Genomic DNA, 70,359 nt, shown 5'->3' with positions numbered 1-70,359 from the left:
TCCCGGGGTCATCGTTTTTTTTTTTTTTTCATACTTTCCTATCATGGTTAAAAGGCAAAATATATTCTTTAAACTGATGGCAGTTAAGCTCCATCCACAAAGAAATTGAGTTCAAGTCCCGGGTCATGTTTTTTTTTGTTTTTTTGTTTTTTCATACTTTTGGGATTTTGACGACAGGTCCCGGGTCATCGTTTTTTTTTTTTTTTTCATACTTTCCTATCATGGTTAAAAGGCAAAATATATTCTTTAAACTGATGGCAGTTAAGCTCCATCCACTAAAAAATTGAGTTCAAGTCCCGGGTCATGTTTTTTTTTTTTCTCACAATTTTGGGATTTTGACGACAGGTCCCGGGTCATCGTTTTTTTTTTTTTTTTTCATACTTTCATGGTTAAAAGGCAAAATATATTCTTTAAACTGATGGCAGTTAAGCTCCATCCACAAAGAAATTGAGTTCAAGTCCCGGGTCATGTTTTTTTTTGTTTTTTTGTTTTTTCATACTTTTGGGATTTTGACGACAGGTCCCGGGTCATCGTTTTTTTTTTTTTTTTCATACTTTCCTATCATGGTTAAAAGGCAAAATATATTCTTTAAACTGATGGCAGTTAAGCTCCATCCACTAAAAAATTGAGTTCAAGTCCCGGGTCATGTTTTTTTTTTTTCTCACAATTTTGGGATTTTGACGACAGGTCCCGGGTCATCGTTTTTTTTTTTTTTCATACTTTCCTATCATGGTTAAAAGGCAAAATATATTCTTTAAACTGATGGCAGTTAAGCTCCATCCACAAAGAAATTGAGTTCAAGTCCCGGGTCATGTTTTTTTTTGTTTTTTTTCTCATACTTTTGGGATTTTGACGACAGGTCCCGGGTCATCGTTTTTTTTTTTTTTTTCATACTTTCATATCATGGTTAAAAGGCAAAAGATATTCTTTAAACTGATGGCAGTTAAGCTCCATCCACAAGAAAATTGAGTTCAAGTCCCGGGTCATGTTTTTTTTTGTTTTTTTCATACTTTTGGGATTTTGACGACAGGTCCCGGGTCATCGTTTTTTTTTTTTTTTTTCATACTTTCCTATCATGGTTAAAAGGCAAAAGATATTCTTTAAACTGATGGCAGTTAAGCTCCATCCACAAAGAAATTGAGTTCAAGTCCCGGGTCATGTTTTTTTTTGTTTTTTTGTTTTTTCATACTTTTGGGATTTTGACGACAGGTCCCGGGTCATCGTTTTTTTTTTTTTTTCATACTTTCCTATCATGGTTAAAAGGCAAAATATATTCTTTAAACTGATGGCAGTTAAGCTCCATCCACAAAAAAAATTGAGTTCAAGTCCCGGGTCATGTTTTTTTTTTTTCTCACACTTTTGGGATTTTGACGACAGGTCCCGGGTCAAGGTTTTTTTTTTTTTTTTTTATACTTTCCTATCATGGTTAAAAGGCAAAATATATTCTTTAAACTGATGGCAGTTAAGCTCCATCCACAAAAAAATTGAGTTCAAGTCCCGGGTCATGTTTTTTTTTTTTTTTTTTTCATACTTTTGGGATTTTGACGACAGGTCCCGGGTCATCGTTTTTTTGTTTTTTTTTCATACTTTCCTATCATGGTTAAAAGGCAAAAGATATTCTTTAAACTGATGGCAGTTAAGCTCCATCCACAAAGAAATTGAGTTCAAGTCCCGGGTCATGTTTTTTTTTTTTTTTTTCTCATACTTTTGGGATTTTGACGACAGGTCATCGTTTTTTTTTTCTTCATACTTTTGGGATTTTGACGACAGGTCCCGGGTCATCGTTTTTTTTTTTTTTCATACTTTCCTATCATGGTTAAAAGGCAAAAGATATTCTTTAAACTGATGGCAGTTAAGCTCCATCCACAAAGAAATTGAGTTCAAGTCCCGGGTCATGTTTTTTTTTTTCATACTTTTGGGATTTTGACGACAGGTCCCGGGTCATCGTTTTTTTTTTTTTTCATACTTTCCTATCATGGTTAAAAGGCAAAATATATTCTTTAAACTGATGGCAGTTAAGCTCCATCCACAAAAAAATTGAGTTCAAGTCCCGGGTCATGTTTTTTTTTTTTTCATACTTTTGGGATTTTGACGACAGGTCCCGGGTCATCGTTTTTTTTTTTTTTTTCATACTTTCCTATCATGGTTAAAAGGCAAAATATATTCTTTAAACTGATGGCAGTTAAGCTCCATCCACAAAGAAATTGAGTTCAAGTCCCGGGTCATGTTTTTTTTTGTTTTTTCTCTCATACTTTTGGGATTTTGACGACAGGTCCCGGGTCATCGTTTTTTTTTTTTTTTTTCATACTTTCCTATCATGGTTAAAAGGCAAAAGATATTCTTTAAACTGATGGCAGATAAGCTCCATCCACAAAGAAATTGAGTTCAAGTCCCGGGTCATGTTTTTTTTTTTCATACTTTTGGGATTTTGACGACAGGTCCCGGGTCATCGTTTTTTTTTTTTTTCATACTTTCCTATCATGGTTAAAAGGCAAAATATATTCTTTAAACTGATGGCAGTTAAGCTCCATCCACAAAGAAATTGAGTTCAAGTCCCGGGTCATGTTTTTTTTTTTTTCATACTTTTGGGGTTTTGACGACAAGTCCCGGGTCATGTTTTTTTTTTTTCATACTTTTGGGATTTTGACGACAGGTCCCGGGTCATCGTTTTTTTTTTTTTTTCATACTTTCCTATCATGGTTAAAAGGCAAAAGATATTCTTTAAACTGATGGCAGTTAAGCTCCATCCACAAAGAAATTGAGTTCAAGTCCCGGGTCATGTTTTTTTTTGTTTTTTTTCTCATACTTTTGGGATTTTGACGACAGGTCCCGGGTCATCGTTTTTTTTTTTTTTTTCATACTTTCATATCATGGTTAAAAGGCAAAAGATATTCTTTAAACTGATGGCAGTTAAGCTCCATCCACAAGAAAATTGAGTTCAAGTCCCGGGTCATGTTTTTTTTTGTTTTTTTCATACTTTTGGGATTTTGACGACAGGTCCCGGGTCATCGTTTTTTTTTTTTTTTTTCATACTTTCCTATCATGGTTAAAAGGCAAAAGATATTCTTTAAACTGATGGCAGTTAAGCTCCATCCACAAAGAAATTGAGTTCAAGTCCCGGGTCATGTTTTTTTTTGTTTTTTTGTTTTTTCATACTTTTGGGATTTTGACGACAGGTCCCGGGTCATCGTTTTTTTTTTTTTTTCATACTTTCCTATCATGGTTAAAAGGCAAAATATATTCTTTAAACTGATGGCAGTTAAGCTCCATCCACAAAAAAAATTGAGTTCAAGTCCCGGGTCATGTTTTTTTTTTTTCTCACACTTTTGGGATTTTGACGACAGGTCCCGGGTCAAGGTTTTTTTTTTTTTTTTTTATACTTTACTATTATGGTTAAAAGGCAAAATATATTCTTTAAACTGATGGCAGTTAAGCTCCATCCACAAAAAAATTGAGTTCAAGTCCCGGGTCATGTTTTTTTTTTTTTTTTTTCATACTTTTGGGATTTTGACGACAGGTCCCGGGTCATCGTTTTTTTGTTTTTTTTTCATACTTTCCTATCATGGTTAAAAGGCAAAAGATATTCTTTAAACTGATGGCAGTTAAGCTCCATCCACAAAGAAATTGAGTTCAAGTCCCGGGTCATGTTTTTTTTTTTTTTTTTCTCATACTTTTGGGATTTTGACGACAGGTCATCGTTTTTTTTTTCTTCATACTTTTGGGATTTTGACGACAGGTCCCGGGTCATCGTTTTTTTTTTTTTTTTCATACTTTCCTATCATTGTTAAAAGGCAAAATATATTCTTTAAACTGATGGCAGTTAAGCTCCATCCACAAAAAAATTGAGTTCAAGTCCCGGGTCATGTTTTTTTTTTTTTTTTTTTTCATACTTTTGGGATTTTGACGACAGGTCCCGGGTCATCGTTTTTTTTTTTTTTTTCATACTTTCCTATCATGGTTAAAAGGCAAAAGATATTCTTTAAACTGATGGCAGTTCAGCTCCATCCACAAAGAAATTGAGTTCAAGTCCCGGGTCATGTTTTTTTTAGTTTTTTTTCTCATACTTTTGGGATTTTGACGACAGGTCCCGGGTCATCGGTTTTTTTTTTTTCATACTTTCCTATCATGGTTAAAAGGCAAAAGATATTCTTTAAACTGATGGCAGTTAAGCTCCATCCACAAAGAAATTGAGTTCAAGTCCCGGGTCATGTTTTTTTTTTTTTTTCTCATACTTTTGGGATTTTGACGACAGGTCCCGGGTCATCGTTTTTTTTTTTTTTTCAATACTTTCCTATCATGGTTAAAAGGCAAAAGATATTCTTTAAACTGATGGCAGTTAAGCTCCATCCACAAAGAAATTGAGTTCAAGTCCCGGGTCATGTTTTTTTTTTGTTTTTTTTCATACTTTTGGGATTTTGACGACAGGTCCCGGGTCATCGTTTTTTTTTTTTCTTACAATTTTGGGATTTTGACAACAGGTCCCGGGTCATGTTTTTTTTTTTTCATACTTTTGGGATTTTGACGACAGGTCCCGGGTCATCGTTTTTTTTTTTTTTTCAATACTTTCCTATCATGGTTAAAAGGCAAAAGATATTCTTTAAACTGATGGCAGTTAAGCTCCATCCACAAAGAAATTGAGTTCAAGTCCCGGGTCATGTTTTTTTTTTGTTTTTTTTCATACTTTTGGGATTTTGACGACAGGTCCCGGGTCATCGTTTTTTTTTTTTCTTACAATTTTGGGATTTTGACAACAGGTCCCGGGTCATGTTTTTTTTTTTTCATACTTTTGGGATTTTGACGACAGGTCCCGGGTCATCGTTTTTTTTTTTTTTTCCATACTTTCCTATCATTGTTAAAAGGCAAAATATATTCTTTAAACTGATGGCAGTTAAGCTCCATCCACAAAGAAATTGAGTTCAAGTCCCGGGTCATGTTTTTTTTTGTTTTTTTGTTTTTTCATACTTTTGGGATTTTGACGACAGGTCCCGGGTCATCGTTTTTTTTTTTTTTTTCATACTTTCCTATCATGGTTAAAAGGCAAAATATATTCTTTAAACTGATGGCAGTTAAGCTCCATCCACAAAAAAATTGAGTTCAAGTCCCGGGTCATGTTTTTTTTTTTTCTCACACTTTTGGGATTTTGACGACAGGTCCCGGGTCATCGTTTTTTTTTTTTTTTTTTATACTTTCCTATCATGGTTAAAAGGCAAAATATATTCTTTAAACTGATGGCAGTTAAGCTCCATCCACAAAGAAATTGAGTTCAAGTCCCGGGTCATGTTTTTTTTTTTTTCATACTTTTGGGGTTTTGACGACAAGTCCCGGGTCATGTTTTTTTTTTTTCATACTTTTGGGATTTTGACGACAGGTCCCGGGTCATCGTTTTTTTTTTTTTTTTATACTTTCCTATCATGGTTAAAAGGCAAAATATATTCTTTAAACTGATGGCAGTTAAGCTCCATCCACAAAGAAATTGAGTTCAAGGCCCCGTTTACACGATGGTAAAACGCAGATATTTCTCTGCGTTTTGGCCTGTCATTTACACGAAAACGCCGTTTTTATCCCAGAAAACGATCATTTCTAAAAACTCCGGCCAAAGTGGAGATTTCTGAAAACGCCGGTTATATGTTGTCGTGTCAACTGGGAGAAACGGGGTTTTAGGTTCTCTCTTGTCGATTCTGAGGATTCTGATTGGCTTGCATGGCTTTATCCTTCTCCCTACACTGCCGCCCATAGGTTTAGCATAGTTATAAAGGCGCTCGACGGCGTATTTATGCGGGTTGTGTGCACGATGTTATTATTGAAAACGGAGGGGGAGAAATATTCGTTTCTCTAAATACCCGGCTATGTGTAAATGTGGCCCAAGTCCCGGGTCATGTTTTTTTTTGTTTTTTTGTTTTTTCATACTTTTGGGATTTTGACGACAGGTCCCGGGTCATGTTTTTTTTTGTTTTTTTGTTTTTTCATACTTTTGGGATTTTGACGACAGGTCCCGGGTCATCGTTTTTTTTTTTTTTTCATACTTTCCTATCATTGTTAAAAGGCAAAATATATTCTTTAAACTGATGGCAGTTAAGCTCCATCCACAAAGAAATTGAGTTCAAGTCCCGGGTCATGTTTTTTTTTTTTTCATACTTTTGGGATTTTGACGACAGGTATTTTTTCATCAGGGTCATCGTTTTTTTTTTTTTTCATACTTTCCTATCATGGTTAAAAGGCAAAATATATTCTTTAAACTGATGGCAGTTAAGCTCCATCCACAAAAAAATTGAGTTCAAGTCCCGGGTCATGTTTTTTTTTGTTTTTTTGTTTTTTCATACTTTTGGGATTTTGACGACATGTCCCGGGTCATCGTTTTTTTTTTTTTTCATACTTTCCTATCATTGTTAAAAGGCAAAATATATTCTTTAAACTGATGGCAGTTAAGCTCCATCCACAAAAAAATTTAGTTCAAGTCCCGGGTCATGTGTTTTTTTTTTTTTTCTCATACTTTTGGGATTTTGACGACAGGTCCCGGGTCATCGTTTTTTTTTTTTTTTTTCATACTTTCCTATCATGGTTAAAAGGCAAAATATATTCTTTAAACTGATGGCAGTTAAGCTCCATCCACAAAGAAATTGAGTTCAAGTCCCGGGTCATGTTTTTTTTAGTTTTTTTTCTCATACTTTTGGGATTTTGACGACAGGTCCCGGGTCATCGGTTTTTTTTTTTTTCATACTTTCCTATCATGGTTAAAAGGCAAAAGATATTCTTTAAACTGATGGCAGTTAAGCTCCATCCACAAAGAAATTGAGTTCAAGTCCCGGGTCATGTTTTTTTTTGTTTTTTTGTTTTTTCATACTTTTGGGATTTTGACGACAGGTCCCGGGTCATCGTTTTTTTTTTTTTTTTCATACTTTCCTATCATGGTTAAAAGGCAAAATATATTCTTTAAACTGATGGCAGTTAAGCTCCATCCACTAAAAAATTGAGTTCAAGTCCCGGGTCATGTTTTTTTTTTTTCTCACAATTTTGGGATTTTGACGACAGGTCCCGGGTCATCGTTTTTTTTTTTTTTTTCATACTTTCCTATCATGGTTAAAAGGCAAAATATATTCTTTAAACTGATGGCAGTTAAGCTCCATCCACAAAGAAATTGAGTTCAAGTCCCGGGTCATGTTTTTTTTTGTTTTTTTGTTTTTTCATACTTTTGGGATTTTGACGACAGGTCCCGGGGTCATCGTTTTTTTTTTTTTTTCATACTTTCCTATCATGGTTAAAAGGCAAAATATATTCTTTAAACTGATGGCAGTTAAGCTCCATCCACAAAGAAATTGAGTTCAAGTCCCGGGTCATGTTTTTTTTTGTTTTTTTGTTTTTTCATACTTTTGGGATTTTGACGACAGGTCCCGGGTCATCGTTTTTTTTTTTTTTTTCATACTTTCCTATCATGGTTAAAAGGCAAAATATATTCTTTAAACTGATGGCAGTTAAGCTCCATCCACTAAAAAATTGAGTTCAAGTCCCGGGTCATGTTTTTTTTTTTTCTCACAATTTTGGGATTTTGACGACAGGTCCCGGGTCATCGTTTTTTTTTTTTTTTTTCATACTTTCATGGTTAAAAGGCAAAATATATTCTTTAAACTGATGGCAGTTAAGCTCCATCCACAAAGAAATTGAGTTCAAGTCCCGGGTCATGTTTTTTTTTGTTTTTTTGTTTTTTCATACTTTTGGGATTTTGACGACAGGTCCCGGGTCATCGTTTTTTTTTTTTTTTTCATACTTTCCTATCATGGTTAAAAGGCAAAATATATTCTTTAAACTGATGGCAGTTAAGCTCCATCCACTAAAAAATTGAGTTCAAGTCCCGGGTCATGTTTTTTTTTTTTCTCACAATTTTGGGATTTTGACGACAGGTCCCGGGTCATCGTTTTTTTTTTTTTTCATACTTTCCTATCATGGTTAAAAGGCAAAATATATTCTTTAAACTGATGGCAGTTAAGCTCCATCCACAAAGAAATTGAGTTCAAGTCCCGGGTCATGTTTTTTTTTGTTTTTTTTCTCATACTTTTGGGATTTTGACGACAGGTCCCGGGTCATCGTTTTTTTTTTTTTTTTCATACTTTCATATCATGGTTAAAAGGCAAAAGATATTCTTTAAACTGATGGCAGTTAAGCTCCATCCACAAGAAAATTGAGTTCAAGTCCCGGGTCATGTTTTTTTTTGTTTTTTTCATACTTTTGGGATTTTGACGACAGGTCCCGGGTCATCGTTTTTTGTTTTTTTTTTCATACTTTCCTATCATGGTTAAAAGGCAAAAGATATTCTTTAAACTGATGGCAGTTAAGCTCCATCCACAAAGAAATTGAGTTCAAGTCCCGGGTCATGTTTTTTTTTGTTTTTTTGTTTTTTCATACTTTTGGGATTTTGACGACAGGTCCCGGGTCATCGTTTTTTGTTTTTTTTCATACTTTCCTATCATGGTTAAAAGGCAAAATATATTCTTTAAACTGATGGCAGTTAAGCTCCATCCACAAAAAAAATTGAGTTCAAGTCCCGGGTCATGTTTTTTTTTTTTCTCACACTTTTGGGATTTTGACGACAGGTCCCGGGTCAAGGTTTTTTTTTTTTTTTTTTATACTTTCCTATCATGGTTAAAAGGCAAAATATATTCTTTAAACTGATGGCAGTTAAGCTCCATCCACAAAAAAATTGAGTTCAAGTCCCGGGTCATGTTTTTTTTTTTTTTTTTTTCATACTTTTGGGATTTTGACGACAGGTCCCGGGTCATCGTTTTTTTGTTTTTTTTTCATACTTTCCTATCATGGTTAAAAGGCAAAAGATATTCTTTAAACTGATGGCAGTTAAGCTCCATCCACAAAGAAATTGAGTTCAAGTCCCGGGTCATGTTTTTTTTTTTTTTTTTCTCATACTTTTGGGATTTTGACGACAGGTCATCGTTTTTTTTTTCTTCATACTTTTGGGATTTTGACGACAGGTCCCGGGTCATCGTTTTTTTTTTTTTTTTCATACTTTCCTATCATGGTTAAAAGGCAAAAGATATTCTTTAAACTGATGGCAGTTCAGCTCCATCCACAAAGAAATTGAGTTCAAGTCCCGGGTCATGTTTTTTTTAGTTTTTTTTCTCATACTTTTGGGATTTTGACGACAGGTCCCGGGTCATCGGTTTTTTTTTTTTCATACTTTCCTATCATGGTTAAAAGGCAAAAGATATTCTTTAAACTGATGGCAGTTAAGCTCCATCCACAAAGAAATTGAGTTCAAGTCCCGGGTCATGTTTTTTTTTTTTTTTCTCATACTTTTGGGATTTTGACGACAGGTCCCGGGTCATCGTTTTTTTTTTTTTTTCAATACTTTCCTATCATGGTTAAAAGGCAAAAGATATTCTTTAAACTGATGGCAGTTAAGCTCCATCCACAAAGAAATTGAGTTCAAGTCCCGGGTCATGTTTTTTTTTTGTTTTTTTTCATACTTTTGGGATTTTGACGACAGGTCCCGGGTCATCGTTTTTTTTTTTTCTTACAATTTTGGGATTTTGACAACAGGTCCCGGGTCATGTTTTTTTTTTTTCATACTTTTGGGATTTTGACGACAGGTCCCGGGTCATCGTTTTTTTTTTTTTTTCAATACTTTCCTATCATGGTTAAAAGGCAAAAGATATTCTTTAAACTGATGGCAGTTCAGCTCCATCCACAAAGAAATTGAGTTCAAGTCCCGGGTCATGTTTTTTTTTTGTTTTTTTTCATACTTTTGGGATTTTGACGACAGGTCCCGGGTCATCGTTTTTTTTTTTTCTTACAATTTTGGGATTTTGACAACAGGTCCCGGGTCATGTTTTTTTTTTTTCATACTTTTGGGATTTTGACGACAGGTCCCGGGTCATCGTTTTTTTTTTTTTTTCAATACTTTCCTATCATGGTTAAAAGGCAAAAGATATTCTTTAAACTGATGGCAGTTAAGCTCCATCCACAAAGAAATTGAGTTCAAGTCCCGGGTCATGTTTTTTTTTTGTTTTTTTTCATACTTTTGGGATTTTGACGACAGGTCCCGGGTCATCGTTTTTTTTTTTTCTTACAATTTTGGGATTTTGACAACAGGTCCCGGGTCATGTTTTTTTTTTTTCATACTTTTGGGATTTTGACGACAGGTCCCGGGTCATCGTTTTTTTTTTTTTTTTCATACTTTCCTATCATTGTTAAAAGGCAAAATATATTCTTTAAACTGATGGCAGTTAAGCTCCATCCACAAAGAAATTGAGTTCAAGTCCCGGGTCATGTTTTTTTTTGTTTTTTTGTTTTTTCATACTTTTGGGATTTTGACGACAGGTCCCGGGTCATCGTTTTTTTTTTTTTTTTCATACTTTCCTATCATGGTTAAAAGGCAAAATATATTCTTTAAACTGATGGCAGTTAAGCTCCATCCACAAAAAAATTGAGTTCAAGTCCCGGGTCATGTTTTTTTTTTTTCTCACACTTTTGGGATTTTGACGACAGGTCCCGGGTCATCGTTTTTTTTTTTTTTTTTTATACTTTCCTATCATGGTTAAAAGGCAAAATATATTCTTTAAACTGATGGCAGTTAAGCTCCATCCACAAAAAAATTGAGTTCAAGTCCCGGGTCATGTTTTTTTTTTTTTTTTTTCATACTTTTGGGATTTTGACGACAGGTCCCGGGTCATCGTTTTTTTTTTTTTTTTTCATACTTTCCTATCATGGTTAAAAGGCAAAAGATATTCTTTAAACTGATGGCAGTTAAGCTCCATCCACAAAGAAATTGAGTTCAAGTCCCGGGTCATGTTTTTTTTTTTCTCACACTTTTGGGATTTTGACGACAGGTCCCGGGTCATCGTTTTTTTTTTTTTTTTCATACTTTCCTATCATGGTTAAAAGGCAAAATATATTCTTTAAACTGATGGCAGTTAAGCTCCATCCACAAAAAAATTGAGTTCAAGTCCCGGGTCATGTTTTTTTTTTTTTTTTTTCATACTTTTGGGATTTTGACGACAGGTCCCGGGTCATCGTTTTTTTTTTTTTTTCATACTTTCCTATCATGGTTAAAAGGCAAAAGATATTCTTTAAACTGATGGCAGTTAAGCTCCATCCACAAAAAAATTGAGTTCAAGTCCCGGGTCATGTTTTTTTTTTTTCTCACACTTTTGGGATTTTGACGACATGTCCCGGGTCATCGTTTTTTTTTTTTTTTCATACTTTCCTATCATGGTTAAAAGGCAAAATATATTCTTTAAACTGATGGCAGTTAAGCTCCATCCACAAAAAAATTGAGTTCAAGTCCCGGGTCATGTTTATTTTTATTTTTTTCTCATACTTTTGGGATTTTGACGACAGGTCCCGGGTCATCGGTTTTTTTTTTCGGGTTTTTTTTTTCATACTTTCCTATCATGGTTAAAAGGCAAAATATATTCTTTAAACTGATGGCAGTTAAGCTCCATCCACAAAAAAATTGAATCAGCTTTTTTTTAAGCCACTTCATCAAAACCTCTCATAATGAGGGTGGGGGAACGGATTCCGACAGCTGTTTTTTTGCCGTCGGATTCTGTTCCCCCCCCCCCCCCCCCCCCCCTCTCATTTTTCTTAGCAGTGAGGTTCAAATACTCAACAAACTTTAGTTTGGCACATGTCCCCTATAGCCTAGTGGTCTAAGCACTGACATTTAACACTTTTGGGATTTTGACGACCAGAGTTCAAGTCCCTGGTCATCTTTTTTTTTTCATTTTTTTTTCATACTTTTGGGATTTTGACGACAGGTCCCGGGTCATCGTTTTTTTTTTCGGTTTTTTTTTTCATACTTTCCTATCATGGTTAAAAGGCAAACGATATTCTTTAAACTGATGGCAGTTAAGCTCCATCCACAAAAAAATTGAATCAGCCTTTTTTTAAGCCACTTCATCAAAACCTCTCATAATGAGGGTGGGGGAACGGATTCTGACAGCTGTTTTTTTGCCGTCGGATTCTGTTCCCCCCCTCTCATTTTTCTTAGCAGTGAGGTTCAAATACTCAACAAGCTTTTATTTTGCACTTGTCCCCCATAGCCTAGTGGTCTAAGCACTGAAATTTAACACTTTTGGGATTTTGACGACCAGAGTTCAAGTCCCGGGTCATCGTTTTTTTTTTTTTTTTTTTTTTTTTTTTTTTTTTATACTGTCCTATCATGATTAAAAGGCAAAATATATTCTTTAAACTGATGGCAGTTAAGCTCCATCCACACAAAAATTTAATCAGCCTTTTTTTAAGCCACTTCATCAAAACCTCTCATAATGAGGGTGGGGGAACGGATTCCGACAGCTCTTTTTTTGCCGTCGGATTCTGTTACTAAAGACTCAGTAGATGGAGGTTCATCATGCCTTTTTTATTTTTTAACGTCAATACAAAACTTCAAGCAAAGGTGCATGAAGGTTTCTATATTCAGTATTTGCACTGAAAGTGTATTGGTATATTTAATGAAAAAAATTAAACCAGGAATGTTGTATTCAATACACTTTTTTTTCATTTTTTTTTATGAAATCTGGTTAATCCAGTTTATCAGTCATTGAGTTCATTTATAATGGTGATTTGCCAATGCAGTTGTCAGAACAATCTAAAGTTTGCATTTAACTGGCTGCATTTCATTAAACACAATGTGTCATTTTGTAACTGTATTTTCATTGCGGTAGAAACATAAATATGTCAGATCTCCACGTAGTTTCATACTGAAAGAAGTAATGCAATGCCATTGTTAAATCTGTTTTTTTTTTTCCAGCAGTAGGAGGAAGTAGTGCTGTTACCATAGCAGCCACTTCAAGATTAAATATTCCAGTGCGAGAGGAGTGTACCGTTTTTGAAACATGTAGCCTATTAGCAGGAGTATGTTAAAACCGTCTATGGTTAAAATAAGTTATGACGCAACGTCGCAGTGAAACGTCATCCGCTTGATTAGACGCATGTGACGTAAAGATCGTTGTGGGAATCAAACTGGTTTCACAGTGAAATGGATACGCGACTCGACTCGCTGCGGAGGAATATTGACTTCTTACAAAAGCAGCACAGGGAAACTCTGGAGAAATTACATGGTGAAATAGATAGTTTAAAACGACAAAATAAAGGTAAATAAATTCCTTCTGTATATTACAGGAATAATGTTTTGGCCTTTTCATGAACAATTCAATACAATTATGTGTGAGTGAGATAGTCCGTACACTTAACAACAAAATGTAACATTTTTATTTTTAATTGACGTAATTTAGTAAAAATATGACGAGAACCTCTTTAGGTACCATTAATGTACGTAATGTGGTTGCTATAATAATCTGCTTGCCTGCGAGTTTAAGGAATAGTTCACCCAATTCTGTCATCATTTAGCGCTACTCATTCATGTTGTCAAAACCGGTATGATTATTTTGGAATGGCAGCATCAGTCACCACCATTCACTCTCACTGTAAGGAAAGTTGCAATGAAAGTGAGCCGAGTTATAATGCAGGTTTAGGACAACACGACGGCGAGTAAATGATGACAGAATGTTCATTTTTAGGTGAAGTGTATCTTTAATGAGGACGGGCACCTGCTGCTGTCAGGGCAGGGGTATCAGAGGTGATACTGCAGTATACGGGTTGCCTGGTGACGTCGAGCTGCTGAATGAAGAAAATGAAAGAATGGCGTTTGTAATCGCTGTGGGTGGCAAAGTATCAGTTTACAGACTAACGTTTTGGTGTTTTGTTTCTGACTGTCAAAAGGAGATTTGTTTGGTCAAATGTAAAGGTATTTTGCATCAAATGGGTGAAGGAAATACTCGAGAAATAAATGTTTGCTGATAAGTAGGCTAATATGTAAGACCGCTACTAGTTGTCAGATGCGATATAGTCAAATATTAAATGCAATTTCATATTTTTGTTTTTGCTCCTGGGTGGGTTAACAATGAAACACGAGTATTTTTCATAAATTTCAGTTTGGGACAAGTTGTTACCTGTTGTAAGTTTTATCTGTTGTAATTGTATAGCCTCAATCCTTTATATTGTTTTATGTTGGGTAAAACGATATTTTTATATTTTCCATTTAATGAAAAAAAAAATTTATTCACTTTTTATGAAAGGCCATTAAATTAAACCATAAGGCGCATATATCACATTGATGTTATAAATAAATAAAAGTACTCTCATATTATAAATAATATTATATATAAAAAAGTAATTATACATCTGGTTTCCCTGCATGATTCATAAATGCATTAAACTGGATATATTAATTAAACATCAATCTCCATTCTGTGTTCTGTTCTAATTATGTGTTAAAGATTTGCAGTATAAGCTGATAATGGAGCCTCCAAAGTTGAGCAGTAAAGGTTAAGTGACACTTCTGTTCTCTCACACATTTTCTTGATCAAAACCACATGACACATATATATTGATTCAAGTTTATATATTAATATTGTAACCATGACAGGATCCAACCGTATCCAGAGGCGCCACACAGACACAGAAAGCAACAAATTCCAGAGAGACAGAAAGAACTATCTGGAGCAAACTTTGGAGGACACCTGCTCATCACAAAGCAGAGAGATCAGGTGCTTGCAAAGATTATTATTATTTAATAATATTATTGAATTAAATAGTTATTATTATAAACATCTAATAAGTGGATACATACATTCTGCCTACAGCAGTTCTTTAAACAATAGAGAAACTGGATCAAATTCTTCAGAGACCCTCGCAGCAGACAGAATACAAGGTCCTTCAGAAGCCAGAGCAGGATTCATCACTTCTCTTCAGCCTCTAATGATCCAGTGTAGTCCATTTCAGGCCCCTCGACCTCCCACCCTACAGGAATGTGAGGTCATCATACGCCAACTGTACAGTGCTAATAGCCTGCAGTCCCAAGAGGTGAGACCATATTTCTCAATCTCTCACTATACAAGAATGACTATTTATATATACACCGGTAATGCATTTTAATTTGTCTTCTCTCAGATCCTACGTGTGAAGGCTGTTCTCCAAGACATTGTTTTCAACAAGAAAATCACTGCAGAGAATTACATTTTGACCAAGGCTTTTCTTGCTGATGGTAAAAGGTAATTTCTTTATCACTACATTTCCTTTCCGCATCTCAAAAAGCCTGTCAAGAAAATGTCCCAGTCATATTTCACCCCAAAATCAAAGGGAAAAAATGTTTTATGTATAAATAATGGAAATAGTTAATTGTCTTGAAAATATAGAAAAAATAGGTCCCTCTTTATATTAGGTTTCTTTAACCGTCATAAAAAATGATAAGTACAATTATCTTATTGTGTTCACGTTATTTGATTGCAAACCTTTTGCTGCTATTGAGATAGGATATTAGGGATAGGTTTGGTGATATGGTTAGGTTTAAGGGTGGGTTCAATTGTAAGGGAAGGGCAACAGTGTAATTATAATTATTAATTAATTACAGAGGCAAGGACATGCCTATTTTTAAAGTAGAATGTAAAAGCAACTGCATTGTATCAAATAATTAATTTAAATGTTAGATGCTTCATATAAAGTGGGACATATACATATGCATGCATATATACACACACACATCCTTTTTTTTTTTTTTTGGCAGAGCTGAAGATTCAGAGACATTTCCTCAGATTTCTTTCCAAACCCTGCCTAGAGGACTGTAAGTCAATGCTCATAAATTTCAAATATATAATTTGTTTCTAACCTGCCCGCCAAGAACAAGTTTTGGAGATGTCAACCTTTGCTCTGTTACTATCTGAACAGACCCGTGTCTCAGGCCAGTAAAGCAGAGAAAGTGATCCTCCCTGCCCTCAAACAGACCCTCAACAACAACATAGCAGACAGACAGAGGAGAACTCTGGCTGTGCAGAGACGTCGTCTACAGAGGACTATGCGCTGAAGGACCAGTCATGTGCTTACATAACTACATGTATTTGAGTTTTGTGCCACACATTTACGATTGAAACAGCAGTTTAAATGACTTTATTGATCAAGCAATGCACAAACAGTTAAGGCTTTAGTGTATTGGAATAAAGAAAACAGATGATTATTCATGTAGATAAAAAAAGACAAAGAAAGTATTAATATATTGCCATCATTCCATAGAGGTGCAAGGATTATACTGGGCTGCTAGTGCTGATGGGAAAACATCTAAGCAGCTGAAAGGCAAGCCTGTCTCACGCTTTGAGCCCAGGTGTTCAGCAGTGCCGTCACCGAGTGCTTGTCAGGAAGCTGAAGGAGTTTAGAGGTCATGTTCTTATGCACAGTCTGCAAGAAGGGGTTGGCCTCTGAAAACAGAGAGGAAGGTAAGGACGTGTTCAGTTCATACGTTTCACAGCCTATGCATTTTCATTTAAACTAGATGCTTAAGAGGGTTTGCATTTTAAAAGGCAGCCTAAGATAGCATGCTGACAGTTAATGCACGAAGACTCACCATACTGCTGACCGTCATCTTCCCAGTGGGGGCTCTGATCGGGATAGTCAGCTGGAATGCTCAATTGAAGAGGGGGAACACTGGGGAGATTTTTATCATCTAGACAGAGACAGTGCCAGGAGTGAATGTTTAATTTGTACAAGTGTACAGGACGCATATAGTGGGCATACATTTTGAACTGACCTAGTTTACATATGAGATGCACCGTTCCATTGTTGCTGCAAAAGGACGGGTCCAGATTGACCAGGAATTTGGAATTAAGCCTAGCCACCTCCCCTTGAAGTATGTTCGGGATGGTCTGGCGCTCGTCATCTTCAAGCTTCCGTTTACGCGAAGGAATTGAGGGACCCCTGCCATGAAGGAATATATTTTGTAATATGTCAATTTACGAGTTAAAGCTAGGTGGTTTATACAATGGTTTTGTGAAGCCGTTTTGCACTAATGCAATACTTAATTTGTTACGATTATCTTTTGGTTTGAAGCAATCAATTTTTAAATAATTCAATCTTAATAATGAGAATATTTTAAAACAAACTACATGGTGATATACTCTGTTATAAATGTATAGTTTATATATAATTTATAAAATGTATAATATACATTTACCATTCAAAAGTTTGGGGTCAAAAGTTTTTTTTTGTAAATAATACTAAATCATTAAATATATCTTGAGCATCAAATCAGCATATTAAAATTAATTCTGAAGGATCATGTGACACTGAAGACTGGAACAATGGCTGCTGAAAATTCTGCTGTGTCATCACAAGGATAAATTACATTTGAAAATATATTCAAATAGAAATCAGCTATTTTAAATTGTAACAATATTACAGTTTACTGTATATTTGATCAAATAAATGCAGCCCTGGTAACCGGCCTTAAAAGAAAAATCTCAGCAGCTGTTGATCTTACGTGATTGGGGGTCCATGAATTGCTGTCATAGCAGGAGCAAACGTGCGGTAAAGTGAATGGTTGAAAACTGGAGAGCGGATGTTGGCCAAAACAGCATCCAACAGTGGCTGGCAAAGGTACTGCTTTTTGGTACAGGGCACTGGGGGAGGGGGAGGAGTCGGCTGGAAACAAAAGTCAAGATATCACTGTAGAAATCTGCTACTGCTTTTAAATGAACAGCAACTTAACTGACTCCCTAACTAAGGTTACTCACCACTGCCATGTCATTTTTTAGTTTCTCCAATGCTATTTCACACTTCTGTAGTGTTTTAAGTGGACACCTAGTGGAAGACAGCAATAATGCAACCTTAATCACAAGTCAAAAATCAACAGTAGAGACAGTTCAGCATGCCTGCTTTCCTACCTTGTGTTGGGGTCAGTTAAAATGTTAAGCAAACTTTTCATTTTGCTCAGATCCTTTTTCCTGTCTGTAAAGACCAAACAAAGCATGAGCACTAAAATCAAGGGGAAAAAGATAAATCAGCACCAAAAAAGAGAAAGTCTCCAGTACCCTCATTTTTGTCTATTTTGTTAATCATCCTGCGCAGCGGCTCAATATACTTTGACAGCTGCTTCAGTTTATCCATGTAAAGCTGGTCCTCAGACTGTGAGGCCCCAGCTGGACTCATCACAGAGCCTGGATTCCCTGTAATAAAAAAGAAAAAAAGAAATTCAATCGAAATTCATTTCTGGCTGCCACGGAGAAGCAAATCATTATTTTCATGTTCCGGCTGATAACCAATAACTGGGTGAAAATGTCGAATTAAGTTAAAAATAAACGTAATCAATCATTTGATTGATTGTTGCAAATAAATGTAGGCATCACAATATTATAATGTACAGAGCTAAAAAAAAAGCATAGTCTTAAAATTAATCTCTTAAATTTGACATTTAACAATGTTATTGATTTATTCAAAAAAAGTTTGAAAAGTAAAAATACAGGAAAATGAGAATGTACAATTAAATATAAAATATATAAAATTGCCTGATACCAATAAATGTAAAAAAAGAACATATATTATTGTTCATTCAAGCACGAAAGAGGACTGTATTCTTGTGTGCTGTATGTGTGCACGATACTGGCCCGCGTCTTTGTGTCGGGTGTGTGTGTGTGTGTGTCATATAAACAGGACATTCACAGACAGCATGGACAGGACGACAGACATTCTTTTGTGTGCGCTTGAATGGTTAATGCATTTGGATGAATAAGAGCGGGATAATATAATGCTAGCCAAAGGATGACTAAAATTAATGGATGCTGCGTTAATTGCGTTAAATATTTGAACGCGTTAAACTGGACAAAAAATGGATGTTGACAGCCCTAATATGTATATAAAAACAAGAAAGCTTCTCTTTACCTGGTGTATTCAGGGGCCCAGGTGAAGGTACCTGGAGGGGGTAACTCTGGGGGGTGCGTGCAGAGGCAGGACTCTGGGATGGCTGGGGAGAGGGACTGGGTTGGAAACCTCCTGGAGATGGGGTCGGACCAGAGCTAGAGGCAAAAAAAAAAAAGTTGAATTAACCTTAATCTGCAGTTAATACTAGTAAATACATAACCATAGATAAAATACATGGATAAAACCGAAACCATTTTACTATACCTGACAGAGTTGGGCTGAGAGGAAGGAGGCTGGGGGGATGGCTGAGGCTGTGGGGGAGGTGGCATCTGGGGTGTCTGCACCTGAACTGGGGAGGGTGATGACATCATTTGCTGACCCTTTAAAAAAGTTAGGAGAGAGGGGAAATGAAAGTGGGTTCAAAGTAAACAGACGAGTGGAGGAGAGCGGGCACAGCACTGATGTAGCCAGTTACCTAGAGACAACAGACATCAGATCAGTTCGCTTTGACTGTAGAGCACCAGTAGATGGCGCTGTTTAACCAGTAGATGATTGCTTCTTATTAGCTTCCTCACTAATGTCACTTTATAACAAAATCCAGTTCACTTACCTGTGCCACACACTTTTTAATTTCACTTGCCTAAGTGCTTCTGGGTAATTTCTGACTAAATGTTTCTGATTGTGAAACTGGTTGGGGTGGGATTGGGGGGTAAAGGGAGGCAGATGAGTGTGGATTATGGACAGCCTTTGCTCTAGTGTAAAGCCACAGACGTACGGACCCACTGGGTTGCAGCGCTGAGACCCTGCACTCAGCCCTGCGGTAAATACCTGTGGCATTTGCTGTCCTCCAATGGCAGCGGGGTTTTGAGGAATGGCAGAGTTCGGGGTGGCGCGGGGCAACCGAGGTGGCATTTGCATCCCAGGACGGGGCATCATCTTTGAGGAGGACAGAGGGGACAACAGACATGTCACAAGCAAAACAATAAATGCAGTGCATCAGCGGACATGAGGAAGCACATGCAAGAATGCAAACAGAAATAGATTCGGCAGGTCTGCAAGCACAGATGCACATAGAGTCACATTCAATTATGCAAAACAAGACTGTCCAAAAATAAAATGTGCCAGCACGGCAGTATAGCGAGCTTCCTGTCATTGCAAGAGCATATAAAGGAATATCCCAGGTTTAATACAAGTAAAGCTCAAATGACTACACAAAGTTGTGAAAATGTTGATTGCTACTAAAAAATAAAAAAAGGTCCCTCCTGCTTTTACTTTAAAAAAGCAAAAATCTGGGATATAATAAAAAGTGAATGGGGACGATTCAATCCAATGCTATAGCCAGAAGTAAGATATAAACAATGTGTATTAACAGCGAGTTAAGTCGCTTACTAACTGTTCTGCGTAAAGTTATATAATTTATATTTTTTTATATTTAACATAGATAATATAAATGAATTAACCCGGAATATTCCTTTAACAACACTGATTGTTAAAACAAGGCAAGCCACAGGCCAATGGATTTCATGCTCTCTTTTCATGTACCAGAATCAAGAAAAGATGCAATGGGTACTTGCATCTCCAACAAGCCTTTCGACTCTAAATTAAAGCTGTGGTTGAGCTTGCCATCTGCTAATGGCCTTTATAGGGGAGCTCGGATCAAAAGATGGGCGGATACAATGCCTCATCAACCTCCCTTGAAACACATTAAGGAAATCATTTAAAGGCTCAAAGGAAAATATCAGAGTATGTTAACAATCATAGCAAACTGTAATTTACACAGCTTTGTGCAGGCTAACCTAAAAAGGAATGCAGAAAGGGCTTGTGGGTTTAAAACGGCAAGCATGCAGTCTATTAGCTGTTAGCTGCACAAACATGCATAATGCAAATGAGATTAAAAACTAATGCTACTCAAACTTAAACTGACTGCTCTGCTGTATTTCACAGCTCTGCAACAGAATCGAGATTTCTGGCTTTAGAATAAACTAGGGCCACACAGATGGAAAAAGGTGAATAAAAGCAACATGAAGCAAAATGTTATCCACCGAATGCTTGCAGATGGGAGGGCCACCCTTGAGGGAGAGATCTGACTAGATGTATGTGGAAAAGTAAAACAGGAATCTAGTTCAGTGTATATATATATATATATATATATATATATATATATATATTAGGGGTGTAACGGTTCACAAAATTCACGGTTCGGTTTGATACAGAGGTGTCACGGTTCAGTACGGTTTAGATACAGCAAAAAGAAAGAAATAGCAGAGAATTGTTTTTAAAATTTGTTTTACTTTGAACATTGATGGAGCTATACTTAGCATTAAAAAACAAAAACAGCTCCTTGTAAAAAAAATTAAATATAATATTGTAGTAGTTGTTTATTTCAAGTTTGCAAGGCTCCAGATTAACATTTGAGGGCAGAAATTTTATTAATAATGTCGAAATAATAATTCAAAAGCAAAAAGATTTTAAAAAATGTATATTTGGGAGTGGAAATGGCAGCCACCTACTGGTTACAATGGTAATTTAATGTCTTTTTTATTTTTAAATGTGAGTTTTCCTACATCTTGAAACTTGTAGTTTTATAAATGGCAATCTTTGAAAAACGAACAAATACTGTTTTGGTCATTACATTCAAAATATGAAATATTTAAATATGATAATATTTGAGTTTTGAAGTGCTGGAAAAAGATGTGTGACGTTCTTGAAAGCATTTTACTATTCCTGCCAAACTTCCGTCATTACAGTTAGTGTTGTTACTACATTAAATCCATGGTGATTGTTGCTGATCTGTGGACTTAAAGCCTATAACTAGTTCATTTATGGCACATTGTTTCTCCTGGTTTCCACGTCAATGATGTTTGATCTAATAGAGATCTACAATTAATAACGGAGAAAATGTAATGCTTTTAACTATAGATCTCGCAGCGATGTTATTACTTCTGTGCGAACTGAAATGCACTGACAATGGTCCACTCCAAACTATCATGCGATTATTTTATGTGCAGCTTGTCAGTGCAGCATGGCTGATCGGTAGTAAATGCTGCTCCATCTGAACACCAGAGGGCGCTCTCGTGTAGACATCAAATATGCCTCGCCAAAGAAGTAGATAACGTTATTAGTTATTCCAGGAAATCCCTATCAGGCATCATCGCTGTAGCTGAATAAACACAAGATTGAAACACTTTGATTAAACATGACTAATAAACACACAACTGCCTTATTCCGTGTAAGAAGCCACATCATCTCACAGAAGGATGCTCAACTGCCATTATGAAGTGAGTTTGGAGTAAAAGCATGTAATTAAATGTTGTCTTTTGTTGGACAAAAAGTTATTAAATGCTTGTCATGTTTGGAAAGCTGTTTGACGCGTGTTGCTCTTTCAAATGCACGTTAGAAGTGACTCAAACTCACAGTGCTTTAAGATGGTGCAGCGTTTAAGGCGAGACACGGCAGGCAAAAACATTGTTTTTTTTCACTGGTCAATTTTGAGATTTTGGGCTATTTGTCTTCAATAACATGTCTTCTTTCAGACTTGTGGTGAAAAAAAAGTCCAAAAATACACATTTAGGTCTTTATTTTACTACACTTTGTCTATTTGCGTCTGTAGATTTCTCCGAAATTCAACAAAAGTTGGCGTTCTAAATCAACGCGCTGCTCCGCGATCGCTCTCTGCTTCTTTTAATCTCACAAGTCTGGAAAGCGCTCTCTCTCCTTTACAATGCTGTCGGATCCAAATATGGTAATTTCCTTTTAATCAGCAACTAATCGTGAAAGTACAATGGTTATTTAACCCTAAAAGCGAAATCTCATTGGCTGATGTCAATTTCTGACAACCTGATTCGTTCAGATGCATCACGTGACGCGCTCTGACATTTAGATGTGTGTTTTTGACTGTTTTTCTGCTCAGTTGAAGGCCATAAATGCTGTGTTTATAAGTTTTGATGCGATTTAGGTGGTTTGTATTGTTGTTGCTAATGATTTGATAAGATATTGTGTCAGTAAATAGTTGTTTCCACTAAAAAAGTATGATTTTTTACATTACAAATCTCTAAATGCCTTTTTCTCAAAATGAGTTTTTTGTCATTCTCCAGTGACACATCTCAGCCTATGTAGCACCTATGTACACCAAACTTTCCAGTTATACACTTAGCAGTATTCTGAAGATATGTTCAGAGGGATTTGTTAATAAATCATTCCTGGCCTGATTTATGTGACATTTTAATTAAAACAAATATGGCAAAAATAGATTTTTAAGGCTATGGACAGTATATTTTGATTTCTTAGGTAATGAAAGCATATGCCCTGAAATCCCTCTGAACATCTTTTTTCATCTTGTGTGTAATCAAAATGAAAAAAGAATTTTGCACCTGGCTTTATCATATGTTCAGATCTATCTCCTGAAAAAATATGCAAATTTGCACATATTTAATGAGATAATGCCTAATTTGCATAATTAAACATACAAATGTCAAAAACTTGTAATGCATTTTTTTTGTGAACTTGTGTAAATAATCAACTGAGGAAGTTTCATGGTGATATCTATTATTTTAAAATTGTACCCTATTCACCTGTAGTGTCTCACCTTAAAGGTTCTCTAAGCGATCCTGGGTGACGTCACTTCTTGTTGATGATCGAACTATTGTCAAACAAAACGGAGGCTAGCTAGACCCTCCCTCCTCCTCATCCGCGCAATAACCCCCCAAACCCCACCCCACATCATTCTTGTCGGTTATTGGCTGGAACAGTTTGTTATGTTTCGTGGTGCGGGTTAGTCCAGTTTGTTTTTGTTGCTGTTTGTGGAGCCTGGGGTGTCTACAGAGACCGCGTTTTTTTAGAGTGTGTTCAGGAGACAGACAGCTAGCGGATAGTGAGGAGATATTTGCTGTATGTGACAAAAAATGTTTGGCCTAAAAAATGCGTGACATCGCTTAGAGCACCTTTAAAGAGCCGTACATCAATGACAAGCTGCACATAAAAAAAAAATTTGCGCCACCTTTGCGATTTCAAAATCGTGATAAGTCAACTTGATTTAAGTGCGATTACATGGAAATTGCGATTAATCGTGCAGCCCTAGTCAAGTCTCACAAAAGGAACAAAAACAAAGCACCATCAACTTTTCATCCACTATATTATAAGTGTTCTAAAGCACTTCCATAGTTTAATGTGACCGGGATGAATATTGAAGTCGTTAAATTCAAGGTCATGTAAAGCCGCCTTTCCACTGCAGCCGACATTCGCATACGTTTGTCGCATTTCCCGACAAGTGCTTCCCTACACTGCGGCTGTCAGTCATTCTCCATTCAGCATTCAAACAGCGTGTAGCGTTCGGTTACGACAGTCAACATAATGAAACTCTCTCCAAGATGATTCAATGTTCCTATTATTATACTTGATCTGTAGATAAAGCTCTATGGTTTCGCATAAAATTACTATCTTGCTGGAGTTTATTGCGGTTCATGTATCTTTCTCCCAGGTGTCTTTTAGATCACAACAATGAAATAGAGAGCACTATGAATTGTAACTGAAATTTTAAACTGTTAAAAGAAAAGACTTAATAAACTATTGCATTGATATAATATACTACGGATCAATATCGCTTTCCTTTTTCCATTGAACTCTCCAATGGGAAGCGCTGCGCGTGCACGCTACGACTCCATGTTGCTTCAAGCGCATCATTCTGAATCTGCGCATAAGCGCTTTGTGCCGCTCTGTTTTGGAGCCTTTAATATTATAATACTTTTGTGTAATGAAAAATACAAAGAGCAATGTGTAACATTTGAACAGATTTAGTGCTACACTTATTCACTTTAATTTGCTCTCCATCTCCACTAAATAATGTTTTATTCACTAAATGTTTAAATTTAATACAATTATTGTGCACTCATGTAGGGGTTTTCAGGGCCGATACCGATTATTACAGATCAAGCAGACGAATAACCGATATTTTTAACCGATGTCTGGTGTAAAAATGTAGGTTAAATGTCAAAACTAAGAATAACAAAAGGTTTTGACAAATACTTTCTTTAAATGATTTTAAACATATCTTTAAATCTGATAACTGTTAATAATAACATTATTATTAATAATAATAATAATAACTTAAAGTGCCGGGAGCACCTAGCAGCATTCTGTAAACATTTTATAAAACTTAAAGACTATTTTAATGGTTAAATTAAATTTTTGAAATCAAAAAGCATTTCTAATTAATTGAAATCAAACTTATTCAATTTATTTACAGTTTAACAAAAAATTAAATATTTAGGGCCCTTTGAAAAATCTAACTTTTATTTTGACAGGTTACCACTGAGATCTTTGAGTTTCAGTGCGTTTATGATATGATGATAGCTTTTCTCAGTTGAAGCATTAAAAAAATCATGAAGTGACTAAGCGGCTCTGGAGATGATGTTTATGCAATACTGTCCTCATATAATGATGCGGCTGAGGCTGAAAACAGCGCAAGCGTCACGCGTGCTCCAGTGTGTGTGTGCGTGCGTGTGGTAAATGAAATCATGTCTGCGCCATTCATTTAGAGACACGCAGGATTCATATTTAAATAGTCTTTTTGTGGTTTGCAATTCGATTTGATTCGTACTGACCTGCTTTTTATTAATTTATCAAAACGTTGACAAATTCTGTGACATTCGGCTTTATACAGTAAATTCCGTTTTTATGACTGGAGTCTGCTGCTACCTTAACTTTGAGAGACAACTGATGCGTGATCAGTGAAGCAGCTGCTGGAGCTCCAGTCAGCAAGTGCTTTCGGTGTGAGAGGGCAAAACTTTCAGTGCCTTCAGCTTTTCGCGTTGATTGGCCGGACTCGTGACTCCCAACAAATCAGATGGGCGGGGACATTGGTCTAGTCTACAGAGTGGTGAGGTCCGACAGAAGTGGCTGCGTCAGAGCCAAATATAGTGCATTTCAAAATGTAATTATTTTATCGGCAAATCGGTTATGAAAATGGCCGATACCGATAACCATAAAAATTCTTAATATCGGTGCCGATAATCGGTCGACCCCTACGCTCATGATTATTCTAGAGTAACTTTTGCTGCTGAATTTTCTATTAATCTAGTTTATCATTGTATTTTGTCATAGATTATGATCATATTCTTTTTCATTTGTTGTTTTTCTTTATAATGATGTAGATATAAAATAAATCACTGCGCTATATCAGATTGGTATCGGCCGATACTCAGAATTTTTGGTATCAGATTGGTTCTGAAAAAATGGCATTGGTGCATCCCTAATATATATTATATATATATATATATATATATATATATATATATATATATATATATATATGGCACGTGCTGACAATTAAAGTCAGCTTTTACAGTAACAAGATTTTTTTTCCAACAAGTAGTGTACTTTTTAACAATTGTGATATTGAAATATTATACATTTCAAAATAAAATAAAAATTAATTACTTAAACTTCAAAACTAAGTTCAATTGCCTATTTAAAAAAAACACTTATTTTGCCATATATATTTTTTAAATACACATATATAGAATTATTCAGCTGTTCTCTTGCAGATTGTCTAAATACGGCTCGTATTCTTCTTTTCAAAGTACCTTAAGTATTCATGGTTTAAGTTTGAAGTATAATTTATGTCGATAGCACAAACAATACAAATTAGGTGGGAAAGTTTAATACTTAAATTAGGGGTTTGGAAAAACCCTTAAACCCAAGAGTAATAGTAACAGTGGTACTTGCTAGTTATGAGCAGCTTGTAGTTTGTCGAACTACTTGCAAAGTAGCCTCCCCAACACTGGTGAAGACGTCAGTAGCTTATTTGTTCAGAAACATTGAGCTGTTATTGGAGAACAAGGCCCACCGCTGTGGCCCACAACTAAACCTCTATTGACAAGAAAAATATTGATGTATAATCCTTCTGTTGTTATTTAGACATTGTGCATTACACTACGGCCCACCACCAGGCAAAGAATAAACAGTTCTGACATCCAAAAGAAATTCAGGTATTGATTTTGGTAACATGCAATCACTTCACGCTCAAGTCTCTTATCTCAATCCTCACCACGGCTTGCACTGGGTTTACCTGGCCAGGGACTCCTGCGAGCTGGGCTGCCTGCTGCATCTGTTGAACCTGCTGCTGCTGCTGCTGCTGCTGCTGTTGTTGTTGCTGTTGTTGCTGCTGCTGCTGCTGCTGCTGCTGTTGTTGTTGTTGTTGTTGTTGCTGCTGTTGTTGTTGTTGTTGCTGCTGCTGCTGTAATACTCTCGCCTGCTTGTATAAACAGAAGCAAACAGAAAAATATACCAGAAACTAAGACTAGCTGGTGTAATTTGCCTCTCCCGACCACTTGTGTTCAGATGAAGTGAGACAGATGTCAATAACAGGTGTAAACGGAGACTCAAAGTGCTTATTATGCATTTTGCATTATGATTGCATCCTGTTAGGGCAGCTGATCTTTACCTGCATTACCTGCTGGAGCTTCAGATGTTGCTGCTGCTGTTGGCTGAGTGAGCTGATTTGTTGATGCTGTCCTGGAGTCATTTGTGACTGGGGTACCAAGACTTGCTGCTGTGAGTGAGGGGGCATCTGACCTGCCACTCCCTGAGCCTGTACCTGGGCTTGACCTTGAGCTTGGACCTGAGCCTGTACCTGGGCTTGAAGCTGCTGCATTTGCTGGATACTCTGGGCTTGGGCATGAGCGTGGGCCTGTGCTTGAGCTTGGGCCTGTGCTTGAGCTTGGGCCTGGGCTTGGGCTTGGGCTTGAGCTTGAGCTTGGGCCTGGGCTTGAGCCTGAGCCTGTGCATGAGCCAGTTGCTGCTGCTGCTGTTGTTGTTGTTGTTGTTGTTGCTGCTGCTGTTGTTGTTGTTGTTGTTGGTGTTGTTGCTGCTGTTGTTGGTGTTGTTGCTGTTGTTGTTGGTGTTGTTGCTGTTGTAGTTGCTGCAGCATTCTGGTTTGGTGCAACTGAAATTAAAGACATTAAAAGAATAAATACACGACTACATTATGAAATTATAAATACAATAAATTAACACTTTAATTCAAATACGGTCATGTAGTATCTTTATTTGGCCATGATTTCACCAACCCACCGACAATAGAGCAAACAGAGAGCAGAATGGATGTATCAGAGATGGATGTCTATGAAGTTAATGTATCAAATTAATAGAATGTTAAAGGGGTGGTAAAATGCCATTTTCACAAGATGTAAAATAAATCTCTGATGTCCCCAGAGTGTGTGTGTGAAGTTTTAGCACAAAATACCCCACAGATATTTTTATATAGCATGTTAAAGTTGTCACTTTTTGAGGGTTTGCAAAAACACACTGTTTTGTGCCTGGCCCTTTAAATGCAAATGAGCTGCTGCAGAGGGCGGGGTTTCAAGAGCTCCTGTGTGTTAGCAGCTGTGACAGTAGTATATTCCTGCACAACCGGAGGCTGCAGTTTTAGGACCCCAGTTTTAGGACCGCAGTTTTAGGACCCTAGTTTTTTGTGACAGCGCCACCTACCGAACTGGATGATATAGCGGCGGCTGCTGTTTCAGGACCGCAGTTCTAGGATCCAGGTGGTTTAGTTTGTACATCAAGATCTACCTTGATCCTAAGTCTCATTAGAAAAAATATATATATTTTAACAAATAAGATTATGGAATAGAATAGCTCCTGCAGCAGGTGGATTAGAGCAAGTAGCATCAAGCTACACGACACAATTTAAAAGATTAATATTAAACTTTTACTTAAAGCTCACTTTAAACCACCATCGAGTAAGATAGGATATTTGTACCATATTCCGGTCGCGGTTTAAAATGGTTTTAAGTCATAAAAAGATGTTGAAATATGGTATAATAAAGCAATTTATATGCAGCTAATGGCTACACCTTGCTTGGCAATACTGTAAACATTCTTAATTCATATGAAAATACCCAAAATTGCACGAAAATCACACACAAACCACATATACTCGAAATCGTGCATTTATTAGCTTCTTGTTTCAGGTGAAGAGATGTGTTTTAGCTTTGTTATCACGGATAACAGGACCGCGTCATGCAGAAGGGCAGGATTATTGTCACGTTGAACCACGTGAGATGATTGACAGCTGTACAGCGAATGAGACTTGCGTACATTACTGACGCAAATCAGGAAGAGGAGACCCAGATCTCTCTGTGTTCGCTGTTTGAGTTTTATCATAAACACTATCGAGTCTTAAATCTTTCTAATGATGCTCAGTTTGTCCAGATAAAATAAGTAAGAGTGTGATGTTTTAACGGGTAATGAATGTTGAACAACAATCTGTTGTGATCAACAATGTGATCTTTTATCTTTGCCGCGAAAGGGGTTAAATTTGTGTTTTTGGTAATCCAGTTCTGTAGGTGGCGCTGTCACAATAAACTAGGGTCCTAAAACTGCGGTCCTAAAACTGGGGTCCTGAAACTGCAGCCACTCCCGTTGTGCAGGAATACCCTTCTCAGCTGTGATTACCTCAGGCAGACACTAAAATGACAGAAACTGTTCTGCCTTTAATGTTAAAACGGAGTCAGACAAAGATGGAGAGACTCAAGAAGAAGTGACAACATGTAGAATGCAACAGGATGTCTCTGAATGGTTAGTTGATTAATTTATGTTGCTGATGTGAAGCTTATGTTGCTTCAATTAGGACATTCTGTCATGTTATCTATAAATCGCTCGTATAGGAACTGTTGTGAGATGCACACAGTGACTTTCTATTACATGTGAAAAGATGGGTGCTAAAGTTTGAGCTGACTCACAAATGTACTCTTAAGCCGTTGACACACTGGATGCGTGGCTTAAGCGTCTCAGCTGCATGGTGTGTCCAGTTTTATTTCGGCTCCCATGTTAACAGGTTAGAGCTTACACACTGCTTGCGTGACACGCGCATCTGGAAAACGCGTGCATGCTAGAAATAGAACCGACGCCTATTTTTCACGCGACACGCAAGCGTGTTGGAAGCGTTTCCAGGCAAAATATAATAGGAAAATATGTTATGTCATTTTGTACACAAATACATATTAATTAATGACATTTTGATGTTTGAAGGTCTATAGGTTGACATAAATTCAGATATAAATGTAATTTAAAAAACCAAAAAATAAATAATTATCGATTTTCAAATATTGCACCTGTCAAACATAGTCTATTTTGCCGTCAATACTGTTGATGGTGTCCTTTATCAGTAGGCTTTATATGCATGTATGCTTAACATGAAGTAGCCTATAGCCTTCCACAACTCTCTCCCCATATGTGAACAAGGGTGATCCAAATCACGCGACTTGACACTTTCAAGTAGCACTGCGCTTTTTGTCCGGTGTGCGAACCCCATTTATACAACAACTTTTCCTCTTCTCAACGTGTTGCTGATGTCACTAACCTGGGAGGAATGTCATGTAGTCCCTACCAGCCATTTGTTGTAGTCCTTTTCTTTAAAGGGGGGGTAAAATACTTAGTTTCAGTCAATCTCATGTTAATCTTGAGTACCTATAGAGTAATAGTGCGTCCTTCATATCTCCAAAAAGTCTTTAGTTTCATCATATTTATAAAATAAAAATACAGCTTTCCGATTCTAACCGGAAAAAGCCGAGGTCCTTGATTCTGGGCGTGGGCGGAGCTATAGAGTCAAGCGGGAGCGCCCGGGAAGGTTTGCTTATTATCGATCGTGGTGCGGTAGGCCATATTACTATATATATATAGTATTTGGTTTGCAAATCCAGCGACGACCTGGGCCTTGTTAATAAAACATTCGTCACTGAAATGACCAGAACACAAAACCGCACTTGCCACACTCCTTTGCTGTCCCGGAAATACAAACTGCATCCACTGTTCCAGTAACACTGGGTTCTTTGGGAAGCTGAACAAGGTAAACTTTCCCTCACATCCCAAAACACACTTTTTTGGAGACATTCTTGACATCAACCATTCCTATTTAGCGCTGCTGATGATGATTTCCGGTAGTAGCGCGTCGATGCATAGATATTATATAGAGATATATGATGTCTATGCGTCGATGAGCGCGGTCTTTCTCTCCTCTGGTCGACGTGTGCGTGAACGCGCTTTTCCGAGAGCAATGCTCATATAAGGAGTTCCACTCTGGTCTACGTCATTAGATCTACGATAGAAAAAAAACAGCCGAAACGTGTTGCAATCCGGAAGTATGATTTTCAGCACAGAAATTCTCTGTTATTCGTTCAAAATAACTTTTCAAACTTTGGCCATTATTAGCATGAGAATCCATCTCTTTAACACTGTAAACAACTCTGAATACATGAAACACCATTGTACCCCCCCTTTAAAAGCAAATATCTTCCTTTGCTTTGAACTTTGAGTGTTGTAACTTTGCAGATGTTGTTTATGCTCAAACAGCAACATTTCACACTAACTAAAGTTAGAAAAGTGAAATCATACTTTACCACCCCTTTAAATAAATTCAATATTTACACCTATATAGCTGCTGTGCGCAAGCTGATAAGCGAAGCACATGGAGTGGATTAAGCACTCAGAGGCTCAGACATGTGAGCTTGTTCCTTACATTATTACAGGACGTTTACAGGACAATAAGTTTACTGTGCACAAACATCTGAAGCGCGCGCCCAGAAAGCTGCGTCCCAGACAGCGCTTGGATACCGCATTGAATTCTCCTTCACGTCTTCTTGCGCTTGAACTGACGAATTCACACAAAATTATGTAAAGACGCCCATCTTGGTGAGTATCCTAGTAAACTTAGTTACCGTATTTTCCAGACTATAAGTCACACATTTTTCATAGATTGGCTGGTCCTGCGACTTATATATGTAAATGAATTCATACTGACTGAGATGAACCAAGAGAAAACATTACCGTCTACAGCCGCAAGAGGGCCCTCTAGTTGGCAGAGTTGTTCAGAAACGACACAGAGGAAAAATTCATCAGATTCTGTGTTGTGGAATGAGATTGAGGGAGCTTGGTCTTTGTTTACCAGTAACTTGTTGGACTCGCTGGCTTATGTTAATTTAGTCTATTCAACCTCCCAGGTAAAAGTTATTTATGCTATTGTGTAGCTGAATAACTGTTAATGTGTTACGTTAACATACCGGACACATATTCAGCCTATTGTTCTGTGTGCTATTGTGGAGCTGAATAACTTGCCTTTCCAGATTAAATGTCTGTTCTTGGTCTTGGATTTTGTGAAATAAATTTCTAAATATTTCTTATAGTCTGGAAATTATAGTAGCGATGTCTCAAGTGAACGTAAACAGTTGATAAATAAAACGCATGTGTAGCAGTATATTGGATCCGTGCATTCAATCTTAAAGTGACAGCAGCTTAAAAAAACCTGCTGCTGTGTTTTAATGTTAATCAAACAACAAAGGACTTTGTTGTTTCAGTCACTGCTCTTGATATTAATCTATATTTAATTCATACAGCGAAGACTATGCAGTGTTGTTTTACATTTGATTGTTCAAATTCTGTACCTGAAAACTACTGTTCGAAGTACCTGAAAAGCACAGTTTATTTCATTCTATTGTATTTATTTGTGCCATTTGTAATTTGATTATTTGTTCTTAATTTATTATTGACCGTTTACTTTATTTATTTTATTTATTTACATTAATTAGTCTAGTAGTTTTTGCAGTAGTATCAAAATTGTAATAGAGAATTGTAATATTTCACTGATATCTAAACATTTTGAACCACTGACCCAACCGGGCCAGTTGAATATTTTTTTTTAGCATTGAGCCCTGCTGAAGCAGCTCTAAATATGCCCTGTGCTAATTTATTCATATTCTTTTGGTTTATATTAGTGGTCGGACGATATTGTTTTTTTGATGGCCGGTGCCGATATCTTAGAGAGCAGGGTGGCCGATATAAAGCCGATATTTTTATATATACTTTATATTTATTTTAATCAATATAGAAAACAAATCTTTAAAATAAACATGCTTATACTTTAGATGGCAACGTCTTGAATCTGCAATCCTATTACAGTATTTTTTTCCAAAGTAATTGTTTAAAAATATATGAATATGTGAATAAAAAGAAAGTAAACACTGTAACAGGGCACTCAGTAATCTGGTAATTTTGTGCACACTGGTAATCATATTTCAAATAAAGACAAGCTAACACTAATTTTACATACAGCACACAGTGAAAACGATATGAATATGACACAGTGGGAAACTGGATATAGCACCTGATCTTCTGTTCGCATTCACTCACTTTGCACAGACCAACCGTCACTCGCAGTAACACGTTTATGCAGGCTACAAATGCACACTTCACAAGGTATCACAGGATTCGATTAAAGGGATACTTCATCTTTGGAAAGATGAATGCGTATTTAAAATGGGTCATTTATGTAGTAGAAATGTGAAATTATTTTTGAATTTGGAGCCTTCTAAACTGAGAAGAGCCAGAAAATGTATTTGTGGCTCATGTGGATGAAAGACAACAACTCCCAGAATGCACTTGCTTCGCTGCCCTACGAGGCCACTCCCAAGCCACGCCTACCGGTAAGAGCGCAGTTAAACAACAAGGCTAGGCTACTAGTGAGTCTCCGTGACAAGTGTGCCCGGGATTTTGAGATCGGCAAAAATGTTCGGGATTCGGCTTTTGCGTTCTACAGTCGCCATTCATTATGTTTACTGTGGCGAGCAGGACGAGACTGACGACCGCAGGAGAACGACGCGAGGCTGCTGGTGTGATTAGTGATGACCGGCACCTGTGAGACGCACCGGTCTCGTATCTCTCACGGAGTAGCGAGAATTTTCTTAGCAATGTTAAAACACAGATTAACCCATCACTTGTTTAGCGTTCATGTAAACTCTACATTCAGAAAAGAGGATGGTAATCCCTACTACTCAGCTTTCTCCACAGAACCTGTTAGCTTAGCTTCCAAATAAAAGATGGCTGACACTATTTGTACATTCTCTGAGTGAGATCCCACCCTCTATGGGCAGGTTGAAATCATGCGGATCTAGCGCCTTCTACTGGCTGTAGTTTTTAGCCTCTGGCCTCCGATGACGCATAATGATGATTTTTTACAGACAAAAAATACATAAATCTCTTGTCTCAGGGGGATATGAGGGAGGGAAGCATGGTAATTTGAAAATAATACAGGTTTTCTACTGATACAAAGCTTAATGCTAAATCCTGAAGTAACCCTTTAAATCTGCAAGGTTTGTGAAATTAAATGTTTATTAGATATGCAGAGACTTGTTTGAATGTAGATGCGCATTTGCTGAATGTTGACGCCAGATGAGAAAGTATTTTAGCCTGATTGTTTGCCTTTTCTGTTACAAATAATATAAAAGCAAACAATTTACTTTTTCACATACCATTTACTTTCTTTGTTTACCAGTTCTGTCTAACAAAGTATTAGATATGACAGACTGACAGAGATCGTAATTAAATGATGGAGAATGTGAGTGAGCGCTGTGTGATCACGTGCTGCCGTTCTCTTCTCATGTGCTGGTGTTCTCAGCGCCGCCCGTCAAAATAAAAGTCCAGAGCGCCATCAAAATAAAAGTCCCGCTTCCAAAACATATGCCAATCAGAAAAACTTAACGGCCAATGCCAAATATGACAAATATAGACCACTAGTTTATATACCCCTATATATGTAAAAATTACAAATGCAATGAAAATACAGGTATCAGCTAGTAAAAAAAAAAGAAAAAGCAAGTATCGGTATCGGACTACTGCCCTGGTTCTGGAAAAAGTGGTATTGCCGAATCCCTAATCACCACCATTGAAGTAGCAAACACTAATCTTTCGATTCTCCATTACCTGGTTCTGTTGTTGCTGCTGAGTCTGGGCCTGCTGCTGTTGCTGATTCTGATGCTGCATTTGTTGATTCTGATGGTGCTGCTGTTGAAGTTGCTGGAGTTGCCTTATCTGTTGGAACTGCTGCTGCATGGCATTCTGCTGCATAGCTGCTGGCTGCTGAGGCTGCATACCTGCCTGCTGCTGCAGCTGGAACTGCATGGACTGCTGCTGTTGCGGCTGCTGTATCATCTGCATCTGCCCTGCAGCTCCTGCTGGGGTAGATATTGCATCATGTCATTTTGAGGAAAATGTATGAGAATTAAAATAAAATTATTATAAAGCCACAGTCTTTATAGCCACAGTCTTTAATCAGTTGACAGCTATTGAATTTACCAGGCTGCTGGCCTCCTGCTACTCCCTGCATGGCATGTTGACCCATTTGCATTTGCCCTATTGGCCCTATACCACCCATTGGTGCGCCAGGGGGGCGTGGTCCAATGCCAATAACTCCAGGACCACCTCCACCCACTCCTGGTAAATTCTGCAGGGCATTCATGGGGTCTAAAAATAAACAATATTACTTTGAAATTCAGCAGAAAATATATTCCGACAGTTAAATAGTAGACTTAAGAAGATCTTAAATAGCTCTTTAATTTACCAGGCCCACCTTGAGTCTTTTTATCTGCAATGAAAAACAATAATTTCAATTCACGGTCCACATCACAGCAATAAGACAGAAAAAAGGCATAGTAAACAGTGAATTGCCTACTTACGAATGTCTCTAAAATGAATTATCAGTCTTGCAACCAGAGATAAATACTCCTCCTGTTCCCCACCCAAAAAAATATGAAATATATTTATTTAAAACATTTCCGTTAAACTGCGAGTTAACATGTACATTTAAAAGTAGTACTTACTCTGGTCTTTGCTTTGATAAAAACATGGCTCTCCATGTCAGTACTGGACTTTGTGTGAGCAGTTCCTGCTTTTCTCATGGCTTCATCTCTGCAATAAAGCAGAAGTCTGTCTGAATATTTTATCACATTCACAACTGATGCACGAGAAATGTTACCTATCGTTTACTGACACTATCAATCATTTAAGAGATGTCTCAGAACATTTAGAAGAGCTTTTTATTCAAAGAATATAACTATTACAAGCAAAGAGAAAATAAACTTATTATTCTAAGAGGGTTATAATCAATACACGAAATTCTGAAATTAACTAAAGTGTATTATCTATCTTATAAGTATTACACCAAATAAGAGTATTGCAAGCAAATTAATTTATGAATTCTTCTGTAAAGAAATAAGTTACTAATTTAGGTCTATTCTCAGAGACACCAATTTCTTTCTTTATTTTTTTACAGATACAGAAGTTTGGGGATAAATTCAATTTAACAATAAAGAAAAGTCAATCCAAAGCATTATAAAAACAATTCCAAAATATGTTGGTAATTGTTTCTTCAAAGTGATGACAAAAGGAGCAATTGGGCAACTATTATAAGAGCTTATAATGACCCTAAAATGGTCACAAGAGCGATAAAATATCTTTAAGGTTAATTTTCTTTTGCCTACAACGTTAAACAGCATTTATATATAATTAATACATATTTCGTTTGTACATATTTGACTAGAATTTAATTAGGCTTACTTTACATTAGCTAACCGCAAAGCTAAACAAACTCTAAACAGAAAATATAATCTCACTTAATGAACATAATACCGTGATCAGATCAATATCATATATAAATACAGCCTATTTTGAAATTTCGACTGTTTAACAGATGAGCTGATACCAAGCCTGAGCATCCGCTAGTTAGCAGCTAACTTGCTAGCTGACTCTGAGACTTTATATGCGCTTTATATAAGGATATAACCAAAAAAATATTTGTATGCTCACATTTGCGCCACTACTTTCTGTCGAAAGGCTGGACTCCTCCAATCACTATCAGGACCTGGGACATCCATAACTGTTATTGCTGAACAACGTTAAACAAGCTGCTTCCAGTTAGCGATGTCCGCTTCGCAAATGAATCATTCCACCGAGTCGAATCTTTTCAAGGAAGTGGTTGAACCAGCTCAATCTGAAAGATTCATTCAAGAACTGTTCTCGAGTCGAAGAAATAATACAAATAAATCCACTTGAAATATAAGTTAACGGCTTAATTGCAAGTCAGCTTTTATTAACAACACAACAGAGATCGTTGCAATAAACTGTAGGCCTATTTTATTAAAACGTGACAGCTTTTTAGGTAACGTAACTTAGAGATATTAAATCAATATCGTAAAATCAATTACGTAAATGTAAATTATAGCCTATGTAGGTTTAAAATACTTAACCTTTCTGAATGTAACTGCAACAAACTGAATTACTACACAGCAAATGATGAATAAAAAATTATAATAGACTAAATAAAGGTTTAAAATAGAGAAAAAGCTGCAATAGGCTACGTAAAATAATCACAGAAACGGTTCATTGACATGAAAGAAATGAAACAAAAGAACCGATTCGCAGAAATGAGTCTGACTTCCCTAAACCAGGCTTGGATAAAAATTGCTGCTGAAAGGATTGCTGCGGATATTCTCAAAGTCTCCTCAAGCAAATCTAGAATAGGCCTATAATTGACACATGTCACTAACCTGTATATATAGGCTTATCCATAATTTAAATCATGCTTAAAGTGTATTTTGATTTCTTAAAGTGTATTATTGATGTACGTGAATAATTGACATAAAACTGATTATTGAGATACTATGGTTGTTATTAGTATTGTAAATGTTTTTAATTAGTTTTTATTTTTATGGTGTCCGTTTTCATTTTAAATTTGGTTACATTTTTAGTCCTTTTGTTGTGTGTTTTTGTCTTTTTTATTTGTTTATTCTTTTTTGAAAATATATATATTTTTGAGTTATTTTAGGACATCAAGTTAAACTAAATGAGAAATGTTAAAAAGTTTTGTATATATTTTATTTTATTTCAGTTAATGTTTATCTTATTAATTTTATTTCAAGTGCCGAAAACGTATTTTATGGTTATTAGATTGTAAACTATAACACTAAAATGAATTCAATAGTAGTAACATTTATAAGAGTTAGAGTTACTTTATCATTGCATTACCGACTTTTATTTTCATTTTCAGATGTGTGTTAGGCTCTAGGGTGTGGTTGGGCAGACATGCATGTCAAATGGAAAGCTTCTGCATTTCACACATCGCTTAAATGTTGGCTTCCTGCCTAAACATCATTGTTCTTCATTGACTGTATTTTTACTTACCGGTTCATTACTGTAATATTGTTTTATTTTTATTTATTTTTCATTTGGTGGCCATAATCATTAATGCTGAATGTAGATGGCAGGCAATTCAAGGCCTTGACCAAAGGCATATCTCATATAATTTACCCCATGTTGCATCACTATAACTGCAGTTGACATTGTCTACTCAAGACTTAACAGTTGTATGGCAATATTTACTATATTCTTTTGATCATATTCTTTACAAACTGCTGCTATAGGAGGACTGATGAGGTCGGAATATGGTATCAATAACAACAACAATTTTTTTTTGTTTCACTTATGTTTTTCCCTGCCTAAACAATGAGCAAATCTTTGTAAAGGATGTGATGTAATAGTGTCAGTGTGATGATTCAGTATCCTCTGGTTTTGAAAGGATTTTGAAGTCCATGCATGATCTCCAGAGTGTGTGTAATATTCATGAATTTGAGTAGGCGTATATTAATCAATGCAAAATCTATATTGCCTTAAGTTCACAGGTTTTAAGGCAGCTTTGACTTTGTTTGATCTCGACACGTCTGGCAAGCAACAGTTCATACAAGCTTTTTGACTAGGGCCATCTGACCTACTTTTTGCACACTTGGGGTGTGTGCACTTGAGTGAAAAGACTGTGGCCCACCTTGCAGGAGTGAAGGTTTTTTCTTGTGATATTTCTAACCAATTTGTTGCACCACTGATCCAAGGAATGATTTAGAATACTGCAAGACATTATGAAATAAATGTGAATCTATTACTGTAACATTTAAGACTTGAGGGGACAACGTTTCAGGTATTGCGCCAAGTGCAGCTTGGCATTAAAATAGCTCTTCTTTATTAAGGGAAGAAAAAATAAAAGTCCTTGTTTTTATCATACTTTACGATAATTATAATGTAGCCTACTTATTTTCTATTGAATTAAAATACTTTCTGTTGTGACTGAGTAGGCTACTTAACACACACATTTTAAACATAAAACATTAAAGCCTATTGTACTCCTTACAAGACCTTCTATCTTTAAAATAGTTAAAGTAGCCTACAATTAAATGTGGAGACATTTTGCCTAGATACTGCTTAAAATATTTAGGCCTGCCTACACAATATCCATAATTTCACTTAAGTAGTGAAGTAGTATTTTTACAACTCATGTCAATACATAGCCCATGCATGTCATCATCAACAGAGATGAGATGAGCCAACATGCCATCCAGAGACCACTACTACGGTACTACCAGCAGCACCTTACAACTTTCACATTAATAGGCCACTCGCACTAGGCTATACAATCTCCTAAGCAGTGTCTTATGTGCCCCATTATCGCGGTTGAGAGCATTTGAAATGCCGCGCCTCTGCACGCCACTCATCTTCTTCCTTCCTTAACAGCCGCTCGAGGCGTTCAGGCAGACCGGGAGCGCGCGCAGATCCGCCCTCCAGACGCCATTTCTCGAACGGTGTGGGGAGCTGAAGCAGCTTTTACACCAATCCCGGGAAGGAACAGAAAACACAACAAACTGAAACATTTCTAAATCTTTTCGATCGTCGTGTCGCGTGGAAAAGTCGTGCGTCATATAGGGGAGCAAGGTGGGAAACTTTCTGTTGCGAGATTATTCAGAATTCGTTGTGTGTGAAGACGTGTTGCGGGCCGCCATTTTTGTTACAGCCTTCAAAGTCTGTTGGGAGTCTAAATAAGAGACGAAACTCTTCCGTACTTTGGTGTAATACACGAAGAAAAACTCGCTGTTGGACGCAACTGATATATGTCGCTTTGAATCGTTATGCAGGGCGATTTATTAACATATTATGCTTCATCTTGAGCGGACGGTGACGGAAGACGGCTAGCTGGCTAACGCGTTATATTGTCTCATAAGCTGCAGCTACTTTCACGGAAGAGAGAGCGGAAAGGGGAACTTCGACTCTAAAACGCGTTTTTGGGTTCGTTACGAACTTTTGGGGTTGTTTAAACCTGTTCTACGCCCGTCGTGATTCTTGTGCTGGTGGAAAATTTAGCAATGCATCAAAGTTGGTTGACGCCAGTCGCAGCCTGTCTGGTCAAACGTCAGGTTGCGGTTCAGTAGGACTGTCGGGTCAGAAAGCGTTCGGTCGCTTGTAAGAATAGGCGTTTGCTGTTTTAATTTATTGCTCGTTTCGGTTTTCTTTTTGAGTTCATCAGTAACAAGTGAATTTCGAACAAACATGTCGTCTGCACGATTCGACTCCTCGGACCGATCTAGCTGGTATTTCGGGCCGGTTTCGAGACAGGAGGCGCAGAATAGGCTTCAGGGACAGAGACATGGGATGTTTTTGGTGCGAGATTCGTCCACCTGTCCTGGTGATTATGTACTGTCAGTGTCCGAAAACTCCAAAGTTTCTCACTATATCATAAACTCTTTGCCAAGCAAGAGATTCAAGATTGGTGACCAAGAGTTTGATAATCTACCTGGCCTTTTAGAGTTCTATAAAATACATTATCTGGATACGACCACCCTGATAGAGCCAGCACCAAGGTAAGAGCTTACATTAGTTTTGACATCGTCACATCATCCACCACTCTTCTCACTAATGCATTTCCCTCCCCTTTGATATGGCAAGCTGTTTAAACATCCATTCATTTCAACTTTTACCAGGGTCTGTTTTTATGTCACTAGTTCTCTTATTTTTATTTACTAGCAATTTATCAATTTATTTATCAAATAAATTGAGTAGGCTGTCAGTATAAGTGACAATTCATTCTATACCAGTACTGATTTATAAGCTACCGTTGCATCTAGTCACAATTTCAGTAGTGACAAGTAACACATTGCAAATGTTTCTGGTACTGGTTAAAGTTTTACTATGTCAGATACTGGTAATTATTGTTTTTGTACTAGTGTATTCAGATTGTTGCAACTACTAGTTACATTTTCAATTGAGTTGTCAGAATTGACACTTTTCAATTAATCGAACATGACGAGTAAATATCAATTGTGACTAGTGAGATAAGAAATGTTGCTGGAAACAATTAAAATAAGCCTAGATGCTAGTGTATTTAAGTATTGATATAGGCTAATACATGAGTAATAATAAAACTGGAATAACAGAGCAATTTGTTACTGTTAACTATTAAAGACTGTTAAAACCAACCATAACTTTGTTGGTTCTTGTTCACATACATTCTTATGCTTGGAGATAAATATTGTCAAGTTGAGATGTGAGAGTGTACAGTTAAACACATCTGCAATTCCTTCCTGTATGTTCTCATTGAGCCATGCAATAAAGAGAAATTAAGTCATTTGCCTTCAAGATACCAGGAAGTTAACTGTACATGTGAAAAGTGCACATTCAGAAGAAATTAAGTCATTTGCATTCATGATACCAGGAAGTTAACTGTAGCCTACATGTGCAAAGTGAACATCCCGAAGTGGAATGGATATTACAAAAGACTGCCTAGCAATGAGTGGATTTAAGCATTTCCTCTTAGTTATTCTTAAATATGCTGTTTCCTTTTGTTGTTGATTAGTCAATCCTAAAAACTCTTTTATCATTGTCCTACAGGTACCCCAGTACCCCTCTGCCCAGTGGTCCTATTCAGCCATCCGGGGGATTCGGAGATGAGAACCAGGAGTATGTGCGGACTCTTTATGACTTCACTGGTAGCGATGCTGAAGACCTTCCTTTCAAGAAGGGTGAAGTCCTAATTATTCTGGACAAGCCTGAGGAGCAGTGGTGGAGTGCCAAGAATAAAGAAGGCAGAGTAGGCATGATTCCTGTTCCCTATGTAGAAAAGCTGGTGAGACCTTCGCATCATCCCGGTCAGCCTGGCCATGGTTCACGAAATTCCAATAGCTACGGCATACCTGAGCCAGCACACGCCTATGCTCAGCCTCAGACTCCATCACCCATTCCCCCCATCACACCCGGCGCTGTTATCAACCCGCTGCCGTCCATGCAGAACGGGCCAGTAATGGCCAAGGCTATCCAGAAACGAGTGCCATGTGCATATGACAAGACAGCCTTAGCACTGGAGGTAGGTAGCTAAATGATGGATTCCCATAAACCAGAATTTGCATTTGTCACCAGCGTGGAAACGTCTGCTAGTTTCTGTTGTTTTATTGATGAGGGATAATATGGGGCAGCCTTGTATGTTAAAATCTTTTTATTTCCTTCAGTTCACAAGATTATTCAGTCAGCATATATTTAGGTTTGTATAGGAATACAAAATGCATTGCTGGTTGCCATAAACACTTAATGAAGCTATTTCTCAATGGTTTATAATATTTAACTGGTGCAGTGATTACATATTTAAAGGGATTTTTACCCTTCATTACATTTGGTCAGATGGTGGTGATAGCATGGAAATGTGAAATGACAAATATTTTCTCTTGATGACACACGTCAGCTCAGTCCTATGTCTCTGAGGGACTTTCCTTAGACAGACCTATCAACATATTTGTAAGTATATATATATAAAAAAAAAGCCTTGGGTTGAATATTAGAGAAAATAAATCTTCATATCCTCACTTCCTCAGTTTATTCTTATGCTCACTGACTTGTATTTTAGGATAGAACCGATCTTGTTTTTTTCTTTTCCTAGTTAGCAATTTGCATGTGCCGCATATCTCTTTAAGAACGGTTTGAGGAGAGATGTAGCGAAAAATAAGCACAGAGACCTCTACTTTTTTGTGTCTAATTCAGTGTAGTTCATTGGTTTGTTCAGGGTCTAGAATGAAATTCCATACTTAGTCATCCCACTTGGCAAGTTCCAGCACCCCTTCATTTGTTTCTACATGCAAGGCTTTGTCAATTTGTAAAAAGAAAGTGACATAACCTCTGCCTTAGTCAGCCTGAGAATGTCAGTTGATTCAGGTAGGTACAAGAAAAAGGTTCAAATGGTTCTTCAAATGCAGATTTGCTTGGTAATTTGGGCCCATTTTGTATTTTTCCATCTTTCTGCTATATTTTTCATTTGAGTGAAGCTTGTGTATGGAAACAGGGATTATGACGCACAGTTTGTTATGGCCTAAAGCAAAATAATTTAGAACAGCTATTGCAGGAATGTTGAGAAAGTGAAGCATGTCAGTTAATGCAGAGGATTTTGTCCTGAACTATGATTTTAAGTTTTATAATGCTTAATATGCTTCAACTTTGATTTTAGATGAGAGTGGTATTTATTTTATTTTAATGGGTACTAACAAACCAGTACCTCTGTCCAGCTTAATGAGTGCAAAAGGTTTTCATGTCTTTGAAAAATATGTTGTTCCTTGGATCTAATTTTTGCTGGGCAGGCCATTACTTTTTTTTTTCCACTGTACTTTTTAAAAAGCCAATAATATATATTTTTTCTCATACTAAACGTGAAAGTAAATGCCTGTTTTCTTTTGTCCTGTTTTTTTTCCTTTCAGGTGGGTGACATTGTGAAAGTGACTAGGATGAACATCAGCGGTCAGTGGGAAGGGGAGGTAAATGGCCGGAGAGGTTTATTCCCTTTTACCCATGTGAAAATATTGGACCCCCAAAACCCAGATGAGAGCGAATGATCTGGACCATGCTCTGTCAGCACCCCGTCAGCTCGCCGGACGCCCCATCAAGTCACAGCCGGTATTACGCTTGCCTGCCTGGGGCTCAGCCGTGGCGCATTTCTCAAGCAAACCATTTGCGTGGCTTCTGACTGTTTACAGCTCCGAAATCAAACGGTTCTTAACCCCCTCACCTGGTTACAGGCGAATCAGTGTTTTTTTTTGTCTGCCCTTAATATTCTGTTATTTCCACACATCTGCCATCTGTTCCTGTGACAAGGTGTAATGCGGCCTCCAACATTGACCTAAGCCTTCCTGCCACTCTCCTGCAGTTTTCTGCCTTTAGCTTTGACTTTTGCTAGCTGAAATATATTAACAAAGGGAAATTCTGATATTTATACCCTCTGGTTTGATTGCCAATTGTTTACATGTTTGGTCCAAAATTTGTCTTTTATTTTGTGTCTTGTTAGATTTCAACAAAATCCTAATGATACTGATCTGACCCTTGGTAATAGCCATGACTTGAAGATAAGGGTATGATGTTGCAGGATCTTAGAATAGCGACAACTGCACCACTCCTGATTGACCTTAGAAACAGACTCAACTAGTATGTGGGACTAGTCTACTGTAACCTTTTTATTTGTGCCATAATAACTTATCTGTAAATTGCAGTAGTAGTGTAGCTAGATGGTTGTGACTCGACTCTCGGGGGATCTTTTGAATGGTGAAGGGTTTGCCTGTGGAGCTTTTTGCATCCAGTCGTGATGCCTTTCATGCTAAATTGGGTCTGGGGAGTAAAAACACACCTCATCTATTCCATTGGACAAGCTGGAAATGTCACCTGTGCAATCGTGATCATCTCTTCCCCTCATCCTCTTTTACTTGACTGTTACATCACATCACATGGTCTCTGCTACAACTTTGACAGTTTCTGCCCAATTTTGATTCAGTAACCTGACATGCGCACAACTTTTTGGTTTTGTCCATCTGTCATCTTTTTCAAATTTAGCCAGATGTTGAATCAAGCATTTACTGTGTGTTGAAATAAACCGGCAATTTCTTAAAAGGGATTTAAAAAGCCTGCTGGTGGCCTCTGTGCATGACCTTCTGGCCAAGAGGGTTTTGCCTCTTAGGGTAAATGCTGCTTCATGTTATGTTTTATTTGTCTGTCGATTTTCTTTTTTCTCCTTTTTGAAATGATCTCCTCTTTTGTCTGGTTTACATCCGTAGCGTCAAGTTAAGGTTAAAACTTCATATTAAGCAATAGACCAGCCCGTATCTTAAGTGCTCAAATCATTTAAGTTTCAAATGCATACTTTTTCCTTTTTTTCTTTTTGTTTTGGCTAAGGCTTTAACAGTGTTACTGTTTATTGTTTTACATTACAAAATATCCATGTGGTCTCATTTGTTTATAATGAAAATTTGTGCCTTTTATTTTCTTACACCATTTACATGTTAATAATATTTCCCATGGTTAACACCTGTGCTGGTATTACCCATTATGTACAGAACGAGTAAATAAAATTTATGTCTACATCTCTGTGCATTTGACCAGCTTCCTGTGTGTAAGGAGTCGCAGGATGGAAAACCTGGAAATATTAGGGGTTTAAATTTGTGAGATATCTAGATTTGGAAAAGTTATGAATTTTAATAAAATGTTATGGGAGTTTACATAGTGAATACAAACTTTTACCGTTTTACTTTGCTCTCAATTGTATTATTGTTTACATTTATTTAAAGATTGGTAAATGAAAATCCACCACAGCGTTTTCTGCTATGATCATTCCTAAAATAAAACTTTAGAAAGCACAAATGGCTGCTCATTAAATTAACTAGTCAAATAGAATGGGACCCTGTTAAGGGAAGTGCAAATATCATTCGGGAGACTTCTAACTCCTAAAGTGGGTCATTTTGAAGCCCATGTTTCAACAGACATTTTGTTCAACAAAACGGTGATGTAACCGCCTGTTTAGAGACAATGTTCAGTATCTGGAACAAGAGGTTGGTTACTCCATCTCCCTTGAATTTTTTATTAGCACCAGTTGTGATTGTGACTGCGCCCTGGAGAGAAGACATAATTAAAAGAATTTTAATGAAGTGTCCAAAAAAAGAAACCCTGTGCTATGATGACCTAGAGAAAGTTATGAAGGTCAAGCTTTGCATATTTTTTTATTCAGTGAATCAGGATTCCATCATTTTGGTTATTTGGCTCTGTGACCTTGATGTAATGCATCCATAAACATAAACGTATCCCGTCAGTTTGAACACAACGGTTGCGTGATTCTCTGCAAGAAAGGTTGCTCATGGCACAGGTTCTTTTCCCATGTATTTGCAAGTCTGAAAAGGAGAATTTGTTGGCATGGATTCATCATGACAGTCTTCCTCAGCAGCCTGTAGCTATTGGTGACAAAGTTATATTTGGGGGAAAGTCTGTAAACAATCATCTGGAGGCCAGATCACAATTATTTAAAGGTAAAGTGTGTCATTTCTGTGCCACTATAGCAGCAACAAATAGTCACATTTACAGTTCCATAGATTCCAAATCTTGTATTCCTCATTATAAACTCATGCTCCTAGTCTGAATAAGCTGCAAACTGGACCAGACTAGTTCATGTTGATCATCAAAAGAGTGACTACAAGACTAGCAGACATAACAACATTGACTCGACCAAAGGAAGATCGGAGGAATGAAATTCTGTCATGGTGGTGCAGAAAATACTTCACCTTTGAAGTGGGCAAAATTTGCTCCATTTAAACTATGTAATCAGTCCTAAAAAATATTTAATTATATAACCTATTATGCATTTTAAAATGGACGGTTTTTAGAGATTTCAAAATGCAAATGTATTAAACTGGGCTAAATTGCAAGGCGTTTTCTCATGGCTTTTAGATGGTTGCGTTGGTCTAAAAATTCTTGCAAACAGATGCAGATAAGCTTGACAGCATCAACCCATTACCCCAGGACTGTGAATGCGGTTTGGAAACCTGACAGACTGCAATGGAGGAGCTAAAAATAAAGCAAATTGCGCAATTGTTGCTGGGCTTTGATTGTATTTATTTTAGGGAGCTTGAAGAGGTTGTCAGTTTATTGTCAGTTGAATCAGAGTTACAACAGTAGTTTTTTTCAAGATTGAATAAGCAATGCATAAAACTACAATTATGAGATCTTCATTTTTGTTGTGGTTGCTGTATGGCCAAAATTGCAGATAAGACACCAGATTTATTATATAATTTACTTTTAGTTGTTTTAAGTCAGAGACGGTGATGTTAAAGGCTTAATACTATTATATTAGGAAAAGCTGAACATTTCTCAACACTAGTGGATTTGACACTACATGACATGGAAACTTCAAATGTATGAAATCAACAGTACCTTAAAAACCGCAAGTCTGTCCAAATTAAATTTACTCCACGTGAGAATGCCATGCTGTTCGTTTGCAGAAAAGTGAATATTTTGTAGAAAACATGTTTATAACTAACCATACCACACTCTCATACTCAATGTGCTTTAGAAAGCTTATTTTAAAAGCTTGATACAGTTTGAACAACACTCACTTGAGGATTCCTCTTAAATGTGATACCACTCATCAGAACTGATGGAACAACCACTGGGTTTCTGAAACAGAGGTCAATGCAGGCCTATTTTAGCCCATTGCCAGCTTGTCCCAAGGCTAATTCTGTTGCTATAGATTGAACCACCATAATGAGTGGTCGGCCCAGCCTTAAAGTGACAGCCTATCAGCTGTAAATGGTACATTTCAAACATGTAAAGACTAAACATGAAGATCTGTTCTTAAATCACCCAGTCTAATACATCACAATTTCTCTTTTCTATTCAGTTGCTGTAAGGTAAACCTCATTTCACAGACAATCTGCAAAAACAATCTGTGTGTGCAGAAAGCCAGAAGCAATGCGCCTATATTTAGTCTTTTGATAAGTCTCAGTCAGCTGAACCTTTCCCCACATCTGTGCATTTTAATTGGAACAACCAAAAAAGTATATCCATCCTAGTGGGGTATTATAATTTTAACTACTGAAATGATGGTGGAAGCTTGAATATGTCTAAAAATTGTGCATTTATTGTTATTATATTGATTGATTTTTATTATTAAATACTTTTAAAATACCAAACTTATGGAAAATTGTTTGCATTTCTGTGTGGGAAACTGGGAATGACACACATTTGCCAAACCAACATAATTTACTTCTTCTGACACATAAAGAGAAACAACAGTAGGCTATATGTTAAATCATCGTCCTGCTTCTGTAGCAGAGTAAATGTTATCAGAATGTTGTCTTTGTGTTGTCTAAATCAATCTCGAGCCCTTCCAGAATCTTCACGCTCCATTTGGTGGTGCTGACGATTAAACATTTACGGGACATACGCCGCTGCCTTCTGCTGTGGAAATGAGGCCAGGTTGAGTTATCGTGACTCCCCACTGGCTCTATATAGGATCTGGGTCAGAGATAGAGTCAGAACCGGGGCTTTATTCTTCTCTCTATACCCTGTGCCCTCACCTAGTAAGAAACTAAAATGAGTAGGTTTAAAGCACTACTATTATAATTCTCAATCTCCAGCCTACTATTAGGCTATCTACTATTTAGTACAATACATACATAGCCAGTAACCATAAACATTATTGCTGTGTAATGTGTGCAACAGGAGAAATAATAAGTCTGATGGGAGTCTGATGATGCATGTTGGGGGGAAAAAAGGATCAACTGGCATTCTGGCATCATCAGTTGTGGTAGAATAACTGACATATTTGTAGTTATCTTGAAAATAATTCATAACATTTAAACCTTGGTTATTAAATATCACAAACATTTGAGTTATTATGAGCAAATAGGCCTAAATCATGCTCTAACATCTTCATATTTTTGTACTACCACCGGGTTTGAATAGGTTTTTCAGACTTGTCATAGTTCATGAATAATGTTTTAGCAGGGGGTCAAAGTTTGCCTGGGGTAACTCAAGATGTCAAGCAAAATGTTATATATAGAAATTATAAACACTTTTCCAGCTCACAGGTAAAACAGACAAATCGTGCCATTTTCACGTTTCGTTATTCCTACTGCTTGACTAATTTTGTAGAAATGTCGCCATCTACTGGAAAATTAACATGCTCCATTCATGATTAGCCTACTACAACTCAAAACATTTTTGCACCACATCTGATTTGTCATCATACAATTTGGTTGGATCTATAACTTCTGTTACATATCCTAAGAGTTATATTAAGCATCGAGCGTCCAACATTGCTCAGCTTCTCTCATCTCCTGCAACCAGGCAAGGGTTGGCAGGTCTGTGTAACAAAATTATCCCAATGGTCAATCAAAAAACTATCCCAAAAGAAGTCCAATGACCATATCCCAAGTATAAAAACCATGCCATTGACATAGCCTACCTAAAATGTATATTTTACAGTCACTGTTATACAAAATGAAAACCACTAATAACATCTAACTTAACATCTAGCACAGTTTTATCTATAGTTTTATAAAATATTTCAATACAAGTATTTCAGACAAATATAATTTATGAAATGTGTCAAACCTTTAACCCGTGGGAGAAAAAAAATCACCCCATGGCAAAAGTAGCGCAATTTCACGGGGAAACCGCGGACATGGCAACCCTGACCCAGACAACATAATCATCCAAAGCACCCACAGCAATGACCCACAGCACAGGCATAATCAATCGATTACTTTGCCATGGCATAAAAAGAAAATATTAGATACTTTCTCCGTTATTAGGATAGCCTGAATAGATTTGGCTCTCTGGTTTAAAGAGCACCCATATGTCTTTCAGATGTCTGCTAAAGATCTGTTAATCTGGAAAGCATCTGCTGTATAAAAACATCTTATAAACGTCTTAGAAAAGGCAGTTTTACATACATTCTACATCCTAAAGACAGCTTCTAAATGTCTATGACATTTAACAAGAAACGTCCTAGAGACGCATTGCAGATGAGCAAACACTCTGAAAAATACATCTTGCAGATGTTAATGCAGACATCAAATAGATGTCTCCGAGATGTACTTGATGTGCTATCAGTTGCATTTCTCTTTAACTGAGCATGAGCTCTAAAACAGAAAATAAATGTTAGACTACATCAGTTAGCAGTGATATTTTATACAAGATAATGCGTGATGACCTGTTTTTATAGCCTACTGTATTTCCATTTCTATTGCTCCTCCTTCTCTGTCATCTAAGCAATACTGGTTATTAGTTTATTCAAAATATTTGTCTCCCTAGAATGGTGCTAAATGATTGCAAGAAAATTCACTCTATTAATATTTTTTGCTACTTTAATTATTGTAATTTAATGTGAATTACAATCTCTCTAACAGAGACCATGAGATTGTATTGGCCAGTACAATATTAGAACAGGATATTTATTTCCATAATTGAATTGAATAAACATGACAGAATAATGTCTTCATGTAAGTGGTAGTGCAGGAATGCAAGTTGGGATCATGTTTATTTTCTAAAGGAAGCAAAAATATCTAAGATATCGTTTAAAGAAACACTAAAATGTAAATATAGGGTACAAAATGTAAATATAGTTTGTAAATAATGCAGGGCCATATAACCACCACATTCATTGAGAAGGACACGTCCACCCAGCATTTAGAATAGCATAGGCCTAAGTGTTTTTAACAGTTTTGCTAACAGATTAGTCACCGACATTGACACCAATCCCATTCCCTTCACCTCGCACCTGAGCAGTCTGATGCAAAATGATTGACAGGAAAATAGCATTTTAGGATTGCTTAAAAAGTGTGGGCTGGCTCTCAAAGTTTTTAGTTTTATTTATTTATTTTTTGCTGTGTACTGAGCCTATAGGCTACTAATCACTTTAGGGTCAAGTTGGACATGTTATGTGTGGTATTCTAAAAAATATTGTGCTTACTGCACCTTTTAGTTATTTTTCTCAAAACATTTTTGTGTGTTTGATATAGGCCTAGGCTATCTGTCTTTCACACAGGACTGAGCGAATGAGTTTCAAGAATCCGCTGAGCAGAGGAGCATGTAGAAACACCTCACCACTCCTGAAGTCAGTCAGTCTGACCCACAGAGCTGGAATTCTCTCTGTGCCTGAGGACACAATTCATATCCTGAACATGAATGACTCCAGCTATCAGGAACGGTAAGATATTTTGGCCAGAACTGACTGGAAGTAAGAACTTATCAAGAGGAAGTAAGAACGGTTGTGGTTTTCTATGCAAACAACAACCTACGAAAACATTCTCACTGTGTTGGATTAACCTACTTAACAAATCACAAACATTATTTGGCCAAACAAATGTAGTTTCGTAAGACTCAAACCTATCAACTCAAATAAGAGGTTTATTTTTAAAGACGATGACTCCACTTCTTGCTAGCCAATTAACCACCGTTTGCCAGTGTTTGTTTGGGCTCAGTAGTGTAACTGCCCTCTCTATAAACCAAGACTTTGGAATCAAACGTTTAAAATATAAATTAGAATGAACTTACTACCCGTTCTTTGTCTGTAGTTTCTATGGCAGTTCAGAATATTGTGCAATACTATATGTTAAACATTAGATGGCAGTATTGGGTTGATTTAGTAAAGCGGACTCTTACCATACTCAAAAAATGTGTCATTGCACCATGTCACTGTTTAACAGAGTAGTATTTGCTCTTTATAGCCTACTTTGCCCTTTATGGCACTAAGTGGTAAATATGCATTTAAAAGTTTGATGGCTCACTGATAGCTCATTTGTGTCATATCTCATATCCTCATTTGTGTTTAGAAATACTTGTGCTAGTGACCCTGCGAGACTACTTTGTTGGGCACCCAGCTTATTTAGAAAGATCATTTTAACTGCTGAACAACATGGCAACATGATCGATCAAACCAGCAATAATAACCAACACAAATATCAAAGCCAGGTTAAATAAATGCAAATACGGAATACGCACACTCACAGGATGCTAATCCTTTGGTAAATTTGAATATTAGCCTACTTTGTGTATTTTTTTTAAGTAATATAAGTTTTTATTTTTTGAGAGATAGTTATTTTATATCTTACTCCATGCTGTCAGTGCTGAAGGTGCAACCTAAAATTAGTCTTCCTACATAATGAATAAGTCCCTGAGCAATTTTGGGGTATACTGTGACCATGTAGTTCTGGCTTCGTCCTTTTCCAATCACAGACCCTCACACATGCACATCCACACACACCCCTGTCCTTTTGTCACCGGAGAACCTGAGCTGCTGCTAATTGTGGTGCTGGCAGGACGCCGTAGCCATTATGGGCCGTCTGTGCAGCGGGCTCTCATTGAGAACTGTGGCTAGATGAGCCGCCACTGCACCACAGTGCGGGACGACTGCCAAAATGAACTCAGCAACCTCTTTGGTGTGCCCTTTGGGTCAGCTTACACAGCAGCGTACCGTTCTGCTGAAATCCCTGAATTAATGCAGAGAGGGAAGAAGAGGGGGAGGAATGACTCAAGCGAAAAAGGAGGTACACAAAATGGTGCTCACTTTTATTTGCTGTGTCAGAGTGGGGCAGTCCAACACAAGGGGGTTTACAAATCGTGATGTATGTGAGAATGTTTTGGGGGAGGGGTGACAGTCATGTCCATGTCATGTGTTCACTTTTATTCAGTCGGTGGTCGTCAAACAGGCTTGGATCCAATAGTGCGCTCCTTTGCTTTGTGTTTTGGAGTGTTTCAGTCTCTGGTTTTGTGTCAGCTCTTCACTTTTTGACCTTGCCCTGCGCGGCCACTGCCTCCATGGCTTTGCGCACTGTTTCCTCGTCTCCCAGGAACTGCATGGGTTTGATGGGCTTCAGGTCCTTATCCAGCTCGTAGACAATGGGAATGCCAGTGGGAAGGTTGAGCTCCATAATGGCTGCATCTGACATGCCTGTAGACACACAGGTGAAGATCTTGTCAAATATAGTTCTTGAAGCCTTGACTATTCCTGACCTCTTCTACTTTCTAAAGTGCATCTCTCTCTAGCTCTCTAGGGAGAATGCAGAACCTTTCTGCTGAAAGGTTGTGCCCGTAACAGGAACCTAACCCCCTTCTCATCTCTTCTGTGTATGAATGGGCGCTATAAATAGTCTCTGTGTCATTGGGGATCGTTGAAGCCTGGTGGTCAGACACGTTCTATGTCTGAATGCTAGATGTCCTTGTTCCTTGACATGCTTAGCTAACATGCAGTTCTATTATATAACACATCACTCGCCCGCTTGAGTCCGTGAATAGTCTTTTAACTAAATGCTCGGCGGGATGATACTCACCTTCTAAGTGCTTGACGATACCACGCAGGCTGTTCCCGTGGGCTGCAATTATGACGTTTTTGCCGGCCTTGATCTCAGGTACAATAACCTCATTCCAGAAAGGCAGGGCACGAGCAATGGTGTCCTTCAAGCTCTCGCAGATGGGAAGCTCACCCGCTTTCAGACCCTGGTAGCGCCTTGACTGGTAAACAAGAGGAATGGAACATCATCAAACCTGCGGTCATCCCCACATAGGTGTTTACATGAGTGACATTTACAAGTTTTCAAGTGTTTTACAAGTGTTTACAAGTTTCATATGCATTAATTAATTATAACATATGCCCTTATGAGTTAAAGAGACCTATTATTTATTCATATATATATATATATAAGTGCCTTATATATAAAGTATACAATATATTGTTATTATGCATTTGAATTGTCTATATATGATTCATTTGTCTTACCTCACTGATGATTTTGTGGTATGAATGGTCCTTATCCATAGGAGGAGGGGGAATATCGAATGATCTGCGCCAGATCTTGACCTGCTCCTCTCCGTGTTTGGCTGCCGTCTCTGCCTTGTTCAGACCAGTCAGACCACCATAGTGACGTTCATTCAGACGCCAGGTGCGCACTACGGGCAGCCACATCTGGTCTGTGATCTCCATGATGGTCCAGAGAGTCTTGATGGCACGCTTCAGAACAGAGGTGTAGCACACATCAAACTTCATGCCTGCGTCTTTGATGGCCTGAGCACCACGCTTTGCTTCCTCCAGACCCTTTTCACTGAGGTCTGCATCAAACCAGCCACAGAAACGGTTCTCCTGGTTCCAGGAGCTCTCGCCGTGGCGTACAATCACTAGACGGTGAGCAGCAGCCATTTTGAAAGAATTTGTGTTTTGCTACAGTATTTTCCAGACTAAGTCCACCAGACACAGCCCTCCTTGGTGTTGTGCACACACTCTGTGACAGACAGTGAGCCCTGCGTGCCTGTGCGAATCTCTTTTTATAGCAGTCTGGTATGTGGCCCGTCATGAATGTCATATCTCTCCTGCTTTGAACCAATCACAATGTTTCACTTTCAGAATGACAGTTGAACTTTCCTATTGACTCTTATGTGTAAGTGGGCGGATCGGTTATCTATCTACTGCTCGAAGGGCAGAGGTCATGCAAGGATTCGAAATAGCAACATGACTTTTAAACTGAGAGGCGTGGAGTAAAAGTGCAAAGATCAGAGTCAGCCTAGATCTCAGAGGCTAGAAAGAGGACATCAGTAAATACAGTCGCTCAAATAGAGAGAGAGCATGTAGAGACTCCATAATGTACAGTACAGCAGGAGTTTCCAAGCTTTTTCTATGGCTTAAAATATGTTTTACTTGAAATACCCCCTGAGGATTTAAGTGATGTTAACTAGTTATAATGAACTTATCAAAAAAATAAAAGAGTATATATATATATATATATATATATATATAGACACACACACAAACACACAATTGTTTATTTGTGATATTATCAATATTACATAAACCCATAAACATATCTTTAAATATTTTTAAACACACATCTTTTTTAATTGTTTTAATTGTTGTAATTCAGCTTTGGAATTACATTTTTATTAAAGAAATTAATGTATGTTCCTGCAATGTTTACATACGTGTGTATGTTTATAATAAAACATTCCATGATCCTAACTGCCATTTAAAAAACAATTGAGTCTGCATAAGTAAAAGCATTGACTTCTTTGTATTGTGTGTAATACCTCTCAAATCCAGCAGAGGCGATGGTGTTTCTCCACAGGTAAAGCACTGAAAATAGAGCTGTAACCGTTCCTCACTTCTTTTCCAGACCCCCCCCCCCCCCCCTCTCCCTCCCCTTTCCTCTTTTCCTCCTGCTTTCATCTCTATATCTGCAGTGGAAACCATGTGCCGTATGTATATATTTTTAACCTCTATGTTTCAATTAAATTATGTTAAAATGATGTGACGATGCACAATGCAAATAATAATTTGCTTGATTTCGGCCTCTTGACTTTGGTGGAAGTCACAGAGTGTGAATTTAAACTTATAATTATAAAAATGTATGATAATTTCAGAGCAAAACCCTCAATTTATTAACAAAACCGTGTTATACTTGCAAATACATCTGCGCATAGCTCTCTCTCTCTCTGTCTCTCTCTCTCTCTCTCTCTCTCTCTCTCTCTCTCTCTCTCTCACTCACACACACTGCTATTGATACTGCATTGTCAGAGTTTAGAAAATCACTTGCGTCAGAGCTTCTTTCTGGCTATATAAGCTGCACTGACTGCGGTAGGAGCAGCAGATCAGTGTTTGAAGGCAGTTCGAGCTGACTGTGGTACCGAGGTACAGAGCAGCTTGTCCTTGGAGCCATGAGTGCCGTCGGGTTTGACCCCTACTTCTCGTCCTCTTACAAGCGGTGGTATGTGGAGAGCAGCCCCCGCGTCTCTCAGCGTGGTCGTTCCCGCACCACGTTCTCCACCCATACCCCTTCTCTGTCCTCTCGCCTCCACTATGCCTCCCCCGGACGGAGCTCCGCCGGTCTCCTGCTGAGCAGCGCTGGCCGCTCCGTGGAAATGGACATCAGCCACGCTGCCCAGGTAAGCTCCGAATTCCGGACAGTGCGAACTCAGGAGAAGGCCCAGATGCAAGAGCTCAATGACCGCTTTGCCGGTTACATTGAGCGTGTCCATGAACTAGAGCAGCAGAACCGTGCCCTGGAGACTGAGCTGCTAATGCTGAGGCAGAGGCACGTGGAGCCGTCCCGCCTGAGGGGCCTGTACGAGCAGGAGGTCCGCTCTCTGAGAACCGCCGTCGAGGAGGCCCGCATGGAGAGACAGGCCGCGCTGAGCCACCGCGAGAGCATGGAAGATGCCTTGAGGAGCCTGCAGGCCAGCTACGAGGAAGAGGTGGTTGCCCGTGAGGACAGCGAAGGCAGGCTTCTGGAGGCCCGCAAGGAGGCCGACGACAGCACTCTGGCCCAGGTGGAGCTGGAGAAAAAGGTTGATATGTTGCTGAATGAGCTGGGGTTCCTGAAGAAGGTCCATGAGGGTGAGATCTCAGAGCTGCAGGCCCAGATCCAGTATGGAGCTCAGATCGCCGTCGAGGCGGAGACCGCCAAGCCCGATTTGTCCAGCGCCCTGCGGGACATCAGAGCCCAGTATGAGAAGCTGGCAGCCAAGAACATCCATTCAGCTGAAGAATGGTTCCGCGGGAAGATGGGTCACCTGACGGAGAGCGTGGCGCACCACAGTGACGCAATGAGGAACTCCAAGGATGAAGCAGGAGAGTATCGTCGCCAGCTTCAGGCATGTGTCCTTGAGATCGATGCCTGCAAGGGCCTGAACGAGTCTATGGAGAGGCAGCTCAGGGAGGTGGAGGACAAGCAGAGTTCAGAGGTTGCTGCCATGCAGGTTAGTACTAGAAACCTCTATTTTAGTTGTCTTATGCTCTCAAACCATAATTTTAACACCCATCCTTTCCTGCAGGATACAATCAGTGATCTTGAGGATGAACTTCGAGCCACTAAGGGTGAAATGGCGAGATACCTTAAAGAGTACCAGGATCTTCTCAATGTCAAGATGGCCCTTGATATTGAGATAGCTGCGTACAGGTAGGATTGCTAATATAACATCAGACATTTGATTTTGATGTTAATGCTTCTGATTTGTCACGTAATCTTTTGCAGGAAGTTGCTCGAGGGGGAGGAGTCTCGCTTCAATGTGGGTGTGGGAGGTATGGTCGGTGCTTACTCTGTTGGTCACGTCTACTCCCGGCCCATGTTCTCAATGTCCAGCATGAGCTCTGGTGCCCCCTACATGCTTAGTTCTCGCCTGGTCAGTGCATCCCTCTCAGCTGATGAGGTCATCACATCCAGTCAAGCTCGAGAAGCTGCAGCCAGTCCAACCCAGGAAGAAGAAGAAGAAGAAGAGGAGAAAGAGGAAGTAAAGGAAGAGGAAGCAGAAGAGGAAGAAGAAACAGAGGAAGCTGAAGGTAAGATTCAGATGCAAGATTATAAATACAAATATTTTATTTATAAATTTCTGTTTACTGAATTACTGTTTTAAACAGGTGTTGAACAGGAAGAGGAAGACGAGGCTGCAGCAGAGGAAGAAGAAAAGGGGGATGAGGTAGAGGAAGAAAAGGAAGATGTTAAAGGGGAAGAAGGAGATGAAAAAGAGGGAGACGGGGAAGAGGGTGAGCAGAAAGAGGGAGAGAAAGCTGAGGAGGAGGAAGTGGCTGCAGAGGAGGATACTGAGACAGAGAAAAGTGAGGAGAAAGCTGACACAAGTGCTGATAAGGACACAGAGGAGACTGAGACAGACAAGGAAGAAACTAAAACAGAAAAAGGCAAGGCAGAAAAGGAAAAAGTTGAGACTAAGGCTGAAAAAGCCAAAGAGGAAGTAGAACCTGAACCAGCCAAAGAGAAAGCCAAAGAGAAAGCCAAAGAGAAAGCCAAAGAGAAAACTGAACCTGCATCTGAACCTGAGTCAAAGGATAAAGGAAAGGAAGAGCCTGAGAAACCAAAAGCAAAGGAAAAGGGAGAGTCAGAAAAGCCTAAGGGAAAAGATGATGGTGAGAAAGGTAAGAGTGAGAAAAAGGAAAGTGTGAAGCAGGAAAAGGGAAAAGAGGAGACTGAGAAACCCAAGGGAAAGAAGTAAAAATGTTGTATCTATAACAGCACAAATACCAGTAGCCTGACCTGCTTCATAGTCTCCCTTCAGTCTGTTACTATACCTTGATCAATGGTGCTCAGAGCAAATTGCAATACAATGTTTGAAACTAAAGTCAACTTATCAGCTTTTGAAACAGATGAATATGTGTCTGATGTTACTGAGATGATCTGCATACCTGAGTGAATGTATGCTTGTGAAGTAGATTATATTTTTGAATGTAGCATCAGTCTTGAAATGGATTGCAGTAAGTGAATCTTTGCTGCCAGTGCAATAAAAACTTGCTTCTTGATGATCAAAATGTTTTACTGATTTATTTCATTGACATTTTTTGTGGCTGTAATAATTTTTATAGTTACCCTAATGTATGTTTAGTTAGCTGAATACCTGAAACTTTCAAATATAAAAGATATGAATCTGACATTTGTAAATGTTATAAAAAGGTGGTATTTAATTGAAAAAAAAGTAATGTGGGAAAACTTCATAAACAGAAAATAGCATCTCTAATGTCTATTTAGTTTAATGAATGCCTTTAATTTAACTTAGATGCAGCAAATTTCATGATTTGAAAACGCCAATGAGACATTTATTATAGCCTTACTCATCATGTGATCATTAATTAAATCGTTCATTGCACTTGTAGTGTACACAATAGAAGGTTTCCAAAGTACCTCTAAAAACTTAAATCCTTTAAAACAGTGTTTTACACTGTTAAAATTGACAGTAAGAATAATATAATAGTGCATAGAAACATGTCAAATGGGAACCTGGGTTCTGTCTCAGATATTCTAACTCAGATATTTTGTTTTTAAATTTTAAAAGTAATGCGTTACTTTACTAGTTAGCCTACTTGAAAAAGTAATCTGATTACGTAACTCAAGTTACTCGTAAGGAGTCACCCAACACTGTTTGTGAGTAATATGTATCAGATATCTCTGATAAGGCACTCTGCCTGCAATGCAGCATTATACAATATGGAAAAATTTCTCTATAAAGTCTCACACACAGCTGCTATATTGCCAATTACTTTCATTTAAAAGCATACCACCGCACTCTGATGATTCTATAAAGCATTCAATAAAAATTACAATAAAAAGTACATAGTGATATAAATAATTTTAGGGAGATCTTTAAGTTGTTGATCTTGACTAAAACTAAAAATCTGATGAATCACAATAATCAGATATATATATATTTTTTTTGCTATCAAGATTTTAACAACAGAGACAAACAATACATGACCTGTTTCATGAAAAATCAGCATGTCACATTTTAATCACATGACCAGTCCAACAGTTAAAGGAAGTGGCTTGTGGTGTGGCTTATGTCTTCTTATTATATATATACATAATTGTTTAATTTGGGAAATTATTTTTGTAAAATAAATTGTGATATCAGTTCACATATCATACACATACAGTGCTGGTCAGAATTATTGGCACCCCTGGTAAATATGATCAAAGATGGCTATAAAAATAAATCTGCATTGTTTATCATTTTCATCTTTTATTCAAATAAATTGCTAAATTCTAACCTTTCATTGAAGTAAATGAATTGAAATTGGTAAATCACATTATGAAATAAATGCTTTTCTCCAAAAACACGTTGGCCATAATTATTGGCACCCTTTTATTAAATACTTTTTGCAACCTCCTTTTTCCAAAGATAACAGCTCTGAGTCTTCTCCTATAATGCCTGATGAGTTTGGAGAACACCTGACAAGAGATCAGAGACCATTCCTCCATAGAGAATCTCTCCAGATCCTGCAGATTCAGAGGTCCATGTTAGTCCTTCTTCTCATTTAGGATCCAGGTCAGGGGACTGGGATGGCCATGGCAGAAGCTTCATTTTGTGCTCAGTGACACATTTTTGGGTTTTGATTTTGATGGGTTTTTTTTTTTTATCGTTGTTCTGATGGAAGATCTAACCACAGCCCATTATACGATTTCTATACGATTTTTTATCTGTTGATATTTGCTAGAATCCATTATACCATGTATCTGAACAAGATGTCCAGGACCTCCAGCAAAAAATAGGCCCACAGTTAAAACATATAATATATTTAACTGTGTGTATGGGGTTCATTTTATGATGGGTTCAGGTGGGTTTGCTGCCAAAAAGCTATTTTTTTAGTTTCATCTGACCACAGAACCCAGTCCCGTTTAAAGTTCCAGTCGTGTCTGACAACTGAATTTGCTGGAGTTTGTTTTTGGATGAGCGAGGAGGATTTTCTTGAAACCCTCCCAAACAACATGTGGTGTTGTAGGGGTTGTTTGATTAAAAAAAATAATAATAATTGGGCTTTTTAACCCCAAGTCTTAACTAATCTCTGCAATTCTCCATCTGTGATCCTTGGAGAGTCTTTGGCCTCTCAAACTCTCCTCCTCGCCGTGCATTTAGACAGAATAGACACACATCCTCTTCCAGGCAGATTCATAACATCTTTAGTTGATTGAGACTTCTTAATTATTGTCCTGATGGTCAAAATGGGGATTTTCAATGCTTTAGCTATTTTCTTACAGCCACTTTCCATTTTGTGAAGCTCGACAATCTTTTGCTGCACATCAGAACTATATTCTTTGGTTTCACTGTGATGAATGATTAAAGAAGTTTGGCCTTTGTTTTTCCTCATATTTATACTCCTGTGAAACAAGAAGTCATAAACAATTTCATGTTCTTAGTCACCCTGGTGTGCTAAAACAGTTAAATATTAATGGGACTATACTTCAGGGATATTTTACTCATAAAAAATTCTAGGGGTGCCAATAATTGTGGCCAACATGTTTTGGAGAAAAACTTTTATTTCATAATGTGATTTTCTCCACACTTTCAATTATTTTACTTCATTGAAACATAAAAAGAATAAACAACGCATATTTATTTCTTACAGCCATCTTTGATCATATTTACCAGGGGTGCCAATAATTCTGACCATATTGACCACAATTTTATTTTAATTTTTAATTTTTTCATATTTAAAAAAAAACTTTTTTATATGATTTTATGGATATTTTTTGCATTTTTCAATGTTCTTTTTCACTTTTGAATTTACTTGCTGCCATTTTTAAAACAAACTTAAAGACATTTTTTTTTCCCAAATCACTTGCAGTGAAGGTTGATAGTATTATTTTCTTATCTCTTACGAAGAATATGTAAACCACACTCTCAAATATATGTGCATTAAAAAGGCATGCATACCACATGAGGAAAAAAATACAACAGATATATATAGTGTTTTTCAATATGATGTTTATTGAGCAAATGCTGCTGAGAAATTCATTCAGATGAACAAAGACATGGGACAGCAAACGGTAGCACCTCATTAACGGTAAGTAGTTGAATTCAAGTCAATCCTAAGCATACAAGAATGTATGTGCGCATTGACAGGTTTATTTTCAAATGCACTCATCAGGTAAACATAACTGACAACGGTAAAAAGCATGTTTAAGGCTAAGAGTTTCTTAGTTGCTTTATGTACTGAGTGTATATGACCATGGGCTATTATCAGCATCGCCTTCGTCCCTTTTTTTTTGTTTTTTTTTGTACATTTTTGGCTCAGTTGGTGTCCTCGCAATAATAATATTTATAAGGCTATTTGTCAGAAGAACATATCTCTACGACCCTTGTTACCCTAACTTGAAGCAAATGTCATTCCCCACCACTCCGCGAGTATTTTATATTAGGGTGGTTATTATTCTATCTCAAAGAACGAGGAGCGCGCTCCCCCTGAGCTGGCATGCAGATGCCACATTCAAGTGACCGCCCCCCTCCCCCAGGTATTGCAGTTTGAACAAAAGTGAAAGTGAGTCCCCGGCGTCCCGGACCACATCCGCAGCAGAACCCATTTAAAGCTGTCACTCAACATGCATTTTTTTAGCTTGCCGCATCTTGTGGCTTCTCTCTATGCTTGTTTTTGTTTTAGTGTGGTTAATGTAAGTAAGTACATCTGTTGAGCTTTATGATTTCTTCGTTATGTTCATTTTGTGTTGATTGCTTGAATGCTAACTCCTCCGTTCCTCTTCAGTCGGCTATAGCTGTACGCTCGGGTCTAATCTGCTTCGGTGGACTTCACGGCCTTCTCCGGGGTTTTGGAGACCGCTTTCTCCTGGACGCTCTCCTCTACCTCCTCTCCTTTCTCGGTGACGGTAACAGTTTTTGTGACTTGTTTGACTCCGCCTTCCCCAGTCGTGATGGTCTCCACCGTCTTGGTGATGACCACCCTCTGGCTCGATTCATCTTTGGTTGGGCTCTCATCCACTCCGTTGGAGACCACCTTATCGGACTCTTTCTTCTCGTCTTTCTTGGCCATGTCTCCATTCACGGTTGCCTCTTTCTTTTTATCTTCAGGCTTTTTCTCTGGTTCACTCTTTTTCTCATCTGCTGGCTTTGGGGATTCTTCTTTAGTTTCAGCTTTCGGTGGTTCTGACTTTGGCGCCTCTTTCTTGGGTGGTTCTTCCTTAGGTTCCTCTTTCTTAGGACTCTCAGTCTTGGGAGACTCACTTTTGGGGGCTTCCTTTTTTGGAGTCTCTGTCTTGGGTGTCTCCTTCGGGCTTTCGCTCTTTGGACTCTCACTCTTTGGACTCTCACTCTTTGGAGATTCTGGTTTAGGCGTCTCCGTCTTGGTTTCTGTCACAGTTGCACTGTCTTTTTCAGATTTGGGCTCTTCTTTCTCCTCATTTCCCTTCTTGTCTTCCTTTGCCGTTTCTGTTTCTGCTTTCTTAGGTTGCTCCTTTGCTTCAACTTCTTTTTCATCTGTTGATCCTTTGTCACTACCTGCATCTGCCTCATCTTTCTCATCACCCTCTTCTTCTCCTTCTTCTTCTCCTCCGCTGGCCTGCTTCTCTTCTGCTTTCTCACTCTCAGGAGAGGCCTTTGCTTTGGGTGACTTTGTTTCTTCTGCTTCGTCCTCTGCATCGTCCTCTTTCTTGTCCTCCTCACCCTCCTTTTCCTCCTCTACTTTCTCTTCCTCCTCATCACCCTTTCCAGCTTCTTCTTCTTGTTCTTCATCACCTCCCTCTTTCTCTCCCTCCTCCTCATCCTCAGCAGGGGCTCCAGAGGCTACTTTGGCTTGGGTTGAGGCAACCACTTCCTCCTCTCCTTCTTCCGCCTCACCTTCACCTTCCTCTCCTTTCTCTCCTTCCTCATCACCACCTTCTTCCCCCTCAGCCTCTCCCTTCTCCTCTCCTTCATCTTCCTCTTTGGCAGCTGACAACTCCTCTGCCATCTCAGCCAAAGCCTCATCCATCTCAGACTTCTCATCCTCCACCCTCGTCTCCTCGACGATCTCCTCCACAAACTTATGTTGCACTTTAAGTTTAGGCGGCTCACTTTTGACTTTGGGGCCTTTGGTGACGGTCTGGCGATATGGGAAAGTGCTAAAGTGGCTCTCCTCTCCTTCAAGAAGTTTTCTACATAAAAAAAGGCATAAAAGAAGGAGATACAATTGTGGTTTAGGCTATTATCAAAATTATTATATATAAGAAATTTCTCTGAAATATTTTTTTGTAGCGCTACAAAATTTGTAAAAATACAAATAATTGCATGTTAAAGAAATGCAAATTAATTTCATTAAAATAATATAATATATATTCTCATTTGCATGGTTAAAAAATGAAATATTTCAATAAAATATTAAATGTTAAACAAAAATGAAATATAACAATAACAATATGTCTTTATCAAAATTGTTAATAAATAATAAATATTGCTCAAAATATTTAAATAAAATATTATATATTATATAATATCATTACTCATAATTATGAATAATAATCAATTATATTGATAATATTATTAGTAAAATAATATTAATAAGTACAAATAAATAGCATTTACATTTGCAAAATTGATCCCAATATTACCTGTATGCTGCAATCTCAATATCTAGTGCCATTTTGACATTCAAGAGGTCCTGGTATTCACGAAGATGTCGTGCCATCTCCCATTTCGTGCTCTTGAGTTCATTTTCCAGCTGGTGGATGGTTTCCTAGTGAGTCAGACAAAATATTGTGACAGCTTAGTCAAATAAATCTATTGCTGAAGACTGAAAGAAAAAAAACTGTCATATTCTCAAGATAATCATTTGTTTATGCATATTCTTCACATGCTAACTCTTTTGTGGGTATGATGCTCATGCTCTCATTGCACCAATTCAATTATAATTCACAGCATCACTGTATGGCTTCAAGGACAATCAGTAGGTGCATTGAGTTTATGTGCATGAGGTGATTCCAGGACACAGCCAATGAGCAAACCCTGCCTCTGCTCTGACTCAGCAAAGAGTGAGGAGAGACTGCATTGTGGGTGTCTGCCTCTCCTTAACCCTTTCTAACACCATTCCACTGCACCTATGATGTAATGAACCATCATACGCAAATCCTCTGGTGAATGTCCAGTCTATTTCTCCGCTTTTTATACTCTACAATAGTGAGCTCAGAGGAAATTGCATTAAACAGACATGCAGACTTAACTGCGACGTGATTTAATTATAGAGGAGAGCTGCAACTCATTTTAAATGTCAAAGTGATTTATGAGGGACTATGCAGCAAAGGCTGCAACCATTGTCCACCACAATGTTCAGAGTAGTGGTCTAACAATAATCGTTTTTAAATGGCATATTCTTAAATTGAAGAACATTATTTTAGTTTACCAACACACAAAAACACTATCAGATACTGTAATGTTTTTCACCATTCATTCACCGCACTTTAAAGCACTTATAAAACAACACGCACATTTGGAGGATCAGACTTGCATATTAAACTCCCTTTTTGTTGAAATGCCAAAATAAATGTTGTGCTAAAATGCTTAATGTGTAATGATTATGTAGCCTACCTGAAGGCTGGAAAGGTCATTGTTGTGTCGGTCCTCTATGTCGTTCAGCTGCCTCTCCAGAGACTCTTTGGTTCCTCGGACAGACTCCAACTCGATGGTTTTGGACTGTAACTGGCGGCGATAATCTGAGATCTCGTCCCGTGCGGATTTGATGGCGCCTTTATTTTGCTCGGCGGCCTCCGTGAGTTTCGAGTAGCGGCACACGAACCAGTCTTCCACCTGCTGGAGGTTTTGCGTCGAGTGGCCCTCCAGCTGAGAGCGAATCTCACGCAGCGCGTCGGTGATATCCGTCTTCTGGTAGTCCCTCTTCTCCACGGTGATCTGTGACGCCTGCACCTGCGCTAACAGATCGCTGAGCTCCTCTTGGTGGTTGTTGCGAATAAACGCGATCTCGTCCTGCAGGGACTGCACTTTCTTCTCCAACTCTGCTTTGACGAGTGCTGAGTCACCCATGTCCTTCTTCAGGGCACGGACGATCGCTTCTGACTCTTCCCTGATGCGGGCTTCCTCATCGAAGCGGTCCCTAAGGCGCTGGATGTCTACTTCAATATGATCGGTGTCCAGTTGGATCTGCGCCTTCTCGTTGTGGACCTGCTCCAGCATGGAGCGCAACTCCTGCAGCTCTTGGTCGTAAAGTTCGCCCAGCTGAGACTGCGACACCTGCTTCTGCCGCAGTGCCTGGATCTCCGCCTCGATCTGCTGGTTCTGCTGCTCCAGAAAGTGCACCTTGTCGATGTAGCCCGCGAAGCGGTCGTTGAGTCCCTGGAGTTGTTCCTTCTCATTGGAGCGCTTGTAGTCTCCATTGAGGATGGAGGTCTGAGTGAAATCAAGGTTGTCAGTGGAGCTCAGAACCGTTGAGCCGTAAGCTCGCGCCACCGGGGCGTTGAAGGTTCTCTTGTAGGAAGAACTCGGGCTTGCCCTCGACCAGGTCTGGGAGCGGAACCCGCTGGACGGGCTCGAATAGCTCGTCCTGGTGTCCATCACCCTCCGGTAGGGACTCCCTATAGTGTCTATCGAATAACTCATCCTCTCGGACGGGGTGTGAACGTGCAGATGAACAGAAGTGTGAGGTAAAGTAGTGAATAGGTGTAGGGTGTGTGGCTCGCTCAGCGCTGGGTAGCAGCTCTACCTGCCTTTATATAGTCGAGGCGCTGTTGCGAAAAAACTCAGGCTTGTTTTGACTGGACCATTGATCCGACGATGTGGGAGGGTCCTGCTTGCTACTCTTATCTGTATCAGTATTTCAGATTCCTGTAGTCACACATAACGAGTGCTTGGGTGGCTAAAAATAACTTTAAAAAAATATTCTCTGTTGGAAAAATAAATAAATAACTTTTAAAGACTTTTTAAACTGGACACTAAAAGTTTGTGATTTATTTGTGGTGTTAATGATATAGGCCTATTATAAATTGATCAGTTATGAGTAGACATACTTATGTTTTATAGACAGTGATTTCCACATCTCTGTATATCTTCACATTTAGCCCACTCAATTTTTGCGGTTATACAAATATTTAAAAACTCAATTGAAATGTATATAGTATACACTTTTTTTGTGTAAAAATAAATACATTTTAAGCTTACTTTTAAGACGCTCCCTCTAACCAACATTTTCTGTTAAAGCCCCCTCCAAAACTTCACAATTTGCACCATGAGTGGTTGTAAAAAGTTTTAAAAGAACAATTTCTTACAGAATATAATATACGTTGGTTTCGATAGAATTACAATATATATTGTCATCTATATCATATCACGCCTTAGGCTATTTATATTATGATGTTATAGGGCTACAGTAACACTCGACGTGACATCATTGGTACTTGGACAGAGTCTGATCACGCAGCCCAATCACTGAGCGCCCACAGTCAGCACCAAGGACAGCGGCCCGTATCTCAGACACATTCAAGGGCATTTAGCTGTAGTGTGCTAAGTCAACTATGAAGTGACTATTTTCGGTAGCACTTTATTTTTACGGTGATGTAGTTACACATGTTGCAACAGTAAATTGTGCATAATTTCAAGTAACTAACCCTAACCATAGTAAGTGCATATTATTTAGTACTTATTTGTGTAACCCTACATACACTGTAACAATGTCCCTTTAAAATTAAGTGTAACCTTTTTTCTTTTGAAAATGTGGCATTGATGACTTTATTGATTTATTACAAGAGAGACATTGAGCAGTCATGTGCCTTGCACTGTGAAAAAAATGTATTGTCTAAATCTATTTTTGACCATGTAACAATACCTAAAAAATCTAAACATTTAGCAGGATGTGGGTAAAAGTTAAAAATTGTACACACATTTACTCAACAGTGAGAACAATGTTGTTTTCATTTTAAACAATAGCATGCATAAATGATTATATGTTGGCATATACTTTTATTGTGTCATCCTTGAAGTTAGGAAGCACCGTATACTCTGCTGCAAAACATTATTTGCTGCAAATTAGTGCAAATCTGAGTTTGGCTTTTTGTGCTGATTGACGAATGACTTTTTTTTGTATTAACCAGAATCCTGCCGTTTTCAAATAGACAAAATATGCAAGTCATGCATTGGACTGGGACGTGTCAGATATGCTGACTTCCTCTAACAGAGCACCTGCTGTTATTTGCCTCACATGGCAAGGATTTGAAATTTATAGAGTAACCTGAAGGACATATGACGCATCGGCTTATCTGACCTCCCTCTTTCTAATGAAACCTGAGAAAAATTTAGCAGAAGGGCTGTCAACAGGCTCATAGCATGCAAAGATGTTTTTTAGCAACATTTTAGAGTTTCTTTATTATTATCTGTTTGAGCATACGTTTTAAAGATACTTCAGTTAAGAAAACGCAACCCGAGGGTCTTGAGATGGTAATTGATTGATCCAGAACTGCAGTCGCCATAGATAATTCAACCAAAGTGCTTCATTCGGAGCTACACAGTGCTGAAAGTCACTCTGACCTTATACAGTCATCTAGCATTAGCAACTGCTAATTTCCTATAGCCTATAGCTCAGCAGAGTTTAATCATATCACCAGAAATTCAAAATGATTCATTCATGTTCCAAGCCATTCCTATTGAACCAAGAGAGGACGATGAATTTGTCCCTTTTGAGAGGACTAAAATTAGACATTTCCAATTAATTATAGGCCTATTTGCTTTGTCATTGGATTCGCTGTGTCTGAGCACTGAAGCCAGATTTAGCCAGCGTGCAATCAGGCAGAGCAGCAGAAGAAGAGCTCCTGAACTCAATGACCTTATGTCTCTACTGTCCACTCTGCATGTCCAGCCCTGAGAGAAGACCATCCATTTTAAATGTGCAAATCATCCCTGAGGAGCAGAGCGCCTGTCGCTCAAGGTGCTTTTGTGGCCATGCAGAGCAGTGCGGTTTAACATTCAATGCAGGCCACCAGTAATGCTGCAGAGCACGCCCTTACAGTACCAGCCCACTGTGATGTATTATTGGAGATCCAGCTGTAACGTGACGATATTACGGGCAGTGAACTCAGAGTCAGTATGACGGTGATGAGGCACGTGCGCAGTCTGTGATTTTTTAATAAAGAATGATTGGGGGAGGTATATGCGGCACATTAATGGAAGCAGGCGCTCATGTAAGTGACTTTCATAAGAAAACGTCTGCCAAGAACAGAAACATAACAAATTGAATGGGATCTTGTCATGTGAATATGTTTGGTGCAAAACAAAACAAAACAAAAAGTGCATACAAATGGGTTGCAAAAATTGTGGGTTGCAGCAAGATAAGCTCTGGTTGCAAATGCAGTAGCAGTGCATGAAGGCTTGATGCTGATTTAAATCTCTGGAGGATACTGTTGTTAAATCAGAAGGGATTCTTTTGCTCGGATCCCTCCCCTAAGGAGATCGGATGACTCAGCAGTAATCTGTAGACAATGTGAGAAGTGCTTCATATCTGAAAGCATTTGGAAATACATTGATCTGGGTAATTCGTGACTCATTTAAGGTTCCACCTAACATCAACGAAACATTTTCCATTCCTTGCCCTCTCAATGGGTTTTTCTGCCAGCAATGTTTTATTCATGACCGAGAGGAGAGTTAGAGAATGGGTTAAGGCATGTGTGTTGGCAGTGAATGTGTGTGTGTGAGAGATAGAGAGACCCCTGCTGGTCTCTTTTTTAGCTGTGATTTATGGCCGTATTCTCATCATCCCCCCCCCAAGGTGGTTAGCAGAACGAAGATGTTTGGGAGTCAGCATATCGACGTGGAAGCAGAGAGCAGCATCATATGGGCAGAGAGACTTAATGGTCCATGTCATGGACAAAATCCAACCTCATTAGACACTCCTACAACATGTGTATATACTCATGCAATCAATGCACTTAAGACTTGGAGAAGTAAAAAAAAACAAGCTTCATCATATCTCCATATACTCTGCAAGAGAAAAACCGCAGTAGATGTTATAAGGATCATGAGTAATGCTGCGAATATATGAGCCTGATAACAGCATATTATCATTATGCATTACCGTCTAAAAGTTTGAGGCAAGTAAGATTTATTTGAATAAAAATGAATACCTTTATTCAGCATTAAAGGATGCATTAAACTGATCAAAAGGTAAAGGAACTAAGAATAGGAAACTATTTGAGGGAACAGCCATTTGTAGTTGTGTCTGAAACTAGTGGACGTTAACGAGTGCACTCATTTAATCCCATAAAGCACAGCAATAGCCTTTTTAATTGATTATTACATTGTTTAATTAAGGATTGTACATGGTTTCTATGACAGAGTTCAAGAGAAATATTTTCATTACTATTTGAGCTGCTAGTTTGCTAAGTTTCAAAAGATTATTAAACAGCAAGAACAAACTTCACAGAAGTTGCAGCCTTTCCGGCACACAGTGTCCGAATTCGCTCACTCGTTTTCATTCAGTCCTTCATGTGAACTATATTAGTGGACTTATGTATGGAATAGTGAATGAGGGCATTTGTGAAACTGGGAATTTGACCATGTGACTGCTGTACCACCCCAATGCTGCAGAGTCATGCTGTCATAATTACCGTAATTTCGAGATGACAACACGTGACATTCTTCCACAGAAAAATGAGCAGCAAACAGGTTTGGAACAACACAAGGGTGATGACAGTAAATGATGACAATGTTTTCATCAGTGGCGTGCAGTGGTCTTCTGAAATAACGAGGCAAACCCTCACAGGTTTTTTTGTGTGTTTAAAAAAATAAGTATAAATTAAATGTAAATTCATTTCAGTCACACTTAATGCTGTCACGTTTTCCTGGTTAAATAAATAAACTACATAAAAAGAGAAACCAAATACAATAAAATGTTGTATTTTTACATTAACTACCGTATGTTAACCGTATATATATAAATCTCATCAAGTTAGTGTTTTTACGTATTTTACGTTTATTCCAAAATAATAACTAAAGGCAGTAACAATTTAAAGAATATATATTATTTTTTAAATATTGATTTAAATATTTAAATACATTCAGGTGTTCTTTTTTAAGTCAACTTATTTTCATCAGTCATTAAGCTCGGTAAAGACTGATCCCAAACCCACAGATGGTCACAGACTGGTCATCATATCCAATCATAACCATTCATCCAATCATAACTTTCCCCCATTCATTCCCAGTTACTCCCCATCAAACCCACCGCATGCTATAGTCTGTTCTATATTCTCAATGAAAACTCAATGGGCTGTTGAACTATATTTTAGAAAAACAAGTGATTTATACACTTTTAATGCCACATTTTGTAATATTTGCATTTTTATTTTTGTAATATGGATAATTTTCTCATCCAATTTCTTGAGGAGGCACTGCCTCCCTTGCCTCCACAGAGGAAACGCCCCTGGTTTTCACTTAGATCTGTTCCTTTATACTAAGCAGAGGTGGTAAGATTCGGACATACATTCTGACATACATTATTATCCCCCTATCCTAGAAAACCAGCTCTCTTTCTCTCTCTTTCTCTCTCGCCCTCTCTCACTCTATCTTGCACTTGGGTGTCACAAAGCCAAACAGATTTGTTAGATCTGAATGCTTGCTCAAAATTCCCAGGAGAGGGCTTTTTATTGGGCTAAAATGATGACGGGAGAAACTGTGTTCATTTAGCCCACACCCAGGAACGCGAATGACTAGTTGCAGTTTTCCTCACAGTTATTGATCGCACTCCCTCACCCCATGCCTCCAATGGATGAGTAGCTCAAATCCACTATCTCTGCATGTCAAACGTAATGCAGGAACATGAACATCAGTGAATGACTGAAAAAATATAGATTGCTTTAGTCTTGCTTTTTAAACTCTCAACTGTCATCTTTTTGAGTCGACTGTCATCTTTGCTTTTACAGCATATGTGTATAAATAGGAAAGGGAGGGGTTAAAATTTACTTTTCAAATCAATTTAAAATG

General features: G+C 38.0%; 6 protein-coding genes across 26 annotated transcripts; 3 read left to right on the top strand and 3 right to left on the bottom strand.

Moving 5' to 3' along the window:
- Positions 1-12,971: 12,971 nt before the first annotated feature.
- Positions 12,972-15,868, top strand: ccdc74b (coiled-coil domain containing 74B; the record flags this gene model as incomplete). 3 transcript variants are annotated; one of them, XM_079586296.1, is made up of 7 exons in its annotated part: positions 12,972-13,100; positions 14,286-14,333; positions 14,435-14,555; positions 14,655-14,871; positions 14,959-15,059; positions 15,572-15,628; positions 15,733-15,868. In XM_079586296.1, exons 1-7 carry the CDS (start codon positions 12,986-12,988, stop codon positions 15,866-15,868), a joined length of 795 nt encoding a protein of 264 aa, XP_079442422.1. In that variant the 5' UTR covers positions 12,972-12,985. The 3 variants fall into 3 exon arrangements, with proteins under 3 accessions (XP_079442422.1, XP_079442421.1, XP_079442420.1); XM_079586295.1 differs by having other exon boundaries at positions 14,652-14,871; XM_079586294.1 differs by having other exon boundaries at positions 14,435-14,871.
- Positions 15,757-36,542, bottom strand: med15 (mediator complex subunit 15). 19 transcript variants are annotated; one of them, XM_079586287.1, is made up of 18 exons: positions 36,325-36,542; positions 35,340-35,427; positions 35,196-35,247; positions 35,081-35,104; positions 34,816-34,983; positions 34,444-34,694; positions 27,140-27,631; positions 26,756-26,938; positions 19,519-19,626; positions 18,955-19,070; positions 18,712-18,845; positions 17,865-17,999; positions 17,718-17,781; positions 17,568-17,634; positions 17,315-17,475; positions 16,586-16,752; positions 16,403-16,501; positions 15,930-16,256 (listed from the first exon to the last, which is right to left on the bottom strand). In XM_079586287.1, the coding sequence occupies exons 1-18, from the start codon at positions 36,390-36,392 to the stop codon at positions 16,120-16,122; spliced, it is 2,514 nt and encodes an 837-aa protein (XP_079442413.1). In that variant the 5' UTR covers positions 36,393-36,542; the 3' UTR covers positions 15,930-16,119. The 19 variants fall into 19 exon arrangements, with proteins under 19 accessions (XP_079442399.1, XP_079442413.1, XP_079442400.1 ...); XM_079586284.1 differs by having other exon boundaries at positions 15,931-16,256; positions 26,756-26,941; positions 27,131-27,631; positions 34,444-34,691; positions 36,325-36,483; XM_079586272.1 differs by having other exon boundaries at positions 15,931-16,256; positions 26,756-26,941; positions 27,131-27,631; positions 36,325-36,482.
- A 2,296-nt stretch (positions 36,543-38,838) lies between these two features.
- crkl (v-crk avian sarcoma virus CT10 oncogene homolog-like) lies at positions 38,839-44,728 on the top strand. The gene is made up of 4 exons (XM_079586109.1): positions 38,839-38,917; positions 39,076-40,196; positions 41,224-41,695; positions 43,071-44,728. The coding sequence occupies exons 2-4, from the start codon at positions 39,886-39,888 to the stop codon at positions 43,203-43,205; spliced, it is 918 nt and encodes a 305-aa protein (XP_079442235.1). The 5' UTR covers positions 38,839-38,917; positions 39,076-39,885; the 3' UTR covers positions 43,206-44,728.
- Positions 44,729-51,678: 6,950 nt separating this feature from the next.
- pgam2 (phosphoglycerate mutase 2 (muscle)) lies at positions 51,679-53,555 on the bottom strand. The gene is made up of 3 exons (XM_079586110.1): positions 52,907-53,555; positions 52,461-52,641; positions 51,679-52,081 (listed from the first exon to the last, which is right to left on the bottom strand). Exons 1-3 carry the CDS (start codon positions 53,321-53,323, stop codon positions 51,912-51,914), a joined length of 768 nt encoding a protein of 255 aa, XP_079442236.1. The 5' UTR covers positions 53,324-53,555; the 3' UTR covers positions 51,679-51,911.
- Positions 53,556-54,726: 1,171 nt separating this feature from the next.
- nefla (neurofilament light chain a) lies at positions 54,727-57,261 on the top strand. The gene is made up of 4 exons (XM_079586766.1): positions 54,727-55,872; positions 55,948-56,072; positions 56,148-56,452; positions 56,531-57,261. The coding sequence occupies exons 1-4, from the start codon at positions 54,832-54,834 to the stop codon at positions 57,118-57,120; spliced, it is 2,061 nt and encodes a 686-aa protein (XP_079442892.1). The 5' UTR covers positions 54,727-54,831; the 3' UTR covers positions 57,121-57,261.
- Positions 57,262-60,371: 3,110 nt separating this feature from the next.
- Positions 60,372-65,073, bottom strand: nefma (neurofilament medium chain a). The gene is made up of 3 exons (XM_079585711.1): positions 63,967-65,073; positions 62,994-63,118; positions 60,372-62,540 (listed from the first exon to the last, which is right to left on the bottom strand). Exons 1-3 carry the CDS (start codon positions 64,990-64,992, stop codon positions 61,181-61,183), a joined length of 2,511 nt encoding a protein of 836 aa, XP_079441837.1. The 5' UTR covers positions 64,993-65,073; the 3' UTR covers positions 60,372-61,180.
- Between the last annotated feature and the right edge of the window lie 5,286 nt (positions 65,074-70,359).

Source organism: Phoxinus phoxinus, assembly GCF_949152265.1.
Source record: "Phoxinus phoxinus genome assembly, chromosome: 17".
Taxonomy (NCBI): Eukaryota; Metazoa; Chordata; class Actinopteri; order Cypriniformes; family Leuciscidae; genus Phoxinus; species Phoxinus phoxinus.
The sequence above is the reverse complement of the archived record's forward strand: the minus strand, read 5'-3'. Positions and strand labels throughout refer to the sequence as shown.

Coding starts and splice junctions, on each gene's coding strand:
- nefla (XM_079586766.1), top strand. CDS start 54,832: ATGAGTGCCGTCGGGTTTGACCCCTACTTCTCGTCCTCTTACAAGCGG. Junction 56,073..56,147: donor ATTGAGATAGCTGCGTACAG/GTAGGATTGCTA, acceptor AATCTTTTGCAG/GAAGTTGCTCGAGGGGGAGG. Junction 56,453..56,530: donor AGAAACAGAGGAAGCTGAAG/GTAAGATTCAGA, acceptor TGTTTTAAACAG/GTGTTGAACAGGAAGAGGAA.
- med15 (XM_079586272.1), bottom strand. CDS start 36,392: ATGGATGTCCCAGGTCCTGATAGTGATTGGAGGAGTCCAGCCTTTCGA. Junction 34,984..35,080: donor AAAGACTCAAGGTGGGCCTG/GTAAATTAAAGA, acceptor GTTTATTTTTAG/ACCCCATGAATGCCCTGCAG. Junction 17,782..17,864: donor CAAAATAGACAAAAATGAGG/GTACTGGAGACT, acceptor TGGTCTTTACAG/ACAGGAAAAAGGATCTGAGC.
- crkl (XM_079586109.1), top strand. CDS start 39,886: ATGTCGTCTGCACGATTCGACTCCTCGGACCGATCTAGCTGGTATTTC. Junction 40,197..41,223: donor CTGATAGAGCCAGCACCAAG/GTAAGAGCTTAC, acceptor ATTGTCCTACAG/GTACCCCAGTACCCCTCTGC. Junction 41,696..43,070: donor AGACAGCCTTAGCACTGGAG/GTAGGTAGCTAA, acceptor TTTTCCTTTCAG/GTGGGTGACATTGTGAAAGT.
- nefma (XM_079585711.1), bottom strand. CDS start 64,992: ATGAGTTATTCGATAGACACTATAGGGAGTCCCTACCGGAGGGTGATG. Junction 63,119..63,966: donor ATGACCTTTCCAGCCTTCAG/GTAGGCTACATA, acceptor CTGACTCACTAG/GAAACCATCCACCAGCTGGA. Junction 62,541..62,993: donor ATTGAGATTGCAGCATACAG/GTAATATTGGGA, acceptor TTTTTTATGTAG/AAAACTTCTTGAAGGAGAGG.
- pgam2 (XM_079586110.1), bottom strand. CDS start 53,323: ATGGCTGCTGCTCACCGTCTAGTGATTGTACGCCACGGCGAGAGCTCC. Junction 52,642..52,906: donor ACCACAAAATCATCAGTGAG/GTAAGACAAATG, acceptor CTTGTTTACCAG/TCAAGGCGCTACCAGGGTCT. Junction 52,082..52,460: donor TATCGTCAAGCACTTAGAAG/GTGAGTATCATC, acceptor GTGTGTCTACAG/GCATGTCAGATGCAGCCATT.